This window comes from Triticum dicoccoides, chromosome 7B (genome assembly GCF_002162155.2).
Source record: "Triticum dicoccoides isolate Atlit2015 ecotype Zavitan chromosome 7B, WEW_v2.0, whole genome shotgun sequence".
Classification (NCBI taxonomy): domain Eukaryota; kingdom Viridiplantae; phylum Streptophyta; class Magnoliopsida; order Poales; family Poaceae; genus Triticum; species Triticum dicoccoides.
Window position 1 is genome coordinate 304,111,975 of NC_041393.1, and position 72,089 is coordinate 304,184,063.

Sequence of the window (72,089 nt, forward strand, 5' to 3'; positions counted from 1 at the left end):
GCTAGGTGAAGCACCCATCCCAGAGAACCAAGATGTTATGAACACTTGGCAATCACGTGCTGATGATTACTCCCTCGTTCAGTGCGGCATGCTTTACAGCTTAGAACCGGGGCTCCAAAATCGTTTTGAGAAGCACGGAGCATATGAGATGTTCGAGGAGCTGAAAATGGTTTTCCAAGCTCATGCCCGGGTCGAGAGATATGAAGTCTCCGACAAGTTCTATAGTTGTAAGATGGAGGAAAACAGTTCTGTCAGTGAGCACATACTCAAAATGTCTAGGTTCCACAACTGCCTGTCCCAGCTGGAGATCAACCTCCCGGAAGAGGCGGTCATTGACAGAATCCTTCAGTCGCTCCCACCGAGCTACAAGAGCTTTGTGTTGAACTACAATATGCAGGGGATGGTGAAGACCATTCCTGAAGTATTCTCAATGCTGAAGTCAGCAAAGGTTGAAATCAAGAAAGAACATCAAGTGTTGATGGTTAATAAGACCACTAAGTTCAAGAAGGGTAAGGGTAAGAAGAACTTCAAGAAGGACGACAAAGATGTTGCCGCGCCCGGTAAGCCAGTTGCTGGGAAGAAGTCAAAGAATGGACCCAAGCCTGAGACTGAGTGCTTTTATTGCAAGGGGAAGGGTCACTGGAAGCGGAAACTGCCCCAAATACTTAGCGGACAAGAAGGCCGGCAACACTAAAGGTATATTTGATATACATGTAATTGATGTGTACCTTACCAGTACTCGTAGTAACTCCTGGGTATTTGATACCAGTGTCGTTGCTCACATTTATAACTCACAGCAGGAGCTGCGGAATAAGCGGAGACTGGCGAAGGACGAGGTGACGATGCGCGTCGGGAATGGTTCCAAGGTCGATGTGATCGCCGTCGGCACGCTACCTCTACATTTACCTACGGGATTAGTTTTAAACCTCAATAATTGTTATTTAGTGCCAAGTTTGAGCATGAACATTGTATCTGGATCTCGTTTAATACGAGATGGCTACGCATTGAAATCCGAGAATAATGGTTGTTCTATTTATATGAGAGATATGTTTTATGGTCATGCCCCGATGGTCAATGGTTTATTCTTAATGAATCTCGAACGTAATGTTACACATATTCATAGTGTGAATACCAAAAGATGTAAAGTTGATAACGATAGTCCCACATACTTGTGGCACTGCCGCCTTGGTCACATTGGTGTCAAGCGCATGAAGAAGCTCCATGCTGATGGACTTTTAGAGTCTCTAGATTATGAATCATTTGACACATGCGAACCATGCCTCATAGGAAAAATGACCAAGACCCCGTTCTCCGGAACAATGGAGCGAGCAACCAACTTATTGGAAATCATACATACTGATGTGTGTGGTCCAATGAGCGTTGAGGCTCGCGAAGGATATCGTTATGTTCTCACTCTCACTGATGACTTGAGTAGATATGGGTATGTCTACTTGATGAAACACAAGTCTGAGACCTTTGAAAAGTTTAAGGAATTTCAGAATGAAGTAGAGAATCAACATGACAGAAAGATAAAATTCTTACGATCGGATCGTGGAGGAGAATATTTAAGTCACGAATTTGGTACACACTTAAGAAAATGTGGAATCGTTTCACAACTCACGCCGCCTGGAACACCTCAGCGTAACGGTGTGTCCGAACGTCGTAATCGCACTCTATTGGATATGGTACGATCTATGATGTCTCTTACCGATTTACCGCTATCATTTTGGGGATACGCTTTAGAGACAGCTACATTCACTTTAAATAGGGCACCGTCTAAATCCGTTGAGACGGCACCGTATGAATTATGGTTTGGGAAGAAACCTAAGCTGTCGTTTCTAAAAGTTTGGGGATGCGATGCTTATGTCAAGAAACTTCAACCTGAAAAGCTCGAACCCAAGTCGGAAAAATGCGTCTTCATAGGATACCCTAAAGAAACCATTGGGTATACCTTCTACTTAAGATCCGAGGGCAAGATCTTTGTTGCCAAGAACGGATCCTTTCTGGAAAAAGAGTTTCTCTCGAAAGGAGTAAGTGGGAGGAAAGTAGAACTCGATGAAGTACTACCTCTTGAACCGGAAAGTAGTGCAGCTCAGGAAAACGTTCATGTGGTGCCTACACCGACAGAAGAGGAAATTAATGATGATGATCAAGGTACTTCTGATCAAGTTGCTACTAAACTTCGTAGGTCCACAAGGACACGTTCCACACCAGAGTGGTATGGCAACCCTGTCCTGGAAATCATGTTGTTAGACAATGGTGAACCTTCGAACTATGAAGAAGCGATGGCGGGCCCAGATTCCAACAAATGGCTAGAAGCCATGAAATCCGAGATAGAATCCATGTATGAAAACAAAGTATGGACTTTGACTGACTTGCCTGATGATCGGCGAGCGATAGAAAACAAATGGATCTTTAAGAAGAAGACGGACGCGGATGGTAATGTCACCATCTATAAAGCTCGACTTGTCGCTAAGGGTTATCGGCAAGTTCAAGGGATTGACTACGATGAGACTTTCTCTCCCGTAGTGAAGCTTAAGTCCGTCCGAATCATGTTAGCAATTGCCGCATACTATGATTATGAGATATGGTAGATGGACGTCAAAACGGCATTCCTTAACGGTTATCTTAAGGAAGAGCTGTATATGATGCAGCCGGAGGTTTTGTCGATCCTAAGAATGCTAACAAAGTGTGCAAGCTCCAGTGATCCATTTATGGGCTGGTGCAAGCATCTCGGAGTTGGAACATTCGCTTTGATGAGATGATCAAGGCGTTTGGGTTTATGCAGACTTATGGAGAAGCCTGCGTTTACAAGAAAGTGAGTGGGAGCTCTGTAGCATTTCTCATATTATATGTAGATGACATACTTTTGATGGGAAATGATATAGAATTCTTGGACAGCATTAAGGCCTACTTGAATAAGTGTTTTTCAATGAAGGACCTTGGAGAAGCTACATATATATTAAGCATCAAGATCTATAGGGATAGATCGAGACGCCTCATAGGTCTTTCAAAAAGCACATACCTTGATAAGATTTTGAAGAAGTTCAAAATGGATCAGTCCAAGAAAGGGTTCTTGCCTGTACTGCAAGGTGTGAGATTGAGCTCGGCTCAATGCCCGACCACGGCAAAAGATAAAGAAGAGATGAGAGTCATCCCCTATTCCTCAGCCATAGGATCTATTATGTATGCCATGCTGTGTACCAGACCTGATGTAAACCTTGCCGTAAGTTTGGTAGGAAGGTACCAAAGTAATCCCGGCAAGGAACACTGGACAGCGGTCAAGAATATCCTGAAGTACCTGAAAAGGACAAAGGACATGTTTCTCGTTTATGGAGGTGACGAAGAGCTCGTCGTAAAGGGTTACATCGACGCTAGCTTTGACACAGATCTGGATGACTCTAAGTCACAAACCGGATACGTGTATATGTTGAATGGTGGAGCAGTAAGCTGGTGCAGCTGCAAGCAGAGCGTCGTGGCGGGATCTAAGTGAAGCGTAGTACATGGCAGCCTCGGAGGCAGCGCATGAAGCAATTTGGGTGAAGGAGTTCATCACCGACCTAGGAGTCATACCCAATGCGTCGGGGCCGATCAAACTCTTCTGTGACAACACTGGAGCTATTGCCCTTGCCAAGGAGCCCAGGTTTCACAAGAAGACCAGGCACATCAAGCGTCGCTTCAACTCCATCCGTGAAAATGTTCAACATGGAGACATAGATATTTGCAAAGTACATACGGATCTGAATGTCGCAGATACGTTGACTAAACCTCTCTCGCGAGCAAAACATGATCAACACCAGAACTCTATGGGTGTTCAATTCATCACAATGTAACTAGATTATTGACTCTAGTGCAAGTGGGAGACTGTTGGAAATATGCCTTAGAGGCAATAATAAAAGCATTATTATTATATTTCCTTGTTCATGATAATTGTCTTTTATTCATGCTATAATTGTATTATCCGGAAATCGTAATACACGTGTGAATACATAGACCACAATACGTCCCTAGTAAGCCTCTAGTTGACTAGCTCGTTGGTCAACAGATAGTCATGGTTTCCTGACTATGGACATTAGATGTCGTTGACAACGGGATCACATCATTAGGAGAATGATGTGATGGACAAGACCCATTCCTAAGCATAGCACAAGATCGTGTAGTTCGTTTTGCTAGAGCTTTTCCAATGTCAAGTATCTCTTCCTTAGACCATGAGATCGTGTAACTCCCGGATACCGTAGGAGTGCTTTGGGTGTACCAAACGTCACAACGTAACTGGGTGACTATAAAGGTGCACTACAGGTATCTCCGAAAGTGTCTGTTGGGTTGACACGGATCGAGACTGGGATTTATCACTCCGTATGACGGAGAGGTATCACTGGGCCCACTCGGTAGTGCATCATCATAATGAGCTCAGAGTGACCAAGTGTCTGGTCACGGGATCATGCATTACGGTATGAGTAAAGTGACTTGCCGGTAACGAGACTGAACGAGGTATTGGGATACCGACGATCGAGTCTCGGGCAAGTAACATACCGACTGACAAAGGGAATAGTATACGGGGTTGATTGAATCCTCGACATCGTGGTTCATCCGATGACATCATCGAGGAGCATGTGGGAGCCAACATGGGTATCCAGATCCCACTGTTGGTTATTGACCGGAGAGCCGTCTCGGTCATGTTTGCGTGTCTCCCGAACCCATAGGGCCTACACACTTAAGGTTCGGTGACGCTAGGGTTATTAGGAAGACTTGTATGTGATCACCGAATGTTGTTCGGAGTCCCGGATGAGATCCGGACGTCATGATGAGTTCCGGAATGGTCCGGAGGTAAAGATTTATATATGGGAAGTTGTCATGCGGACACCGGAAAGTTTCGGGGGCATATCGGTATTGTACCGGGGCCACCGGAAGGGTTCCGGGGGTCCACCGGGAGGGCCCACCCCTCTCGGAGGGCCTCATGGGCCGCATGGGGCAGGGAACCAGCCCCTCGAGGGCTGGGCGCGCCCCCCCTGGGCCCATGCGCCTAGGGTTGGGGGGGAACCCTAAAGGGGGCGCACCCCCTTTGCTTGGGGGGCAAGCCCCCTCCCTGGCCGCCGCCCCCCCTCTAGATCTCATCTAGAGGGGGCCGGCCCCCTTCCCCCTTCCCCTACAAATAGAGGGTCGAGGGGAGGGCTGAACACCTGATCCAAGGTGTAGCCCCTCCCCTCCCCAACACCTCTCCTCCTCCGTTGAGCGCTTGGCGAAGCCCTGTCGGAGTACTGCCTCTCCACCATCATCACGCCGTCGTGCTACTGCTGGAGCCTTCTTCCTCAACCTCTCCTTCCCCCTTGCTGGATCAAGAAGGAGGAGACATCGTCCGTACCGTACGTGTGTTGAACGCGGAGGTGCTGTCCGTTCAGCACTTGGTCATCGGTGATTTGAATCACGGCGAGTACGACTCCATCATCACCGTTCCCTTGAACGCTTCCGCACGCGATCTACAAGTGGTATGTAGATGCAATCTCTCTCCCATGACTCGTTGCTTAGATGAACTCATAGATGGATCTTGGTGAAACCGTAGGAAAAATTTTAATTTTCTGCAACGTTCCCCAACAGAAAGGATGATGGAGACTATGATTCCCCCACAAGTCGGGATGAGACTTCGGACTTTACAAAAAAAGGAAAAAAAAAGAGAAAGGCCAAAAAAAGAGAAAGGCCAAAGAAAAAAGGGAAGAAAAAGAAAAAAAAGGAAAAAAAGAAAAAGAAAAATAATAATAATGAAATGAGAGAAAGAGAGAGAAGGGACAATGCTACTATCTCTTTTTCCACACTTGTGCTTTAAATTAGCACCATGATCTTCATGATAGAGAGTCTCCTATGTTGTCACTCTCATATACTAGTGGGAATTTTTCATTATAGAACTTGGCTTGTATATTCCAATGATGGGCTTCCTCAAAATGCCCTAGGTCTTCGTGAGCAAGCAAGTTGGATGCACACCCACTTAGTTTCTTTTAGTGAGCTTTCATATATTTATAGCTCTAGTGCATCCGTTGCATGGCAATGCCTACTCACTCACATTGATATATATTAATGGGCATACCCATAGCCAGTTGATACGCCTAGTTGATGTGAGACTATCTTCTCCTTTTTGTCTTCTCCACAACCACCATTCTATTCCACATATAGTGCTATGCCCATGGCTCACGCTCATGTATTGCGTGAAAGTTGAAAAGGTTTGAGATTACAAAAGTGTGAAACAATTGCTTGGCTTGTCATCAGGATTGTGCATGATTAAATACTTTGTGTGATGAAGATAGAGCAACAGCCAGACTATATGATTTTGTAGGGATAACTTTCTTTGGCCATGTTATTTTGAGAAGACATGATTACTTTGATTAGTATGCTTGAAGTATCACCATTTCTTATGTCAATATAAACTTTTATTTTGAATCATTTGGATCTGAACATTCATGCCACAATGAAGAAAATTACATTGAGAATTATGCTATGTAGCATTCCACATCAAAAATTCTGTTTTTATCATTTACCTACTCGAGGACGAGCAGGAATTAAGCTTGGGGATGCTTGATACGTCTCCAACGTATCTATAATTTTTTATTGTTCCATGCTATTATATTACCCCTTTTGGATGTTTATGGGCTTTATTTTACACATTTATATCATTTTTGGGACTAACATATTAACCGGAGGCCCAACCCATATTGTTGTTTTCTTGCATGTTTCGGTATTTCGAAGAAAAGGAATATCAAACGGAGTCCAAATGGAATGAAACCTTCGGAAAAGTTATTTTTGGAACAGAATCAATCTCAGGAACTTGGAGTGCAAGCCAGGGGATCATCGAGGAGGCCACGAGACAGGGGGGCGCGCCCACCCCCCTGGGCGCGCCTACCCTCTCGTGGGCCCCTTGAGGCTCCCCCGACCGACTTCTTTCGCCTATATAAGCCTACGTACCCTAAAAACATTGAAAACAAAGATAGATCGGGAGCTCCGCCGCCGCAAGCCTCTGTAGCCACCAAAAACCTCTCGGGAGCTTGTTTCGGCACCCTGCCGGAGGGGGAACCCATCACCGGTGGCCATCTTCATCATCCCGGTGCTATCCATGATGAGGAGGGAGTAGTTCACCCTCGGGGCTGAGGGTATGTACCAGTAGCTATGTGTTTGATCTCTCTCTCTCTCTCTTGTTCTCTCTATGGCACGATCTTGATGTATCGCGAGCTTTGCTATTATAGTTGGATCTTATGATGTTTCTCCCTCCTCTACTCTCTTGTGATGAATTGAGTTTTCCTCTCGAAGTTGTCTTATCGGATTGAGTCTTCAATGATTTGAGAACACTTGATGTATGTCTTGCCGTGCTTATCTGTTGTGACAATGGGATTTCACGTGCCACTTGATGTAGGTTTTGGTGACCAACTTGCGGGTTCCGCCCATGAACTTATGCATAGGGGTTGGCACACGTTTTCGTCTTGACTCTCCGATAGAAACTTTGGGGCACTCTTTGAAGTACTTTGTGTTGGTTGAATAGATGAATCTGAGAGTGTGTGATGCATATCGTATAATCATGCCCACAGATACTTGAGGTGACAATGGAGTATCTAGGTGACATTAGGGTTTTGGTTGATTTGTGTCTTAAGGTGTTATTCTAGTATGAACTCTTTAATAGATTGATCCGAAAGAATAACTTGGAGGTGGTTTCGTACCCTACCATAATCTCTTCGTTTGTTCTCCGCTATTAGTGGCTTTGGAATGAATCTTTGTTGCATATTGAGGGATTGTTATATGATCTATCTATGTTATAATTGTTGAGAGAACTTGCACTAGTGAAAGTATGAACCCTATGCCTTGTTTCCTATCATTGCAATACCGTTTATGCTCACTTTTATCATTAGTTACCTTGCTGTTTTTATTATTTCAGATTACAAAAACCTTTATCTACTATCCATATTGCACTTGTATCACCATATCTTCACCGAACTAGTGCACCTATACAATTTACCATTGTATTGGGTGTGTTCTGGACAAAAGAGACTCTTTGTTATTTGGTTGCAGGTTTGTTTGAGAGAGACCATCTTCATCCTACGCCTCCCATGGATTGATAAACCTTAGGTCATCCACTTGAGGGAAATTTGCTACTGTCCTACAAACATGTGCACTTGCAGGCTCAACAACGTCTACAAGAAGAAGGTTGTGCAGTAGACATCAACGGCTCATTCTCATAGCTATGCTCTCCAATTTTCCCCTCCCAAATTTAAGTCGAGCGACTCAGATAGCAGGACTAGTCCAGACTAGTCTCTCGACCGCTCGACTCATCGAATTAGCCTACACGAGATTCGCAGTCGACACCACAGTTGCGACTCATAGACTAGTCCATCGACTAGTCTCGACTAGTCCTTCAACTCGTAATCAGGGGGGGCATCCCGCAGGCCGCCCCTGTTGACTCCGTCCCTGTTGCTATCCCAAGTCACAATTCATTGTGCTCTATTTATCCTGTGATGTTCAATTCGATTATAATGTCATTGGATGGTCTGCCTTTTTGTGCACTTGGCGTGTGTTAGGTCAAAGCGTTGTACGAGTTGTTCAAGAAATCAGTAATGTTGTGGTACATGCCTGGTCGATTAACAAGGTTAGTGGATAAACACCCATCTCTTTGTTAAAAAGGACAGACCCAATGCATAGAAGCTCCCGCACAAGGTAAACACACATCGCCTTATTAAAGTAAAGAATATGTATTGTGTTGTTCTCAGGTGCATGTTTGTCTATATGATGGGTAATGAATAATATGAGTTGTTATGCTTGTATTTTGACATGGTGCAGGACTTTCAGCTAGCGTTTTCCAGGACCAGTAAGACTGAGAGTTTGTTTGTTGATTGTGTAAGTCCACATTGCACATGTTTACCCACATATGCTCTTTGTATTATACAATGAAAATGTCTCTTGTTTTTTTGCTTATTTTTATATTCTAATGTAATCACTATGGAGTTAGTCTGACTCGTTTTTGGCATATTACTGGACTTTGGAGATAAAGAACACACCGTTTGACATTCTTTAGGGATCATAAGTGATCTATGGCAAAGACATCTGCCTAATTGTAGAATCGTGCAGATACCGATACTGGAAGGGCTTTGAGGCCGCGATTAAGTTGGTTTGGTTTTACTTTCTGCATTATATTTCCCATTTTCATTAGAGGATTTCACTCCTATTACACCTATTTTTTTAGCATGGCCTTTGATCTACTACGTTTCATGTAGTAAATAATGTTTCCGGCCAAAACGTCACTCCTGCAGACTTCTAATTAGAAGCTTGGAACATAGAAATAAGATTTACCCTTTAATAACTTGGTAGATGTCAACTCATTTGGAAGCTACCTTCAGGCATACCATAGAGATGAGGTACTCTGGTTGTTTCTTATCGAGTTGGTGTTAATGCACGATTAAGGTGAGGATGATGCATGTAGTTCTTAATGTAGCGGCTGAAGAATTGTACGTGGAGCTTCTTAAATGTGTAGTGTTCTAACTCAGGGAAGTTTTAGTAGGACCTATACTCAGATTGCTTTTATATTTTGTGCTTATGTTTTATTATAGCTAGGACCAAACAATTATAGTGTTTATTAAGCAATTTCCTTCTGATTTTGTTGTTTTTGAAAATTTAGTATGTTCAACCTGATGCTGGCTAGCACACAGACCATTATGATGGATCAAGTATTGGATTGAGAAATTTGTGCCATGTTGACCATGTCTCCCAAATATGTGCAACGTTCGTCAAAATAAAATGTATGGCAATATTGTTCTTTTTGAAATAAAATAGAAGGATGAAATGCTTTTATAACCTTCCTATATTTTTTGAAATTACTACCGTTCTCTTGGAAAAATGGACGGGCGCAGCAACGCGCGCCATCAAGGATCTAGTTGATCTTAAGCCCCGAGAGGTGCTCGAATGCTGATAAAATCAGTTTCAAATTTCTTGCTTTCTCGAGGTCATGATCCATGAAGAGAATCGTATCATCGGCATATTGAAGTATAGAGAGACCACCATCAGCTAGATGATTTACTACCCCATCAATTTGGCCATCAACCTTGGCACGCTCAATCATGACCGCTAGCATATCTGCCACTATATTGAATAGCATGGGCGATACCGAGTCACCTTGTCGCAAATCCTTTGTTTGGAAATAGTGTCCAACATCATCATTGACCTTAATGGCAACACTACCTCCAGAAATGAAGATATGGATCATAGCGCGCCACTTTGCAAAAAATCCTTTCATTCTGAGAGTTCATTGAAGAAAAGACCACTTGACTTTGTCATAAACCTTTTCAAAGTCAATTTTGAGTACCTACCACCCCATTTAACTTTTTTCGGTGTAATTCATGGACTATTTCATGAAGGATAACAACTCCATCTAGGATGTGTCTGCCTTGCATAAAAGTTGTCTGTGAAGGTTGAACCACACGTTCAGCAACCAAATTTAGCCTAATAGTCGCAACCTTCGTGAATATTTTAAAACTAACATTAAGGAGGCAAATAGGTCTATATTGTTGTATCCATTCAACCTCATTAACCTTAGGTAATAAATTAATCTCATCGAAGTTTAAGCGAAACAATTCTAGTTGGCCGGCATGTAGGTCGGTAAACAAAAGTAGGAGATCCGGTTTGATGACTTCCCAGAATTTCTGATAGAACTCAGCGGGAAAACCATCCGGACCCGAGGCTTTGTTATGCTCCATTAGGAAAACCGCCTTTCTAACTTCCTCCTCGAAGTATGGGGCTGTTAGAAGGTTGTTTTCCTCATTAGAGACCTGAGGGATGTACTCAGCAGGAAAACCATCCGGACCCGAGGCTTTGTTATGCTCCATTAGGAAAACCGCCTTTCTAACTTCCTCCTCGAAGTATGGGGCTGTTAAAAGGTTGTTTTCCTCATTAGAGACCTGAGGGATGCCATCTGTTCGGGCCTCATCCATTGAGAAGTTTCCTTCCTCTTGAGCTCCGAACAAATTTTTATAATAATTAGTGATATAAGATTTAAGTTGCTCATGCCCCTCAATCACTCCCTCATCCTGTTGTAGGGAATGAATATTTTTCTTCCGGTATCTGCCATTGGCGACTCCATGGAAATATCTAGTATTCGAATCGCCTTTCAGGATAAATTCAGAGTTAGAATATTGGTACCATTTGAGTTCCTCTTCACGCAACATGTTAGCTATCTGTGCATTTGAATGATTCTTGATCTCAATTTAATGCTCAGATAGAGGTCTAACCTCTGCCAAAGCTTCTAATTCATCAATGATAGACGAAAGACGAAACTTCTCCTTTTTGAGAATACCCACCATATGCCTGGCCCAACCACCAAGGAATTTACGTAATGCACACATTTTGTTATTCCATTTCTGTATTGGGGTAGGCCCGACGAATGATTTCTCCCACACCTCCTTGACCATGTCATGGAAGACATCCCAAAGTAACCACCCAAAATCGAACTTGAACTTGCGTCTATGTTGTGGTCTGGCAACCAAGTAGTTAGAAGAATGGGTGCGTGGTCTGATATAGCCTCGGTACGAGGTAGAGCACGAACAAAAACCATAGGAAATTTTGATTCCCGGTCGATATTCATTAAAACGCGATCTAGTTTCTCATATGTCGATTCCGGAAGACTGTTCGCCCATGTGAATTGTCTTCCAATCATAGAAACCTCTCGCAAATCTAGACTGTCGATGACATGATCGAAAAGGAAAGGCCAATGATTATCGAACCTATCGCGGCTTTTCTCATTTGGAATCGAAGCAAGTTGAAATCCCCACCTATAAGAATGGGATAGGGATTATCTTTTGCCAGATTAACCAATTCATGGAGAAAATCGACCTTGAACTCATCCTGGGTTGCCCCATACACGACAACGACGGTCCATGTGAAGTTGTCAGCCTTTGATAGAGGCGAGGGTGTCCCGATCTTTCGATGAGATGATAACTATCGATTTGGTGGAGTCGACTTTGACGATCCGACTACAAACATGCACGACGTTGCGCCTTAGCAATCGCTAAACCAATTTCAAGAGGTTATTGACCACGCCGGAGCACAATCAACCTGACCACGAAGGTCTATTCCTGCAAGCAATCGAAGAACAAGCAAGAATATGATAAAAGTAATCTGAATATTGCGAGTATATATGAAGTGTTGGTAAAGGTGGGGATCCGTAAGCGGTCTTGGTCTGGTCGTTAGACACAAACAAAGTACACGAAGTTGCAATGGCTAACTTTTAACTAAACAAATCCCTAAAGAAAAAGCTACTAGATTGATCTACTTATATAGGAGCAAGGGGTGGCGGCCAAGGAGGTGGGAGGACGTCCCAAGGCAGCCTAAAACTAACCCTAGGTCGTACAAGGCCAATGGGCCCAAGTGGAAGTGACGTAACACCTTTAGACTTGTAGTTTGACTCGGATTCTGCTGCAGTGTCAGATTGTTTCGTTCATAACTCAACGCTCTGGATGGATTTTAAGGTGATTCCAATTGGGTTGGAAAAAGCATGAAATCTACTTTCCAACAAAAAAAGAATCGCCCAATTTGGAGTCCAGATGAAAGAGTTCTTGCCGTTTTGAATCAGGTGTGTCTGTGCAGTCTGAATCTGAGTCCAAAACGTGAGAGACTTGGACTATATCTTCTATTGGGCCAAAAGTAACGTGAGAGAACTTATTGAACAACAAGTAAACATCTCTTTATCCCTTATCTTCATATGTGGATTGTACAAATGTCCCATACACCTCACAAATATACATGTATGCAATATATTTGGTCATATCCAAGGTAGTCATGTCCTCATCAGCCTCCCCTTCTTGAAAACAAAGCCGTCCTCGGCGTTGCTTAATCTGAAATGTGGCTAACAAAAGAGACAAGGTGTACATGTTGTATATGTATATGTCATCCATTTTTACTTTCCTTGATTTTTGCACATACGACACATGTATACATGAGTAACTTTCATAGATCATAAAATATAAAGCCAAAATATTATCATAAGTAGAAGGCATGAAAATATTGCAACTCAGTTTGCACATATAAGTGAAGCTCTTATTCATATCAAAAGATTGACAATATTCATCATTAAACCATCCCAACATTGGTAAATAAACCTTACGTGCATCAAATTTACATGCTATAACATGCTTAAATAAGAAAACATGCAATAAGTCATTTGACACAGAATGATCACCAAGATTAGAGGTCATATCAAAATGATTAAACATTTGCACAATTGTTTTAAAATTTATTTGATCCAAATCTGATTTATTTCCTGATTCACATGGTTCTTTGACATCAATAGTTAATTCAATGGACGCACTCAAAATTGTTGGTATTTCAGTTGTTTGATCACATGACCTATTCATGATAGTAATATGATTCTCTAAAATAGGTGGCATGCTCAAATCAACAGGTAACTCAACACATGATGTATTTAAGTTAATTAGGCATGCATCATTCTCATGTGAAATTATATCATCAATATCTTTACTGTTACCTTGTCGCAAAGATGTAGCTGATGTAGGTATGGACAATGGCAATATACCATACACTTGAGATGATGTTGCACTCACAATCTAAGGTGTGGCTTCTCTAGAAGGTGCAACGATGAAGGAATCAACCGATGGTAGTGAGCATGAATTGGAATAGTAATTGTTGTAGTCACCCAATGCATCCTCCTGTAACTGTCTCTCAAAGGTACAAGCACAAACATACATACCAGTAATGCAACGAGGAATATACTGAAATCTTGCCTGAATATCATGGTTCAAACCACCAAAAAATCTATCATCCTTAGATTCTTCTATGTCATAATGATGCATATAAGATTTGAACTCTTGGTAGTAAGCATGAACAGTATTGTTGCCTTGTTTAAATTGTTTAAATTTGCGAAGCAATTCACGACGATAATAAGGAGGGGAAAATTGTTGTCTCATTACATCTTTCAAATCTTTCCAAGTTGTGGGTTGGTTATCAATGTTTTTCTTACAATGCACACTCCACCAAACAGAAGCAAAACTAGTAAATGCTCTAGTGTCAGCTCGTACTCGCTCAAGTTCAGAAAAGTCATGGTGACTAAAAACTTGTTCTAGTTCAAGCACCCAAGCGAGATAAATAGTGGGATTAAATCTACCATCAAATGACGGTAAAGAGATAACCTGACCATGTGCTTGTGTGTGTTGTCCCAACTCTCGTGATGGTGAAGATGTGTCCATCGTCCAAGAACATCTATCTCCGGAACCTGTCATGATTAGTAGAAACAAGAAACAAAATTCAAGAATAATGTTCCAATGAACTACTAGGATGTGGTTGTGAAGTGCTCACAGTAAAGCAAATATCAATATCTTACAAGTTCTTACCATGCGGCAGGTGGTGACAGGCAACCAGCGGTGTCAAGTAACTCTGAAGATTGTGTAAAGCGATTGCCAGGGGAACGTACGTATACACGGTGTAGAAATATGTGGAGCTGGGTTGGCTATATATGGTAGCAATTTTTTTTAGCAATAATCAATTGAAAGATGCAATGTTGAATAAACGCTCAACGACGGTACTGTGCTGGTCCTAGGCTAGACCGAACTAGAGACGCGAGCCTAGAACACTAATGAGGTCACGGCATAGCACAACTAGCATCAATGAAGGATACTAAGTAGCTCTGGACAGCAAGATATAAGTGAAGATCACAACGGCAGTGAAGATAATGATGAAAAACAACTGCCAAGCAGGATATACAACAACTCTCTCCAACTTTGCTCTTGAAAAGTTTGAGCCATTTTTTCTGATAAACTTTCAAATAATGCTATTAACTCAAGCTTTCCAATGCAAAAATAATCACTCAATTCCGAATTGATATGAGGAGTCAAAGAATTCTAAAACTGGCCTGAAAAATTGGAACAAGCTGTGTTCACGAACTTCGGAAGGCAAAAAGACCATTTTAGAAGCCGATTTTGCTTCTATAACTATTTAGATGCGGCTTGTCGCTATTTAATTTAAGTACTCACGAAGCCCAAACGGACTTCGTATGAGGAAGATACACCTGTTTTACTAAATAGTGCGCAAAACAGATTCCAATCCGAATTCAGGTACGAGATTGATTCTAGATAGATCTGAATTTTTTTTTCTTCTCTCTTTTTTTTCTCACACTTTTTTCTTTTTCTTCTCTCCTTTTCTTTTTCTTCTTTCCTTTTTTCTTTTTTTCTCTATCTTTTTTTCTCCCTCTTTCCAAGACAAACTAGATAAGATGCAGATTGGATCAGGCGAAGATGTGAATGACCTCAACTATGATTATGACAATGAACAGTGCATAGCACGTGGTGGAAATTGATGGATGGGATGGTGGACAGCGAAAGGGATAATGATGCAGCGGCGGCGTGACTAATGTGAACAAAACTCGAAACTCTAAAGGAACTAGACACTAAGACCAGCAACTCGACACGACGATGCAACCGATAATTCAATAATGCAAACAATAAAAAGAAAATTGCAAAGACTTGGACTGGCTAGGACAAAGGATGAATAGATCTAACTTTTTTGTGGCTTTTTCTTGGACAATAGGTAAGAAAATAAATCGAATCTAGGGATAACTGGAAAATCTCACCGAGCAACCTAAAAACTGATACCACTTGATAGAGGCGAGGGTGTCCTGATCTTTCCATGAGATGATAACTATCGATTTGGTGGAGTCGACTTTGACGATCCGACTCAAACGTGCACGATGTTGTGCCTTAGCAATCGCTAAACCAACTTCAAGAGGTTATTGACCACGCCGGAGCACAATCAACCTGACCACGAAGGTTTATTCCTTCAAGCAATCGAAGAACAAGCAAGAATATGATAAAAGTAATCTGAATATTGCGAGTATATATGAAGTATTGGTAAAGGTGGGGATCCGTAAGCGGTCTTGGTCTGGTCGTTAGACACAAACAAAGTACACGAAGTTGCAATGGCTAACTTTTAACTAAACAAATCCCCAAAGAAAAAGCTATTAGATGGATCTACTTATATAGGAGCAAGGGGTGGCGGCCAAGGAGGTGGGAGGACGTCCCAAGGAAGCCTAAAACTAACCCTAGGTCGTACAAGGCCAATGGGCCCAAGTGGAGGTGACGTAACACCTTTGAACTTGTAGTTTGACTCGGATTCTGCTGCAGTGTCAGATTGTTTCGTTCATAACTCAACGCTCCAGACAGATTTTAAGGTGATTCCAATTGGGTTGGAAAGATCATGAAATCTACTTTCCAACAAAAAAAGAATCACCCAATTTGGAGTCTGGGTGAAAGAGTTCTTGGAGTTTTGAATCAGGTGTGTCTGTGCAGTCTGAATCTGAGTCCAGAACGTGAGAGACTTGGGCTCTATCTTCTATTGGTCCAAAAGTGACGTGAGAGAACTTATTGAACAACAAGTAAACATCTCTTTCTCCCTTGTCTTCATATGTGGATTGTACAAATGTCCCATGCACCTCACAAATATACATGTATGCAATATATTTGGTCATATCCAAGGTAGTCATGTCCTCATCAGCCTTGTTGCGAATATGGAGTTTAACGTGAAACTCACCATTCGAACTAGCCAAAACATCCATAGTCCTTGTATTTACGCCAAGTAAAATTCCCCCACAACGACCTCTTGGTGGTTGCGAAACCCAAGTAAAGTCTATCCCGCCAAAAAGACGGTTAAGCAGACTTATTGAGAAATCACGTCTCCCTGTTTCAGAGATAGCCAAAAAATCTAGATTGTATTCCCTATTACATTCCACAATGAATAAATGTTTAGCCAGGTCACGAAGACCTCTGCTATTAAAAAATATTCCATTCATGAGGAAACAATAGGAGATTTAGAACACTTTGCCCTCTTATGGGACTTACTATCTTTTTTCGAACGTGCGGTCTTTGATTTACGTCCAGATGATGTAAGCTCAATCAATGAACTAAGCCCGGGTTCATCTAGACCCACATCCGAAATCGCCCCTACTAAATGAGAGAGTAGCTGACCATCTGATGTGGCATGCAACTCCTTGTCATCAGTATGGGAGACATAAGACTGGCTAGAAACACGTGGAGTAACTTTTAATCGGTCATATTCCAAATGTTTCAAAGCGTTAGTCGAAATAGAAATCTCCTTCTGATTCTTTCCAATACTAACACCCACATTATTCAACTTAGAAACGATGGCGGTATCGAAAAAGGCTAAAAAGGATTTGGATGACGACGCAATACCTTGATTGTCGAGGTTGTGTGCTGCTTTACGCCGCATAGCCTTGGCTAAGGAGTCCTCATCTGTGTCCGTAGAACCATCTTCGGCAATCATATGCCGACAACTTCGGCGTGTAGGAGTCAACCCCAATTGTGGTCGTGGCGCCGGCTCTGCTGCCGAAGGAGGGGATGATGGTGAAGTAGCAACCCCCTCCCCGACAGTCTCAACCGTCGGCTCTAGCGACGAGGCCGCCGTCAGAAGCGTGTTAGGGACCGGCGTCACCTCGGATGATGGTTGTTGCGAGTGCGTGGGTGCTGACGGAGGGGATGATGGTGGTGTAGAAATCCCCTCTCCAACAGCAACCGTCGAAGACATGAATGTTGGTGTCGTAGCGGTCAGTGTAGAAGGGGTCGTCGTCGTCGACGACGATGAAGCGGCTCTGCACTGCTCCAGCAGCTCCTGAACAGGAATGGTCGGGTCGGGGACACAGCCTCCCAGGTCCGGACCTTCCAAACCATCTGCCGTGTCCGCCACCTGGACGTTTGTTGGCTGGGCGGGTGCAACCTGCGTGCTGCCCAGCTAGTCGGTTGGCTGGAGTGGCATCAACCCGAGCGGATGCATGTGGGACGGCTGGGTGTTGCCCAACTACTCGGTCGGCTGGAATGGCACCGGGCGTAGTGCATGCATGTGAGATGGATGGACATGCACGTCCTTTGTACTCCCTGTGTTCCTAAATATAAGTCTTTGTAGAGATTACACTATGGACTACATACGGAGCAGAATGAGTGAATCTATACTCTAAAATGCATCTATATACATCCGTATATGGTTCATAGTGGAATCTCTACAAAGACTTATATTTAGGAATGGAGGGAGTATTACCCATCATCTCATACTGCATGGTTGGCATCCGTCCAGTTGCATGTATGTGTGTCCGATCCTTCGTGTCCTCTCGCGGCTGAGACGCCATCGGGTAGCCCGACCACAAGGCCTTCATACGCCGACATAGATAGGCCCATGTAAAATCATGCAATATGGGCCCATCCCTTGACTCAGCATGATTTTGAGTCGGCGTTGATCGCGTCTTTGTTAATCCCGCCGATCTGGACAGGATCGCCACTGGGCATGGCAGAGACGCCGCAACAGCCACGAAGGAGCGGACTTCGCTGACAGCAGGAGTTGAAGACATCGCTGGCAGGGGGGGCATTGACGATGAGGTCGCTGTCGAGTTGGAGGAAACTGTCGGCTCACAGGAAGGAGACGACAAACGCACAGTTGATGCAGATGAATCAGGATAGCCCGACCACAAGGCCTTCATACGCCGACGTAGATAGGCCCATGTAAAATCATGCAATATGGGCCCACCCATTGACTCAGCAGCATTTTGAATAGGCGTTGATCGCGTCCCCGTCAATCCCGCGATCTGGGCGACAGAACCAGCGCTGGAGAGCCACCGCGAACCACTGCGGGCACGTGCTTGGCCGCAGCCAAGAATGGCCCAACACGAGCGGCGGCGTGATCCGGCGCGATGGTAGGGGGCCTCTCCATGCGCCCATCCGAGGAGCTCGTGACACCCTCAAGCGAGATGCCGAGGATGGAGTACTCCGGCGTGACGGTGCAGTCGTCGTTGATCCAATCGGTGGTGCATCCCTTGATTGATCCTTTGTCCCATCTTATATGACATCGATCTGAACCCTTCAAGACATCAACTCCATACCCGCGTGGCCTGAGGTAGTCTCCGACGGCGAGGATGACCGTCTCTCCCAGAACCGCGATGCCGGGGTTGGAAACCCGACATCCTCCCAAAATTCGCGCACGATCTCGGCCTCCGTCTTCCTTCTCGGGCGAACCATCGGGGTCCACTATATATGTCTCATCATCGGCTAGCACATCCATCGCCATCCTGATCCCAACGGCCGGCCCGCCCTCGTCATCGGAAGATCCATAATCCGAGCAGAGGCATGAGAACCGAGATCCACTGGAACCCCCTGGCTTGGAGGACGACGCCGGTGAGGGCAGGGTAGGCCGGATCGCCAGCGTTAGGCGGCGACTGCGAGTCGCCATTCCACCTCGAGCAGCGTGGGTTAGCGATCTGGAGGTCCACCTATTTATGGTCATGAAGACTTACACGGGGGATCACTGGATCATTGGGCAAGCGTACCATGATGTCAAGTTCGTGTTGGTGGAGAATGTGTATCTCGATGCTCGTCCCCACATCAAGCATCTATGCCTGGCGAATCCTCCCAAACCGGGGCAACAAAAAATAAGGTTTGATCTCCTTCATTCTTGATCATAACCGGGAAGTTAAATCCATTTTTCATTTCAAGGTGACCCTCAACCATCATATATTGATGGATTAGAACCTGCAACATTCAGAATTTCACGACTTGCAAAACAAGGGATGATCTAAACAAAGTTAAAGAGGAATAAAATTAGATCATAGTTTGTTGGCCATATCTATGCATGCGAAGGCTTATGAAATCATCAATTATTACAAAACATAATTTCTTTCGCCTGAAATACTCTCCACGCACAAGAAAGAATTGATTGTTCTTCATCCAAGTTTGCCCCAGTTCAACAAATGCATCTTCCCCGTGTGTGGCCACACCTCGGGCACACTAGGTTCAATGGCCGAGCTAGAAAAACCCGCTTGAAAAAACCGAAGTTTTTTTTGGAGACAATGAATTAAAAAACCCGAAGTAAACCGCCCCCTCGCGGCTCCTAGGCAAGCCCACTACAGGCCCGCGTGCCGCGTTTCCTTTTTTTGTTTGCGGGGTCGCGTGCTGCGTTTCCGATCCCCTTCCTCCTCTCCCTTCGTTTTCTGCTCCTCCCCCGCAACAAATCTTGGTCGCTTCGCCGCCGGCACAAGCGATCGGAGCAGCGGCCCGTCGGCAGCGATGGGGGACCACGAGGCTCGCGGTGACGACACGGAGAGGAAGGCGGATAAGAAGCTCTCCGGCTGGGGGCTCTTCGGCTCCAAGTACGAGGACGCCGCCGACCTATACGATAAGGCCGCCAACTTTTTCAAGCTCTCGAAGAACTGTGAGTTCACGACGCCTCCGTTCTTTCCCATTCCTACCGCGCCGTCCCCGATCGGCGGATTCTTTTGCCCCAAATTTCGCTACGCTTTCTTCCCTCTACACGGGCAAGATCTGCCGCTCGATCTGGGCAGGATCCTGGCCGGCGACCCGCTGGGGTTAAAATGAGATTTTTGGGCTGTGGATCTATTATTGTGCCGCGTATTCTGGTGTTATTTTTAGTCAGTAAACCGTGTTTAGATTATTGACGCCCAATTCTCTTGTGCCGATCTCGAGTTTGAGGGGAGGGAGCTGTTTGATAGTTTCGCTTGAGGAGGCTACTGAATTGATTGTGCGGTGCGGTTTGGTTTGATTTCCAACTCTTTTTATAAGGTTCCATGAGCGGGATCTGGTGGACTTATCCCACATGTATATACATATGTTGGCGCTCTCTTTCTAGTTCAGATCAGGTTCTTAGTTGTCTACTTTTACTAGCTAAATACCGTGCGTTGCTGCGGGATGAAACAATATCGAAGAGTGGTGGCGTGTGAAAGATTGTCCTTGGCCATGGTGGCTGTGACGATGTTGGTGCCTGCCCGCTCTTGCCCGGATAAGGGTGGCGAGGTGAGAGGTCAGGTTGGGTTTTAGATCCGATCCTGGGGTTGTCGCTCGAACCAACCACCCAGGTCTCCTTGTGCTCTGTCACATGCCAACAGCGGATGGGGACGCTAGAGTGTCATGCCGCCTGCTGATTGATGGGTAATAAGCGTTGTTGCGCGACCTAGCACGGCCACCGGTGCAGGCAGCCGGGGCGTCAGCATAGTCATCGTGGGGGAGCCACCTTTGTTTCTGTGGTCGATGAGGTACCTGTGTCCGGTTAATGAGCAATTAGTGCATAGCTGTCGGAGCCGACCATAAAGTTGTAGAGGGAGATGTGGTGGCAGCGTAGAAGCCCTAGCGTAGAAACCCTTGCTGCTGCCTGATCTATTGATTATTTAGATGGAAAGCCTAATTCCGTTATACGTAGACAAATCGGTTGACATACTTGGGTACGAGAGAAAAACAACAATGGGTGAAGTTATTCCCTCCATTTTGGATTATAGGGCCGGCGAGCCATGAAGCAGCTCCCCTTTTTATTACTCCCTCCGATCCATAATATGTTGCAACCTTAGTTTAAAACTACAACACTGATTATGGGTCGAAGGGACCTTAGTTTAAAACTGCGACATTTATTATGGATCAGAGGGAGTATTAGACTGCTGGAAAGAAATCCCTATTTAAGCAGACCCAATTAACTGTCTGGCTAATTAATGGCTAATTAATGGCTCGGTTTCCAAATACTAGATTCGTCGCAGAACATCTTAAACGGACCTAATTAACTGTACATCTAATTAACTGTCTAGCTAATAAATTGCATTAATGGCTTGTTTTCAAAATTGATTCGGCGTTCAGTTTCCAGATTGTTTTCGCATTAATGACTGCAGGGGACGAAACGAACGACTTACAAACTCCCCTTAAATAGTAGAGATTCCGACTAGGGTTGCAAGTTCTGTTGTCGTGTGTCTATATAGGTCTGGTTGGCTTAGTTGTGTCATTGCAAAGCATTGGGGCTTAGTTACCGGATTCAGGGGAATGGGCTTCAAATCCAGATCGGGGTTTGAGACCCCTCCTGTTTGCATCCGTTTGCTCTTGAAGTGACGATTCATACCATGATTTGTGAATCAGAAAAGTTGAATCCCAGACTCCAACTAAACAGTTTCCAAGTGTATCTCTGAAGCTCAGCCCTTTTGCTTGGCCCAATGTACTGCCGTGCTTCGCTGTGGTCACCCAGCCGCAGGCGCGTTCAGGGAGAAAAGAATAGGCAATTTGCTGGGAGGAGCTGAGGGGCAACCCAAGCCCGTCCCCGCGGGTAAACCTGCACCAGCACTAACAGCACACTACGCAATATCAATTTAGACTTTGGATTAGGCTAGGTTAGGTTTTTTGGGGGCCTTTGGGCTCGGTTGCTAGGGGTTCAGGTGTTTTTTGGGCATGCCTGCTCGGGCAGCTGGAAATTTCCAGTTAGATGGGCAGGAGCTAGGGTTTAAGGTTCCCACTAGTCAGATTTAGACGGGTAAGGCGGGTAACACTGTCCCATCCCCGTCCATGTCCCATCCGCTGGGTAATACATTTGGCCCATCCCTGTCTCGTAATAGAATAATTACCCGAGGGGACACAGGTAACGGGTAGTTGCAGTCAAGCATGGATGCGGTGGTAGGTTGCAGTCAAGCAGGGATGCCGTGGTAGGTTGCAGTCAAGCATGGGTGCGGTGGTAGGTTACAGTCAAGCATGGATGCGGTGGTAGGTTGCAGTCAAGCATGGATGCAGTGGTAAGTTGCAACTCTACAGATGTTGAGTAGCAGCGGCTGGAGTAAGCAGGATGTGAGGCAGCTGGATGAGGGTCACGATTAGGCCCTAGGGTTGTTGGTGGGCTAGAATATTCTCTGCTGTTTCCAGAGTATTATACTCCACTAAAGAAGAGTATTTATGTATCGATATACATACTGGTGGCGAATATCGAATCGAATATAGTGTGTTTGCGAACCATTGCTCTGATTCGCGAAACAGAGATGTATACCCCCTAGCGAACCAGATTCATACGAGGTAGTAACTTGCGAAGCATGAACCCAGCGAATCACTAATTGAGTAACTATGCTATGCATTGGAGTATGACTACTGCCCTTGATCTGCATTTCCGAGTTTGTTTAATGGCTTAGTGTCTAAGCACACATCCCCTTATTCTATCGATGTTGCTACCAACTTGGTTTGCAGGGAACAGAGCTGCATCTGTGTATATCAAGATTGCTAATTGCCATATGAAGGTTGGTTTGGTTATCTGAGTTATCAGTTTTGTCATCTTGATCAATGGTGCAATTTCAGTGAGATGCTTATGTTGCTTATTACCATGCCTGACAGGGTGATAGTAAGCATGAAGCTGCCTCAGCTTATGTGGAAGCTGCAAACTGCTACAAAAAATTCTCACCTCAGGGTATTTCTTTCTACAATTTACCGCGCATGATACATATCCTTCGCCTTTAAACATTCTTCGATTCTGTACTTTTTTTCCTTACCTCATGTCATCACAACCAGCGTGATCCAATTTTGCTGCACTTCTTCTGATTTAGTAACAACTCTCTTCCATTAAACTGGATCAGCTTTGGACCAGTTATTTATACTTTTACCAGTTACCACCATTCTCAAAACCATTGAAAGGAAGTTCTATCTAACCTCAGTCAACTTGATTAACTACAAAAATAAACAAGGGAATGAATCGTGCCAACTGCTAAGGACATAAAGTACTTAGTGATTTTATGCAAACTTAGCTGTTTATCCAGTCCCAGTCATTGTCCTAATTGTATTTGATGATATCGTGGTATCAGCTGGCTGCTGATACTGTGTATAGACCGGTATTACAAGTAATATCGACCGATATCCCGGTCACATCCTTTTTTGGGTGGCCTGACCGATATGCGTCTGATATATGATATTTTGAACTTCTCCCAATGAATTTATAATTCATCAAAGCAAATGTTTGTTAGAAGGAGTACAGTCTTTGAGAGCTTTGTAGTATTGAACATAACTTATCATCAGTGTGCTGAACTGTGTAATTTGGAGTTAGGGGAATCTTACTAGTTTTAGTAGAAAAAACTTTTACACCTCATGAAAAGGTACGACCATCCTAAGGAGCTTCCAACTAACCAAGCCACTGGTATACCAAACCGAGCCAAAGCATTGCATCTCTAAGATCGGAATCTTGAAAACATTTGGAACTAGGGAAATATAAATTTCATTTTTGTTGCATATATCATTCATTATGTGTGCTGTTTAATGTTCCCTGTAATTTCTTTTATTCTTATTCCACCTTTCTCATTTAGCTCCTACAAATGTTTCCATTTTATGCAGAAGCTGCGCAAGCGCTAGACCAGGCTGTTAATCTTTTTCTGGAAATTGGTAGATTGAGCATGGCTGCAAGATACTGCAAGGTAAATCTTTCCTTCAATTCAATCTTTATCATTGCATGAAGACTTATTTCAACAGGAGAGAGATCTCATTTTTGTGCATTTTCAGGACATTGGTGAGATTTATCAGCAAGAACAGGATTTGGAGAAGGCTTCAGATTACCTAGAAAGGGCCGCTGATCTTTTCGACAGTGAAGGACAGACATCTCAATCAAACACCATTAAGCAGAAAGTTGCAGAAATTGCTGCGCAGTTGGAACAGTAAGACTACTTTCATGTGCTGTTAGCTCGATACACGTCAGAACCTGGGACAATTGGTTTCAGAGTTCAAAGTCATGAGCTTCTGCAATAGTCTTGCAGATTTGCCCAGAAATTTATGCTTCTTGAATTAGCATCCTTCTCAAATTTATGCTTCATGAGCATGTCTTTTTTGTTCTAGCCTTCTAGGTTGTGGGTGTTATTAATCTATCTGGTATCCTCATTTGTTTACTTCTGTTATGATACTCTGGGGCGCCTATATATATTTTTTACGTCCCGCAAATTTGTTCTTACACCGGAAGTCAAAGGAGAATGTAAGAAAATGTATATCCTTATAAAAATATTTGATGCAACTTAAAAATTACAAACGAAGAAACATAGCATAAAACATGCATTACAATTTACATTTTGTGGTTTTGTGACTTATCTTAGTTTGCTTATGCCAATTTTTTCCGTAGTGAATCGATATGAACATAGCTATTTGTATACCAAACGTAAATTCTTAATGAAATGGCATAAGAAAACCTCGGGTGCAAAATGACTTATTCTGCACCCTGGGTGGTGAATACATTACTATATGCCTTTGCCACCTGGGGGCTATACCACCCCTCTAGCTTCCGTTTGATCTGGTTTTGAGATCCATGTAGCATCTTTTAGGTTTGCCATTGATTAATTTTTCATTTGTCTAATTGCACCAAGATGAGTTCATTCACTGAGTAGTAACAAAATGCAATGTTGATTATGTGTATACGCATCGATCCATTTTGGGGGGATCTTATTTGAGTTCATGGGGAATTTTTTTTAGGGAATCTAAGTCTTACTCACGAACCAACTTTTTTGTATTATTATAGAAACTTATGAAGTTATATCATTTTTGTACATCTGTGTTGAGTTAAATTAGATGGTTTAAGTATTAATGATTTTGAGATTTTGATACCCATAGTCTGACACATGCTCTGCTTGAATATATTAGTGTGATCATTAGCATGCTTCATTAATTGAATCCCGATAGAGAAAAGACGATAGCATAGTGGTCGCACAGATCACGAGGTATGCATTTAACGGAGATAAAATGGGGCGGCATAGCCATCAGGTGTTAAAAAACCCATGTTGATATATATATGTGTGTGGAAGTTAGCTATCCACGTGCCAGAACCATGAGTTGGTTTTGAGATCTTATGGGTTTCAGCTCTAGCCTACCCCAACTTGTTTGGGACTTAAGTATATCCAACAAATATTTGTAGATTGTAAATATATTACTAGTGTTTTTTTTTCAAACGACAGCTTCCATAGAGACCTGAGTGAGTATGTATTTAACTCGTACTGTGTCACTACAACATTCAATGCTATCTCTCATGCCAATTTCTATGTTTTAGGTACCCAAAGGCAACTGAGATTTTTGAAGAAATTGCTCGTCAATCAATTAACAACAATCTGCTGAAGTATAGTGTCAGAGGCATCCTCCTTAATGCAGGGATCTGCCAACTATGTAGAGCTGATGCTGTTGCTATACAAAATTCGTTGGAGAGATACCAGGTGTATATTGCTCTGTTGAAATCTCAACCAGTTATTTTCTGCCATTGCTTTATTTCTAAAGTTGTTTTACCATTTGCAGGAAATCGATCCGACTTTCTCAGGAACTCGTGAATACAAACTTTTAGCTGTATGATACAACATTTATTTTCCTTTCCGTTGCAACACTTGTCCCTTTTGATCATTGCATTTCCTGGCTTTAATAGTAAAAATTGTATCCATTGGTTATCATGAAGTATAGTGATAGTTATCTAGGATTTTGGGTTTTTATTGTAGGATCTTGCTGCATCAATGGACGATGGAGATGTTGCCAAATTTACTGATGCCATCAAGGAATTTGACGGCATGACACGCCTGGTATGTTGTAGTGTAGTCTGGTTTTTAGTCTTACCCATTGGTGTGTCATTTATATGGCAAAGGCATGCTGCAAGTTTGTTCTCTGTAACCATGTAAAAATAAACAACTCATATGCCATTCATTCGACTGAAACTACAACTTATATCATGGTAAGGTGTGTAGTTGTGTATGTTTGGAGTGACTGCATTTGTTGTTCAGGATCCTTGGAAAACGACACTGCTGCTGAGGGCAAAGAATGAGCTGAAGAAACAAGAGGATGATGAGGATGATCTAACCTAAGCCTTATTGTAAAAACTCTTTGATGCTTCAACATGGTGTGATTTATGCCTCTATTTCGTCTTGGAGGTACATATAATGGGCATAATGAAGATCCACCTTTTGGTTGTATAGAACTTCATTTTGAAGTACCATATCGGGTGTCGTGTGTCATTTGTTCTTGTCATGACTTGGTTTTCCGTCCGAATGAAAATACCATAGCACGCTGTTGCTGGTATCCTTCTGTAACATGTTCTATTTCACCCTCATTAATGACTTTGCTATTTTCCAATGATTGCTGTCTGTGTAACGCACATGCATCTCTGACACTAGGAATGTAAACGGCATCTACCGAAAACGTAAACTGTTTGGTTAGTCAAGTGTAATGTTAGGACATCTCCAACCCGCAAAACAGATTCACCGTCTGTCTGCGAACATGGAACCCTGTCCATCAAACGTTCTCTTCGTTTTTTTTTCCTGTACAGTTTGTCCATAAATAACGTGCAAGTAACAAGTTCAACGTTACTAGAGTCCAACAATCTGTCCATAAATAACATGCGACAAGTTCAATGTTTCTAGAGTCCAACAATGCATCAGTATGTGCAAATGTTGGTAATCAAGATGTGCCTCAACAATGCATAAACTTGAATGGCCCCCCCTCGTTCTGTGGAATAACAAGGCAGCGTGTGGTAGCTATACAACGTGATGATTATCAAGTTGCAACAATGAGTGAATGAATAAATTGACCAACTTGTAGAGCAAGAAGCAAAACTTAGGATCTTTATTGACACGCTCATTGGCAACCTCTCCACTTGTGCAATTGCGCTGCAATACTTCACGATAGAGTTTGAGATGATGTACCAACGATGGGTTAGCGAATTAACATCGCAATAGCGAATTAACATCACAATCATGGATCACGTGCAAGTTGTAAAGCGCGAAGTGCTTTTGCTTAGGAAACCAAAACACCCCCTTGCTTCATGCTTACAAAGTGCATACTTTTCACCAACCTCACATCACACAACACAACAACTAATGCCCCCTCACGGAGTACCCCACCATCGTTCTTGCTCAGAAGAAACAACGAAAAACAAAAAACAAAAAACAAGCCCAATGGCATTTGTGTGAACACTTGCCAAACGTGGTGTCCGGCTTGGACGGTGTCGGCAGGGGGCAGAGGATACCTGGTTGTGGGCGGATCCTGGTTGGACAACGTCGTAGTCGAAGGCGGGCAAGCACGTGAGGGCGAGGGGGTGTCCGGGTAGGCTTGGGCGGCGGCCGTAGTGTTAGAGTGACGACATCGGGCTAGGAGGATGCAGTTACAGAGCAAGGGGAAAGGGACAGAATGGGAAAAAGTGATTCGGGATAGCGGATTTGAGTGGGCCGATGGTGTCGGACTCCTACATGGAAGAGGTCCGGAGTCCTGCAAACCTCGTCCCAGTTTGTGGCTTGTTTGAAGGAATTCAGACGCATGGACATGTACGTGGATGTTTGCGACACCGCTTTGGATGGCGAAAAACACCCCCTCAATATGGACGTTTGCGGGCGATTTGAGGGACAACATTGGGGATGCCCTTAATATCAACAAAAAATAAACGATACTGTTAGGCTGATCGGCCTAAGTCTCCACTTGTCACACACGTGTTGTGAGATCAAATCTAATCATGTGTCTCACATGTCACATCCCTCCACCTGCACACGACCACACGTCTTGCGGTCCTCCAAATCATTTACCCATCAAACCAGATGCCACGCAACCCACTCCCACCCTCCCCCGACTCCATGTCGGCGAGCTAGTCGCCGCTATGTAACTGCACCCCCCCTGATTGCGTGCCAGCGAGCCGCCCCCCGCGAAGCACGATCTCCTATCCGCGCTCCAAGAAGCCAGGGCAATGCCGCGAAGCACGATACAACAGAGTTATACTGGCGAGGGTGCGGGCAATGTTGCGAGTGTCCACCACCCGCTAGCATTATCCCTTGCACTACATACCTTGGGAGCACACACCTCGTTGGGAGACCGATACTGTGAATGGGGGGTGGCTGATGACCCACAAGTGTAGGGGTTGCAACAATTTTCGAGGGAAGTATTTCAATCAAAATTTATTGATTCGATACAAGGGGAGCCAAAGAATATTAATAAGTCTTAGCAGTTGAGTTGTCAATTTAACCACACCTGGATAGCTAACTTGCTTGCAATAATTTATTAGTATGATATATGATAGCAGTAGTGACGTAGTAACGGTAGCAGTAGTAAGTACAATATTGCAAAATAGTAGCAGAGTGTAGTAGTAACTTTAAAGTTTAAAGAGAGAAACAATAATGAAAAGTGTAGGCATGGAAGTAAATAGTGGGTTTGCTCAGATGAGATTCATTATGCAAAAGTCATAACATAGAGCGATAGCAAACTAGCTCCAATTCATTAAGCATATGTAGGCATGCATCCCATAAATAGTTGCACGTGCCTGCAGTAACAGCTTGTGTAACATCTTTGTCCTACCCTCCCATGTCGGCGTGATCCTAATGCGAATTAAGGGTAATTAAGGTGCTATTTTTAATACAGAACCAGATCAAAGCACTAAAATACCCAAATGATAAGTGCCACACGTGTGGCACGAAGTAACACCACCCTCACGTTTTTACAACTAAAAAATTGCCATAAAACCCCCCCAAAACTGAACTTGCCATCAAACAGAAAGTTGCCATGCTTCACAACTAAATGTGCCATCCTCATGTAACTAAAGTTGCCATAAAAAATGCCAGGGCAGAATTGCTTTGTGCCACACGTGACACTTATCAGGGTCCTTAAAATATGGTGAATATATGTAATCCTCAAGATAAAGTGATTGGTTGTAGTACAATGGGGTTTTACACCCAAACTGCGGGTTGTCGAAGTTCTCCTTAGGGACTAGGCGGTCATCAACGACGCAAGACTAAAGCTAGATCACACAATTTTGGGTGATGAAAACAGAAAATAAACATAAACTATCAATGCTTGTTCTTGAAGATTATAGGGAAAGAAAGAAACAAACAAACATAGGAAGGTTAAGATTTCAATCACTGCCTTTTTGGTATTTTCATATTACTAGAGAAAGTAAAATACTATCACAAGCAAACAACAACGACAGGGCAAGCAAAAAGACATGAACATATATATGCTTTATCATTATAAGTACGTTCATATTATATATAATATACTTTAAATTGAGTTACATGAAAAAAATTACAAGTTAGTCCATGGTTTTTATTATATTTGTGAAATACGTACATATTTGTACGCAAAAAGAAGCATACTCAAAATATGATACATACTATCAAAAAATAGTATATATACTATCTAAATATCTTATATACTACATACTACACATACATACTCCGCGATTTGATAGATACTATATACAACATACAAAACTCAAGTGGTGGTAACTACCACTGGTGGTAGTAAACATTCGTCATATATATATATAGTGTTACTATTCATCATCCAGGATGCAGAATAAGTTATTCTTCACCCGAGGTAATCTTACAATCGTTTCATAAATAAATTACATTTGGAATACAAATAGTTACACTCATAGTGATTCACTACGTAAAATTTGGCATAAGAAAACAAAATATACGTCATAAGGCAAGAAAAATAGCATTTTATGTATATCTTACACTATGTTTTTAAATTTGTAATTTTATGTAACATAAAATATTTTTTACGGCGATTATATATTGTCTTACAATCTCTTTTTACATCTGAAATAAGACAAAAATTACGAACATAAAATTACGGTGCATTGACGTTAAAATAGAGGGGGGGGGGTTCAAGAATAACTATTCCTCACCCAGGGTGATGAATAGTCAATCCCTATATATATATATAGCTAATGTATAGCAGAGGAAAGACTATGGTATTGGAACAGAAAGCTTCACTTCACAAACACATATATATCACAAGTACCTAGGGACATAGGAACTAGAAATTAAATGTTCATACAGCCATCACAGTACACAAGTAAAGAATTCTGAAACTGAATAATTCACATAGTTATACAATACTAGATCTTACGAATCACACACACACACACATAAACACACACACACACACATATATATAGAGAGAGAGGGATGGAGGGAGGGAGGGAGGGAGAAAGAGAGAGAGAGAGAGAGAGAGAGAGAAGGGTTCAGGTTCAAAGGAGGATGAGCAAGATTGAGAAGAAAGGAGAAGCACAAGGTTTGGAGATCATGTCATGCGCAAGGGGAACAAGAACGAAGTTTCAAGTGATGATTTTAGGACTTTGAAGCCTCCGCAATGAGTGCTTGAAGGCTTGGACGAAATATACAAGATGCTACTTCATAAATTTCATCCAGAGGCTATTATAGGTGCCGCATCACCTTATTATTAGGCCAGGCCCTTGTAATTTTGAAATACTTCAGTATAGATTGTTTTTAGAGTCCGTATGTGCGGGGAAACAGAGTTAGGGTTGGTTTTGAACCCATCCTCTAAGGGGTCACGAAATTCCCTCCCTCTTCCTCCATATATAAAGCCCTTAGGGTGTCGTTTTGACTTTGGTTTTGTTTAGATTAAAGTTCGCCATAGCTGCAACTTCTTGTACTTCGTTTGTGTTCAACGACCAGACCAAGACGTCACAGAACCCCACCTTGATGAATAGAGCTTTCCTCTTATATTCACATTATCCAGATTGCAATCTCATTTTCTTGTTCTTTGTTTGCTTGCAGGAATTCAACCCTCGTGGTCAGGTTGATCGTGCTCCGGCATGGTCAATAACCTCTCGGAGTTGGTTTAGTGATTGCTAAGGCGCAACGTCCTCGCATGTTCGTAGTCGGATTGTCAAAGTCTACTTCTCCGAAAATGATAATCACCATCTCATCGAAAGACGGGACACCTTTGCCTCTATCAAGTGGTATTAGATTTCCAGGTTGCTCGGTGAGATTTTACCAGTTTTCGTAGTCTAGATTGCATCTGTTCTTCATACCTACAGTCCACAAAAAAACAAAAAATAGGGTTAGTTCATCATATTCAAACTAATATGAGCCTTTGCATAGTCTTTTCAGTATTTTGCTTTTTTGAATTTGCGATTGCATCGTCGTGTGTAGTTGCTGGCCTTCGGGTCTAGTCCATTAGAGTGTCGAGTTTTGTTCGTGAGTTGTCACACCGCCGCCGCACTATCGTCATAACCGCTGCCATATACGACCATCGCATATTCGTTGCGCATACGAGTCACCTCCCATACTTATCCACCGCCATCACGCCAATCCGAGTCCACCTCCATTGCTGATTTGTCACCAGTCCGTGTTCCACCACCCCGACATATCTGCCAGAAGTCTGAGTGCACCAAACTCATCTACACCACCGGCCCTAGTCTGAGTCTAGTATTTGTTCCTTTGTTTTCGAGTTCCAGATCACGCCATACTACGAGTCGTGACCAAGTCGGACTCCCCAATTTCTGTGCCGCCCGCAGAATAAAAATAGTTCCAGTTTTTTTTAAAACCAAGTCTGGAAAATTCTGGCTAGGCAGTTTTTAGACCATTTGTAGACTTTTTTGAAAAAACTTGTTGCGGAGTAAAAGCAAAGAGGCAAAAAAGATAAAAAATTCAGAGTGTGCTCCTCCTTTGTTTACGTGCAGCACCGTGATTTTGTTAGTGTTCTAGGCTCGCGTCTCTAGCACGGTCTAGCCTAGGACCAGCACAATACCGTCGTTGAGAGTTTATTCAACTTTGCATCTCTAAATTGATTATGGCTGACATTTTTGCTACCATATCATAAGCCTTCCCAGCTCCACATACTACTACTCCGTACATTTGACACCACCTGGCAATCACTTATCCAAGCTTTGAGAGTTTTTACTACAACGGTTTCTGATCACCGCCTGCTGCTGGGTAAGAACTGATAAGAATTTCAAATTTGTGTAACGACCCGAACCTTATAAGATTAGATGTCTCCGCACTTACCATGCTAGTCTCTGGATCGATTCGCTAGCACACACAGTACATATGAATATCTGAATAACAAGTGCATCATTTACTACAACGTATGATCCAGAATTTATAAAGTGTTACAAACTGTGTAGCACAGAGCTAGCCTTAGTCAATAATAACAACCGAAATGTAGCATAAGTGATGAGGACATCAATACAATTGTTACACCCACAGCCCCTGCTGCTATACATACTGGACCAATTACTAGAGCTCGTGCACGCCAACTAAATTACCAGGTACTTTCGTTTCTTGGTAATGATTCTAATGTTCATGAGAATATGATGCTGCCTAAATTGGATACATTTGTTTTGCTTACAAATGAAGGGCCTAGCTTGGAGAAGGATGAACATTGGAGCAAGAACAAGCATGGAGATGATGGCATGCGCAAGGGGAACAAGAATGGAGTTACAAGTGATGATTTCAGGACTTTGAAGCCACCATAATGGGTGCATGAAGCCTTGGACGAAATATACAAGATGCCACTTCATAAATTTCGTCCCGAGGCTATTTTAGGTGCTGCGTCACCTTATTATTGGGCCAGGCCCATGTAATTTCGAAATACATAAGTATAGGCTATTTTTAGAGTCTGTATGTGTGGGGAAACAAGAGATAGGGTTGATTTCGGACCCCTCCACCAAGGGCCACGAAATTTCCCCCTCTTCCTCCATATATACAGCCCTTAGGGCATCGTTTAGACTTTGGGTTTTGTTTAGATTAAAAGTTCGCCATAGCTGCAACTTCGCGTACTTCGTTTGTGTTCAACGACCAGACAAAGGCGTCACAGAACCCCACCTTGATCAATAAAGCTTTCATCTTATATTCGCAATATCCAGATTGCAATCTCAGTTTCTTGCTTGTTCTTCGTTTGCTCGCAGGAAACAGACCCTCGTGGTCAGGTTGATCGTGCTCCGGCGTGGTCAATAACCTCTCGGAGTTGGTTTAGCGATTGCTAAGGCGCGACGTCCTCGCACGTTCGTAGTCGGATCGTCAAAGTCGACTTCCACCAAAGCGAAATCCACCATCTCATCGAAAGACGGGACACCTTTGCCTCTATCATTTCGTTTCTTGGTAATGATTCTAATGTTCATGAGAATATGATGCTGCCTAAATTGGATACATTTGTTTTGCTTACAAATGAAGGGCCTAGCTTGGAGAAGGATGAACATTGGAGCAAGAACAAGCATGGAGATGATGGCATGCGCAAGGGGAACAAGAACGGAGTTACAAGTGATGATTTCAGGACTTTGAAGCCACCATAATGGGTGCATGAAGCCTTGGACGAAATATACAAGATGCCACTTCATAAATTTCGTCCTGAGGCTATTTTAGGTGCTGCGTCACCTTATTATTGGGCCAGGCCCATGTAATTTCGAAATACATAAGTATAGGCTATTTTTAGAGTCCGTATGTGTGGGGAAACAAGAGATAGGGTTGATTTCGGACTCCTCCACCAAGGGCCACGAAATTCCCCCCTCTTCCTCCATATATACAGCCCTTAGGGCATCGTTTAGACTTTGGGGTTTTGTTTAGATTAAAAGTTCGCCATAGCTGCAACTTCGCGTACTTCGTTTGTGTTCAACGACCAGACAAAGGCGTCACAGAACCCCACCTTGATCAATAAAGCTTTCATCTTATATTCGCAATATCCAGATTGCAATCTTAGTTTCTTGCTTGTTCTTCGTTTGCTCGCAGGAAACAGACCCTTGTGGTCAGGTTGATCGTGCTCCGGCGTGGTCAATAACCTCTCGGAGTTGGTTTAGCGATTGCTAAGGCGCGACGTCCTCGCACGTTCGTAGTCGGATCGTCGAAGTCGACTTCCACCAAAGCGATATCCATCATCTCATCGAAAGATCGGGACCCTCGCCCCTATCAAGTGGTATCAGATTTCCAGGTTGCTCGGTGAGATTTTACAGTTTTTCGTAGTTTAGATCGAGTCTGTTCTTCATACCTATAGTCCACAAAAAAGCCACAAAAAAAATTAGGGTTAGTTCATCATATCCGAACCAATCTGAGCCTTTGCATAATCTTTTTAGGGTTTTGCTTTGTTGAATTTGCGGTTGCATCGTCGTGTCTAGTTGCTGGTCTTAGAGTCTAGTCTTTTAGAGTTTCGAGTTCTGGTCATAAGTTGTCACGCCGCCGCCGCACCATCATCATCACCCCTGCCATCTACCACCACCGCTTATCCGCCACCGCTTCGAATCCGTATCCATATACCACCACAGCTGTCATATACCACCACCGCTGCCATCTACCACCATATATCCACCACCAATCCGAGTTCTTGTCATATTAGGTTTGTTTTCGAGATCCATCTAGATTCCGATTCGTGTTTCCTTGCCGGAGTAGGTTTCGAAAAAAAAAAAGAGTCGGGTAGCCACGCTCCGTTTAGGCCCAAAATTTTTCGAAAACGCGTTTTTCGAAAAAATTTCTGGCTATCCTATTTTTAGGTGTTTCTGAGTGTTTTGAGACAGGTGCCATTATAGGAAGTTTTTTTTGACCCGTTTCCAGTTTTTGGGTCCGGGCAGTCAAAAAAAAAATTGGTCAAAAAAAAATTTCGTGCCCATCCTGTCAGTTTGAGCTAAGAAGAGTTTTGAGACACTCGCCATTATAGTGATTTTTCGAAAAAAAAAGCAGCGCAAAAAAAAAGAGCGCAAAAAAAAAGAGCGAAAAAAAATTCCAGAGTGTGCTTTTCCCTTGTTTACGTGCCGCGCCGTGATTTTGTTAGTGTTCTAGGCTCGCGTCTCTAGCATAGTCTAGCCTAGGACCAGCACAGTACCGTCGTTGAGCGTTTATTCAACTTTGCATCTCTGAATTGATTATTGCTGACCCTTTTTGCTACCATATTATAAGCCTTCCCAGCTCCACATACATCTACGTCGTGTGTTTGACTCTCCCTGGTAATCGCTCTATCCAAGCTTTGAGAGTTTTTGACTACAACGGTTGCCGATCACCGCCTGCTGCTGGGTAAGAACTGGTAAGAATTTGAGATTTTCTTGACGGATTTGTGACACCCACCACCACCACTTGTTCGTAGTCTGTAGGATCATATTCTTGTGTGTTTCTATTGCTGCTAACCATGCCAGGATCACAAGCCGACGAGATTGACTGGGAGAATTTATCGAACAAGGAGCTTCATGATAAGTTTCAGCAAATGATGACTGAACAGGTGCAAGATGTGCTGAACAATTTTGAAGAGGCCATGGAGAAGATCACTGGCTTTGAGAAGACGTTCGAAACAAAGCTCGATAACAAGTTTAATGAATTGCTCGCGCGTCTTCCACCACCACCACCCGCTGCAGCTAACGCACCTCTCCAACAACAACAACAACAACGACTACCTCCACGTCGCGAAGCAGACCTCCGCCGAGCAAGCCGTGTTCCTCTTGCGTTTGGCCAAATTGTTGGTGCTGCTGTTGATACTTCTGTGGCTCCTGCTGCTGATGCGGAGGAGGATGATTATGTGGGAGACTATGAGGATGAGGTTGATCAAAATCAACACTACGTGCAGCCACCTGTACCACCACCAGCAGGTCGACCTCAGGTATATATTCGTAATGGTAGGCCTGCACCACCACCTCAGGTACGAGATGATGTCCATATTCCTAAACTGAAATTGAATATTCCACCATTTGAGGGTAGATATATTCCTGATATATATCTTACTTGGGAGTTAGAAACTGAACAACGATTTACATGTTTACAATATCCTGAGGAGAGACGAGTTGCTGCTGCTGTTTGTGCTTTCACTAGTTTTGCATGTGTATGGTGGTCTGAACATTGTAGATTATATCCTATTCCAACTACTTGGGCTGCTTTGAAAACTGCTATGCGTACGCGTTGGGTTCCACCATATTATCAACGTGAATTGCTTCCAAAATTGCAGCGTTTAAGACAAGGGAAAAATTCTGTAGAAGAATATTATCAGGAATTACAAACTGGCATGATTAGATGTGGTATTGTTGAGGAGAATGAAGCTATGCTTGCACGTTTTCTGGGTGGATTAAATAGAGAGATTCAGACCATTCTAGACTATAAGGAGTATACTAATATCACTCGTTTATTCCATCTTGCTTGTAAAGCTGAACGTGAAGTGCAGGATCGACAAGCATTGGGGCGAACTAACTTTTCTGCAGGCCGATCTTCATCATGGACACCACGTGCATCTTCTACTTCAACTGCACCAGCACCTCCATCCGGTGCCACCTCCAGCCGTGATACAAGAAAACAGGCACAACCACCATTATCTGCCAAGAGCGCACCTGCGGGGCCTGCACAGCGTTCTTCTTCTTCCATGGCATCAACAGGGAACACAAGTGATATTATTTGTCGTCATTGTAAGGGAGGAGGTCATTATGCGAGGGAATGCAAATCTCCGCGTGTGATGATTGCTACTGCGGATGGTGGATATGAGTCCGCTAGTGACTATGATGAGGAGACATTGGTTTGGAGACCATCAAAGATCAATATGTGCATGATGCTGATTTTAAAGATGTAATGCAGAATTGTAAAGAAGGAAGAATGTGGAACAAGTTTGTCGTTAATGATGGATTTGTGTTTCGTGCTAACAAGCTATGCATTCCAGCTAGCTCCGTTCGTCTTTTGTTGTTGCAGGAAGCGCATGGAGGAGGATTAATGGGACATTTTGGCGTGAAGAAGACGGAGGACGTACTTGCTACACATTTCTTTTGGCCAAAGATGAGACGGGATGTTGAGCGTTTTATTGCTCGATGCACTACATGTCAAAAAGCTAAGTCACGACTCAATCCTCATGGTTTATATATGCCTTTGCCTGTACCTAGTGTTCCTTGGGAGGATATATCTATGGACTTTGTTTTAGGTTTACCTCGAACAAAGAAGGGGAGGGATAGCATATTTGTTGTCGTGGATAGATTCTCGAAAATGGCACACTTTATACCATGTCATAAAAGCGATGATGCTGTTAATGTTGCTGATTTGTTCTTTCGTGACATTATTCACTTGCATGGTGTGCCAAATACTATTGTTTCAGATCGTGATACTAAATTTCTTAGCCACTTTTGGAGATGTTTATGGGCTAAGTTGGGGACTAAACTGCTTTTTAGTACTACTTGTCACCCCCAAACTGATGGACAAACTGAAGTAGTCAATAGAACGTTGTCTACTATGCTTAGGGCTGTTTTGAAGAATAATAAGAAAATGTGGGAGGAATGCTTGCCTCATATTGAATTTGCTTATAATCGTTCATTGCATTCTACTACTAAGATGTGCCCTTTTGAAGTTGTGTATGGTTTCCTACCTCGTGCACCTATTGATTTGTTGCCTCTTCCATCGTCGGAGAAGGTTAATTTTGATGCTAAACAACGTGCTGAATTGATTTTAAAAATGCATGAGTTAACTAAGGAAAACATTGAGCGTATGAATGCTAAATATAAACTTGCTGGAGACAAGGGTAGAAAACATGTTGTGTTTGCACCTGGAGATCTTGTTTGGTTACATTTGCGTAAGGATAGATTTCCTGATTTGCGCAAATCAAAGCTAATGCCACGTGCTGATGGTCCCTTTAAGGTGTTAGAGAAAATAAATGATAATGCATATAAACTTGAGCTGCCTGCAGATTTTGGGGTTAGTCCCACTTTTAACATTGCAGATTTGAAGCCTTATTTGGGTGAGGAAGATGAACTTCCGTCGAGGACGACTTCATTTCAAGAAGGGGAGGATGATGAGGACATCAATACAATTGTTACACCCACAGCCCCTGCTGCTATACATACTGGACCAATTACTAGAGCTCGTGCACGCCAACTAAATTACCAGGTACTTTCGTTTCTTGGTAATGATTCTAATGTTCATGAGAATATGATGCTGCCTAAATTGGATACATTTGTTTTGCTTACAAATGAAGGGCCTAGCTTGGAGAAGGATGAACATTGGAGCAAGAACAAGCATGGAGATGATGGCATGCGCAAGGGAAACAAGAACAGAGTTACAAGTGATGATTTCAGGACTTTAAAGCCACCATAATGGGTGCATGAAGCCTTGGACGAAATATACAAGATGCCACTTCATAAATTTCGTCCCGAGGCTATTTTAGGTGCTGCGTCACCTTATTATTGGGTCAGGCCCATGTAATTTCGAAATACATAAGTATAGGCTATTTTTTGAGTCCGTATGTGTGGGGAAACACGAGATAGGGTTGATTTCGGACTCCTCCACCAAGGGCCACGAAATTCCCCCCTCTTCCTCCATATATACAGCCCTTAGGGCATCGTTTAGACTTTGGGTTTTGTTTAGATTAAAAGTTCGCCATAGCTGCAACTTCGCGTACTTCGTTTGTGTTCAACGACCAGACAAAGGCGTCACAGAACCCCACCTTGATCAATAAAGCTTTCATCTTATATTCGCAATATCCAGATTGCAATCTCAGTTTCTTGCTTGTTCTTCGTTTGCTCGCAGGAAACAGACCCTCGTGGTCAGGTTGATCGTGCTCCGGCGTGGTCAATAACCTCTCGGAGTTGGTTTAGCGATTGCTAAGGCGCGACGTCCTCGCACGTTCGTAGTCGGATCGTCAAAGTCGACTTCCACCAAAGCGATATCCATCATCTCATCGAAAGACGGGACACCTTTGCCTCTATCAGGATATGAGTCCGCTAGTGACTATGATGAGGAGACATTGGCTCTTATTACACGTGAAGAACATGGTGGAGATGATTCTGATCATGAGACGCAATACATGGCTCCTGAAGACGCTGACAGGTATGAATGTTTAGTTGCTCAACGTGTTTTGAGTGTGCAGGTCACACAAGCTGAGCAAAATCAGAGGCACAATTTGTTCCATACCAAGGGAGTTGTGAAGGAACGTTCTGTGCGCGTCATCATAGACGGAGGGAGCTGCAACAACTTGGCTAGCATGGAGATGGTGGAGAAGCTTTCTCTCACCACAAGACCACATCCACATCCTTACTACATCCAATGGTTCAACAACAGCGGCAAGGTTAAGGTAACACGTACTGTTCGTGTGCATTTTAGTATCTCTACATATGCTGATTATGTTGATTGTGATGTGGTACCTATGCAAGCATGTTCCTTATTACTTGGTAGACCATGGCAATTTGATAAAAATTCTGTACACCATGGTAGAAACAATCACTCTACTCTTGTTCATAAGGATAAAAATATTACTTTGCTTCCTATGACTCCTGATTCCATTTTGAAAGATGATATTAATAGAGCTAATAAAGCAAAACAGGAGACGAATAAGAGTGAAAATCAGATTGTGGCAAAAGAATTTGAGCAACAAATGAAGCCTAATAATAAACCATCTAGTGTTGCTTCTGAAATTAAATTGAAAAGTGCATGTTTATTTGCCACCAAATCTGATATTGATGAGCTAGATTTCAGCAAATCTGTTTGCTATGCTTTTGTGTGCAAAGAGGCATTATTTTCATTCGAGGACGTGCCTTCCTCTTTGTCTCCTGCTGTCACTAACATTTTGCAGGAGTTCGCTGACGTCTTTCCACAAGACGTGCCACCGGGATTACCGCCTATTCGAGGGATTGAGCATCAAATTGACTTAATTCCCGGTGCTTCACTACCATACCGTACCAATCCAGAGGAGACGAAGGAGATTATGCGTCAAGTACAAGAGCTGCTCGACAAAGGTTATATACGCGAATCCCTTAGTCCTTGTGCTGTTCCTATTATTCTAGTGCCGAAAAAGGATGGTACATCACGTATGTGTGTTGATTGTAGAGGCATTAATAATATTACTATTCGTTATCGTCATCCTATTCCTAGGCTAGATGATATGCTTGATGAATTGAGTGGCTCTACAATATTCTCCAAAGTTGATTTGCGTAGTGGATACCATCAAATTCGTATGAAATTGGGAGATGAATGGAAAACAGCATTTAAAACTAAGTTTGGATTATATGAGTGGTTAGTCATGCCTTTTGGGTTAACTAATGTGCCTAGTACTTTCATGAGACTAATGAACGAAGTTTTACGTGCTTTCATTGGACGATTTGTGGTAGTCTATTTTGATGATATACTGATTTATAGCAGATCTTTGGAAGAACATTTGGAACATTTACGTGCTGTTTTTATTGCTCTACGTGATGCACGTTTGTTTGGTAACCTTGGGAAGTGCACCTTTTGCACCGACCGAGTATCTTTTCTTGGCTATGTTGTTACTCCACAGGGAATTGAAGTTGATAAAGCCAAGATTGAAGCTATTGAGAGTTGGCCGCAGCCCAAAACGGTTACACAAGTGAGGAGTTTTCTTGGCCTCGCTGGATTCTATAGGCGTTTGTGAGAGATTTCAGCACCATTGCTGCACCTCTCAACGAGCTTACAAAGAAGGATGTGCCTTTTGTTTGGGGTACCGCACAGGAAGAAGCCTTCACGGTATTGAAAGATAAGTTGACACATGCTCCTTTACTCCAACTTCCTGATTTTAATAAGACTTTTGAGCTTGAATGTGATGCTAGTGGAATTGGATTAGGAGGTGTGTTATTACAAGATGGCAAACCTGTTGCATACTTTTCTGAAAAATTGAGTGGGCCTAGTCTGAATTATTCTACTTATGATAAAGAATTATATGCTCTTGTTCGGACTTTAGAAACATGGCAACATTATTTATGGCCCAAAGAATTTGTTATACATTCTGATCATGAATCTTTGAAACATATTAAAAGTCAAGCTAAACTGAATCGTAGACATGCTAAATGGGTTGAATTCATTGAGACTTTCCCTTATGTCATTAAACACAAGAAGGGAAAAGAAAATGTTATTGCTGATGCATTGTCTCGTCGCTATACTATGCTTTCACAACTTGACTTCAAAACATTTGGTTTGGAGACCATCAAAGATCAATATGTGCATGATGCTGATTTTAAAGATGTAATGCAGAATTGTAAAGAAGGAAGAATGTGGAACAAGTTTGTCGTTAACGATGGATTTGTGTTTCGTGCTAACAAGCTATGCATTCCAGCTAGTTCCGTTCGTCTTTTGTTGTTGCAGGAAGCGCATGGAGGAGGATTAATGGGACATTTTGGCGTGAAGAAGACGGAGGACGTACTTGCTACACATTTCTTTTGGCCAAAGATGAGACGGGATGTTGAGCGTTTTATTGCTCGATGCACTACATGTCAAAAAGCTAAGTCACGACTCAATCCTCATGGTTTATATATGCCTTTGCCTGTACCTAGTGTTCCTTGGGAGGATATATCTATGGACTTTGTTTTAGGTTTACCTCGAACAAAGAAGGGGAGGGATAGCATATTTGTTGTCGTGGATAGATTCTCGAAAATGGCACACTTTATACCATGTCATAAAAGCGATGATGCTGTTAATGTTGCTGATTTGGTCTTTCGTGAAATCATTCGCTTGCATGGTGTGCCAAATACTATTGTTTCAGATCGTGATACTAAATTTCTTAGCCACTTTTGGAGATGTTTATGGGCTAAGTTGGGGACTAAACTGCTTTTTAGTACTACTTGTCACCCCCAAACTGATGGACAAACTGAAGTAGTCAATAGAACGTTGTCTACTATGCTTAGGGCTGTTTTGAAGAATAATAAGAAAATGTGGGAGGAATGCTTGCCTCATATTGAATTTGCTTATAATCGTTCATTGCATTCTACTACTAAGATGTGCCCTTTTGAAGTTGTGTATGGTTTCCTACCTCGTGCACCTATTGATTTGTTGCCTCTTCCATCGTCGGAGAAGGTTAATTTTGATGCTAAACAACGTGCTGAATTGATTTTAAAAATGCATGAGTTAACTAAGGAAAACATTGAGCGTATGAATGCTAAATATAAACTTGCTGGAGATAAGGGTAGAAAACATGTTGTGTTTGCACCTGGAGATCTTGTTTGGTTACATTTGCGTAAGGATAGATTTCCTGATTTGCGCAAATGAAAGCTAATGCCACGTGCTGATGGTCCCTTTAAGGTGTTAGAGAAAATAAATGATAATGCATATAAACTTGAGCTGCCTGCAGATTTTGGGGTTAGTCCCACTTTTAACATTGCAGATTTGAAGCCTTATTTGGGTGAGGAAGATGAACTTTCGTCGAGGACGACTTCATTTCAAGAAGGGGAGGATGATGAGGACATCAATACAATTGTTACACCCACAGCCCCTGCTGCTATACATACTGGACCAATTACTAGAGCTCGTGCACGCCAACTAAATTACCAGGTACTTTCGTTTCTTGGTAATGATTCTAATGTTCATGAGAATATGATGCTGCCTAAATTGGATACATTTGTTTTGCTTACAAATGAAGGGCCTAGCTTGGAGAAGGATGAACATTGGAGCAAGAACAAGCATGGAGATGATGCCATGCGCAAGGGGAACAAGAACGGAGTTACAAGTGATGATTTCAGGACTTTGAAGCCACCATAATGGGTGCATGAAGCCTTGGACGAAATATACAAGATGCCACTTCATAAATTTCGTCCCGAGGCTGATGAGGACATGACTACCTTGGATATGACCAAAAATATTGCATATATGCATATTTGTCAGGTGATTTCTAGTCCAAACTATTCAATAATCTATTTATGTTATCCAGAACAAAAATACTTCACACACTTTTGTGTTTTGTCTAATTGCAGGTGTATGGGACATTTGTACAATCCACATATGAAGATAAGGAAGAAAGAGATGTTTATTTGCTGTCCAAAAAGTTCTCTCACGTCACTTTTGGCCCAAGAGAAGATAGAGTCCAAGTCTCTCACGTTCTGGATTCAGATTCGGACTGCACAGACATACCTGACTCAAAACGCACACAAGTTTTTCATACGGACTTCGAATTGGGTGATTCTTTTTTTGTTGGAAACTAGATTTCGTGCACTTTCCAACCCAATTGGAATCACCTTCAAATTCGTCCGAAGCGTTGAGTTGTGGACGAAACAATCTGATGCTGCAGCAGAATCCGAGTCAAACTACAAGTCCAAAGGTGTTACATCACCTCCACTTGGGCCCATTGGCCTTGTACGACCTAGATTTAGTTTTAGGCTGCCTTGGGACGTCCTCCCACCTCCTTGGCCGCCACCCCTTGCTCCTATATAAGTAGATCCATCTAGTAGCTTTTCCTTGGGATTTGTTTAATTAAAAGTTAGCCATTGCAACTTCGTGTACTTCGTTTGTGTCCAACGACCAGACCAAGACCGCTTACGGATCCCCACCATTATCAATACTTCATATATATTTGCAATATTCAGATTGCTTTATCATATTCTTGCTCGTTCTTCGATTGCTTGCAGGAATAGACCTTCGTGGTCAGGCTGACCGTGCTTCCAGCATCGTCAGTAACCTCAGGAGATTGGTTTAGCGATTGCTAAGGCGCAATGTCGTGCATGTTTGTAGTCGGATTGTCAAAGTCGTCTCCACCAAAATGATAGTTATCATCTCATCGAAAGATCGGGACCCTCGCCTCTATCAGGAGGGATAGCATATTTGTTGTCGTGGATAGATTCTCGAAAATGGCACACTTTATACCATGTCATAAAAGTGATGATGCTGTTAATGTTGCTGATTTGTTCTTTCGTGAAATTATTCGCTTGCATGGTGTGCCAAATACTATTGTTTCAGATCGTGATACTAAATTTCTTAGCCACTTTTGGAGATGTTTATGGGCTAAGTTGGGGACTAAACTGCTTTTTAGTACTACTTGTCACCCCCAAACTGATGGCCAAACTGAAGTAGTCAATAGAACATTGTCTACTATGCTTAGGGCTGTTTTGAAGAGTAATAAGAAAATGTGGGAGGAATGCTTGCCTCATATTGAATTTGCTTATAATCGTTCATTGCATTCTACTACTAAGATGTGCCCTTTTGAAGTTGTGTATGGTTTCCTACCTCATGCACCTATTGATTTGTTGCCTCTTCCATCTTCGGAGAAGGTTAATTTTGATGCTAAACAACGTGCTGAATTGATTTTAAAAATGCATGAGTTAACTAAGGAAAACATTGAGCGTATGAATGCCAAATATAAACTTGCTGGAGATAAGGGTAGAAAACATGTTGTGTTTGCACCTGGAGATCTTGTTTGGTTACATTTGCGTAAGGATAGATTTCCTGATTTGCGCAAATCAAAGCTAATGCCACGTGCTGATGGTCCCTTTAAGGTGTTAGAGAAAATAAATGATAATGCATATAAACTTGAGCTGCCTGCAGATTTTGGGGTTAGTCCCACTTTTAACATTGCAGATTTGAAGCCTTATTTGGGTGAGGAAGATGAACTTCCGTCGAGGACGACTTCATTTCAAGAAGGGGAGGATGATGAGGACATCAATACAATTGTTACACCCACAGCCCCTGCTGCTATACATACTGGACCAATTACTAGAGCTCGTGCACGCCAACTAAATTACCAGGTACTTTTGTTTCTTGGTAATGATTCTAATGTTCATGAGAATATGATGCTGCCTAAATTGGATACATTTGTTTTGCTTACAAATGAAGGGCCTAGCTTGAAGAAGGATGAACATTGGAGCAAGAACAAGCATGGAGATGATGGCATGCGCAAGGGGAACAAGAATGGAGTTACAAGTGATGATTTCAGGATTTTGAAGCCACCATAATGGGTGCATGAAGCCTTGGACGAAATATACAAGATGCCACTTCATAAATTTCGTCCCGAGGCTATTTTAGGTGCTGCGTCACCTTATTATTGGGCCAGGCCCATGTAATTTCGAAATACATAAGTATAGGCTATTTTTAGAGTCCGTATGTGTGGGGAAACAAGAGATAGGGTTGATTTCGGACTCCTCCACCAAGGGCCACGAAATTCCCCCCTCTTCCTCCATATATACAGCCCTTAGGGCATCGTTTAGACTTTGGGGTTTTGTTTAGATTAAAAGTTCGCCATAGCTGCAACTTCGCGTACTTCGTTTATGTTCAACGACCAGACAAAGGCGTCACAGAACCCCACCTTGATCAATAAAGCTTTCATCTTATATTCGCAATATCCAGATTGCAATCTTAGTTTCTTGCTTGTTCTTCGTTTGCTCGCAGGAAACAGACCCTTGTGGTCAGGTTGATCGTGCTCCGGCGTGGTCAATAACCTCTCGGAGTTGGTTTAGCGATTGCTAAGGCGCGACGTCCTCGCACGTTCGTAGTCGGATCGTCGAAGTCGACTTCCACCAAAGCGATATCCATCATCTCATCGAAAGATCGGGACCCTCGCCCCTATCAATAAGTAAACATGAGTCCCATGAATGCCCACTGGCAAAAAGCTGAGTGAAGACTCACGACCCTACTGTATGTCATTGATCATCTGAAAACCCCGCACATGTTAAGTTGTAGCCACAAGGGTCAATACATTGAATGTAATGGCAAATCACACACAATGATATAGCAAACCTACATTTACAAGCAAGGTATGACAACAGAACACTCGAGTTGGTTTGTAGAAGAATGTCTTCACCCACCTCCACTAACTGGAATTACAACCCCTCTAATGTATCCGCCCATGATAATCCCAAAGATCCTAAGTTAACATGACAAGAACTTCAGAAGTCTCTCAAGTGCGCTCTGTCAGTGGCGCATTCTTTAGGAACCATAGAGCACTCTGCCATGGACGCATTCATCTGATTTAAGTTCCAAAAACTACACCTCGCCTCAAGTGCGCTCCGTCAGTGGCGCATTCTCTAGGGACAATAGAGCGCTCTGCCAGGGACGCATTCACCTGGTAAAAAGCCCAGAGCCTACAACTATAAATACTCACCACTTTCATGAATCACTCGACACCATACCCGCGTCTACCATAGCAAGCTAATCACAACATCACATACTACAAACAATCCACGAATATGACAACACAGAATATAACGATCAACCAAACATATCATCACACAACAACTGCACATGTATAACCGAAATATAGAATTCACTATAATCAATAGTGCAACTTGCCTTGAAAGTTGCTGAAGTACTCTAACACTTAAATCTGGTTCCCTTCGCCGTCCGAACAATCTATACGTTCAACGAAGGCATCGATAAATAAACCATACTCACATTCAACAGCAAAGAATTCAAATAAAACTCCAATGACAGAAACATATTAGTAGGTAAATATAACCTACAAGCTAAGAAGATCACAATGCAAAAGGAATCAATTAAATTGGATCAATGGTTTAAAAGATATGGCCTCCGGAATGTAAATTTTAAATTTGAATGAATCCAAATTTAAATAGCGCAAAAGTGTGGAATTTTGTTTCTACCATGTTCTCCTGATCAATATGGGTTCGTAGGAAAAATAATTGATGAATTTGGATTTACGGATCTCAAGTTATAGCCAAACAAAAATTATGCTAAAATCTGCAAAACTGTGTTGCACCTGCTGCCATGTGGGTGCCATGTGGCGTGATAAGATTGGCTGGAATTAGTTCGCTGCTATGTCTAAACAGCGGATGTCCACAACGGCGGGTGGCCACAACTTAAAGCAATATGTTTTGGTAATAAAAAAATGGGCAATCTAATCTCGGCAGTCGGAAAGAGATCGAACGTATGGAGATGCTCACCGGAACAACAGGCTGGGTAGTGCCAGACTTGAGGACGATGGCCACGGGCGGTTTGGTGGTGATGCAGCCGACGACTACAGAGGGTATCTGGCAACAGAGAAATTACTGAAGGGTGCAGAGCACGATGGAGATGAATTAGGTGTTCTCCGAGACGATTGAAGCTTGCTTGTGTGACGACAGTGACCGGCTCGAGTGGCAATGACTATAAGGACTTCCGGTCGAGGTCCCTGCGCTCGTATGCATGGGCGGAGCTACGCCCCAGGCAGCCCAGGCCACTGCATGGGGCGTAGGATTTTTTTCTTGGCCTATACAACCCATTAACAGTCGCGTAAGGAGCGCCCTCTCGCGATGGCCACGTAGACACTGGACCCCGCGAGGACCGACCCATCTCTCTCGTCCTCACCCCGCACCCCGTTCCCTAAATTCTTCTCCTCTCCCTCGTTTGCCGCCGCCACCCCCACAGCCGTCACCGCCGCCGCCACCAGCGACTTCAATCACAGCCTGCGCCCCACCCCTTCTCTCCTCTCGACCACCAGGCGACCTCCTTGCCTCCCCTTCCGCCCAGATCGAGAAGCAGATCGGGATCCACGGCCACGGCGGCATGAGCGCCCCGATTTAGGTTTAAGCCGCGTGACGAGGGTGCTCTCTGCAGCGCTAACCCAAGTGCCGACGTCACGGACAAGGTGCCCTCTCCATCACTTCCCTCTCTGTATTTTTGATTTGGAGTTGGTGCTCGGTTCGTGAAGCGCCCTCTCTTCTCTGCTGCAAGGTTCGTGAAGCATCTTTGCCCGTGGAAACCGAGACCGTCTGGTTTTCTTCATCTCCCTATGTGATGGGTGCCATCAGCTTTTGTGCATGTTTCATGGAGAGGAGAAGCCGCTCCAATTCCATCTCCTGAAGGAGGATGCCCACCATCCAAGGTGCTCAACATCACATCCATCTATTGCCTGCCAAGGTAACCTCTATAATCTGTTCTGCTGGCGGAAAGTTCGGGACTAAATTTGTATTGTATAGCTTCTCCCTATTTTCTTGCACTGAAAAAGGAAGATAATGCTTTGAACAAAACAGCCATCTGTAGTTTAGTCAACTTCAATGCAATGCATGGGTGGTGTCGCAACCAAAGCAAGTTCCAGAAAATATAAAGTCCTGAAAGATCAAAGTAATTACCCTGGTAAGAAATACCAGGTAAGATCAGTTTACTTGTGCAAGATAAAAATGAAATGAATCATAGCAAGGAGGGGTATCTTAATTAGCAAATCGTTGAAGAAAATAGTAGCTGTTCATGCTCACTGAATTCTTGAGTTCAGATCTCATAAGAAAGAAGCACACTGATAAAACTACATGTGCCCTTGTGAGTTCACTTATCACATAAGAAATATACTGAATAAAATGTTTGTGTGAGTATAGATAACAGGAGTAATAATTTACCGAATACTTCGGGAGAGGATGCCCAGTTGGCTTGTCAAGCGAAACTATTTGTGCATCTGTAGATGATTTCCCATTTTCTGAGAGTGAACTGAACTGAACTACTTTGCAGAGCGAAGATGTCTATCTGATAGGCAAAGCAGACATATCAAAGCTTCTTGTACGTATTCGGGAGGATGCCTGTTGTGACGATGATCAGACTGGTAGCGCACGTTTACGGACACCAGTGGGCAGAACAGCAGAAGTCACAACATTGGACGCAAACGCAATCGGCAACGGCGACCAGACATGCAGTGACCCGACGATTGGCGACGTCTGCAGTACTGGGCGAGTGACGAATGACTGACAGTGACGATTCAATTGATCTGGTGGATTCAGGGATAGTTGGCTATCGGCGTCCATGACACCCGCGGCACGTCCCCCGCCATCGACCAAATCGACAACTACGACGGCTTCATGATCTTGCTCACATGATGTGTGGATGCGCCCCTAGAACTTGGTGGCATCGTGACGTCCTCCATAGTCCACTCCACACCACAGGCACCCGTCTGCCCGTTGGCCTGAAATCCCACTTCTGATCTTCTCTGAAACCAAAGGACGGACTGTTGAAGAAGCCCAAAGGCAGCACTGCCGGACCTAGGGGAAGGCGTTGCGGCTGGGTCGTCTAACATGGAGTGGGGCAACGTTCTTGTAGCTGCCACCTCATCTTCTATGGAGCCTGCATGATTTTAATTGGAGGGAAGATGGGTGTTTTCATCTGTGGCGTAGTATATACCTGGCGTTCATCTTCAGGGCATAGCGTGGCTGGTTCTGGTGCCAGCGAGTTGACGCTCAAACGCCGTCCAGTTATTAGATAACGAGGAGTTACGGCCGGGGATCGCGGCACGTCCTCGCCTGTCTCGCTCAAGGACTGCAGAGATGGAGAGTCTATGTCAGGCTCCTCCTCCTTGTATGGTAGGTGGTGCGGTGGTGGTCGCACAGCTAAGATATCCATGGAGGGCAAGATCTCCGTTGGGTGAACGCTTGAGCATGTATTGGAGGGAGATGGGACTCCACCGTTCATCCATTTTACAGCGGATGGATATTTATTTATGAGTATGACCCATGTACAGCTCAGTTACAGAAGATGAAGATGAAGGGATGCGTATGGAGGAGAAATTAAATCACAGTATCACATTCACGGCAGGAAAACAGAATGCAGGACCGTGATAGCTTATATGGCAATGATGCTGATGCAGGACCATGAAAGCTGATGCGGCATGATGGTGATGTGGATAATGTGCATGTTAAGAAAATTGTTAGTAGTGGGGATCAACTTCTTAAGATTGTAGGATGATGGAATCGGGAAGTACTTGTGCATTAAATGAAGTGCTAATCATTTTTAGTTAGATGGCTATTGTGTTCTTTGTTTACCCATTGTTGATTATACTTACAGGGCCTAGATCAATGTAAAGCTGTGGGATGCGCAGCAGAAGGATTTGAATGCTGGAAATAAGAGGGTGAGATGGATAGATAGAGAACCTTATGCTTACTGGAAAGGGAATCCAGAGATCGCAACTATAAGGCAAGAGCTTATCAAGTGTGATGTTTCCAGTAAACAAGAATGAAATACACGGATCTACAAACAGGTACTTGTTTGTGTTTACGTTGCACTGCACTCTGTTATACTTGAAGGGAGTGTTAACATTCCATTTATTTTCACAAGTAGAAAATTCTATTATATCTTGTCAAATCTTGTTGCTTTTAGAATTCTTCTAATCCTTCCAATCTGTAACATAGCCTTTTCCCAAAGAAAATAATTTTGATGATGCCTATGGCTGATTATAGTGTTTACTTTTGCCTTCTCATTTAGGATTGGATCAAAGAGAGCAAGGCAGGATACAAGAAATCATATTTGGCCAGTCTATGCACCCATAGGTTTGTTTTCTTCCATTAAAAGTTAGGTAGGGACTTGTTTGTTCTGTCGTTGGTACTGAATTTGTTGTGTTGGGTGATAGGTACAAGATCTACATTGAAGGATCAACATGGCCAGTTAGTGAGAAGTATATCATAGCTTGTGATTAAACCAAAATACTGCGATTTCTTTTCAAGGGTGTTGATGCCCACTCAGCATTATTGGCCAGTTCGAGATGATAGTAAGTGTAGCTCGTCCCATCCACCCAACAGATTGCAATCTATTCAATACTTTTGATCTACATGCTAATATGGTGATAGCCTTTTAAGTCACTTCTATGTCGTGTTTGCTGCCTTCTCCACTCATGCAATAGCCGAGAGGATCACTGACTGTGTGTCACTGCAATGTGTAATATATATTCTTTTTGCCTTTTTCATATATGTACATTTCAAGAAAATGCACACATGTTCTTGCTGCATTTGACAATAACTTTTAGGTGAAAAAATGGCTTTCTTTTGTTCCATTGTGTTCTCTGTATTTCCTTCTACCTTTTCCTATCTGTACATTTGCTGCATACATGTTGTGACTATATGTATGGGACTGACATAGTAAGTTTTCCCCTTTATAGGAAGCTTAAGAATTAGGTTATCTGATGGTGAGTTATTTGTGGTTTCAGGGTTATAGCATGTTCAGTTCATCATTGAGATATCTCCTCTGGTTACCTTTTTTCATTGTGCTATGTGCATCTAGCTGGTGGCCACCAGCTAAAAAGGTGAGAGCAGCCATGAAGGACTTGCCAGTCGAACTAAAGTGAGAGCGACCATTAAGAAAGCTCGATTTGTGGTCGAAGGCTGCAAAAAATTATTACAATGAGCAGTCTAGCCAATTAATTACAGTTAGTCCTTTAAGTTAGATTTAGTATTAGCTGAATTACTTGCTTCTATTGACAGTGAAAAAGTACCATAATTTTAGTAAACATTGAAGGTCAAAAGAAAGTAAATTATTGTATCACTATTTATTGTTGCCTTTATTACTACTCTTCTATGTACCCAGAGAGTTTGAATCCCAGACATTGCAATAGAACTATTGGGTGATTATACAAAAGAAGACATGACTTCATGTCTGACAGCACTGTTGTCATGGTGTAGTGTTAGTAACTCATGCAAGGAAGACCTTTTATAGTGTATATTTGCCCTTGTTTTAGCAGGCACTCTTGGTTCTGTATATAATATCACCGTTCACTGATACTACTAATACTGGAGGCACATGTACGTTCTCAATCAAAGAGTTTGGCTTTTAGATTTTACATGTTCACTAGAGTAGGGAACTTGCACGAGTCTGTGTAACAATTTTGAACTCAAATTGAATGGTTCATCTACTAAAGCACTCTGTTTTTCTATTTTATAGGAGTTTGGAACACTCCTGTAGAATGCCATCACGGCCGCTTGCCTATCGGGAGTTTCGTGCGTCGTAGGCAATCTTCCTGTCCTTGTTCCCCACTGTCTCTAACGGAATTCTCCCTCTAGATCTCAATTCTTTGAGCACATGGAGATGTCTTGATTATCAATGCTTTAGTCTATGCCACTGTTGTTTTTAACATACTGACTGGCCGTATCCTACTATGACTTCAGTTGACACATTGTGACCATCCTCCATAAGTATTTTGTAGACCCAGGCTTAAATATAAAATGTCCTACTCTATAACAATGTTGCTCGTCTACTCTAGGATCACGCTAATTGCTAAGTAGTTGATGAATAGATAAATTATATATCTAATATGTCATCTGCTGCTTGATATTTGTTGTTGAACTAATTAGTACTGATGTGCCTTCAAGTTCTGATGCAATTTAGAACATCTCTCATTAAGCAAAAGTCTTGTTGACGCTAATTTTTTTTGTAGCTCTGAATTTAGTAATCATTTGCCCTCAGCAGCGTGTTGATGATTTGGCAAGATGTCTAGCTATCTAACATATAGTATTACTTTTCCTCTTTACAAACTCAAAGTTGTTGGTCTTGTTGTCTTACTGACTAGAAGCAATAATACACATTTGCCTGGTGATGTGACTTGGTATTCTGATAGACGGGGTCGCGTGTAATAGAATTGATGCATATAGTTTGAATGCACTGACCTATTCTGCTGCTTTCCCATTTTTTGTGCGTATGATATTGTAGCACTAGCATGTTTCATTTGGATCAGTGAGATACACATTCTCTCTTTCCATCTTTAATATGTAATTCGGTGTGTTACTTTGCCTTTTCTATTGCCAATACAAAAGTATTAGAACTTAATTTATTTGCCTTACATAAGATGGCATTGTCTTTTTGAGTGCTGGGATTCAAATATGGTTACTCCCTCCTTCCATCTATATAGGGCCTAATGTGTTTTTGAGGGTAACTTTGACCAAATGTTAGAGCAATAATATATGACATGCAAGTTACATAAAGCATATCGTCAAATTCGTACGGGAAAGGAGCTTTCAATGATATAATTTTCATGTTATACATCTCATGAATTATTAGTTCTATCAATAGTCAAAGGCGGTCTTGAAAAACGCATTAGGCCCTATATAGATGGACAGAGGGAGTAGTACTGTGTTTTCATGGTCATTCAAGTTGGGTGCTGAGTGGACACTATGGTAAGCTTAATTAAATAACTATGAGTACTATGTAAATTGTAGTTCAACAATTACTTAGTCACTACTATGTAAATTGTGGTTCAACGGATACTCCATTTGTAAATGCGTCAAAACTTCCCTTCGAAATTCGTATCCTCAAGTTTCAAAGCATTTGATTTGTGAAGCATAGGTCGATTGCCATATGACTGAGAAAAACATGATCCATTTTTGTACAAAGCTATATGCATAGTAGTCATATGAGACGATAATAAATACGGCAGTACGATTAGTGCGCACAGTCTCGCCTCAAGAGACGCGCCTGGGGCGCGTCCCAACCACTAGTATTTTTCAAAAATTGTTTGGCCTGGGGCACATCCCACTTCCAAGCCTAGGAAGCCCAGGCCAGCTATCCCAGCTGCCCGACGCCTTGTTGCGTGCTTCCTGCCTGCACAAACAGAAGCACGGGCGAACCAACCAGCCGCCTCTGCTTTCCCCGATTTGGACGAACCCTAGGCCACCAGAAACAGCCGTCCCTGGCTCCAGCGCCGCCTGCCGCCGCCACCTGCCGGCCACCTTGTTCCAGTATGTTGCCCGCCCCTTCCCTTCGAGTTGCACCACTGCGGGCTGCTGCTCTATCCCGTCGTCAGGTTGCGTAGCTGCGGGTTGCTGCTCTGTCTGGTGAGGCACGGAGGTGGCGACTCAGGCGAGGCTTGGCGTCCCGCGAGGTGCTCGATCCTTTCTGTTTGGCGTCCGGTGAGGTGGTTATTTGCCAGGAGCCGAACCGCAGCACAGAGGTATTGCTTAATGCCTTGAGGCTTGATGCCCCTGTTTTGTATTCTAGATGCCACTGTTAAACTGTCTGATGATGATTTTTATTGCTAGATGCCACTGTTGTTGCTTGATGCCATTGTTTGTTAGATGTAGAAACCTATTTAGGTAGTTAGTAATTATGATCCTTATAAATGTTACAGAAAGGCAAGATGAGTAAAAGAAACAAGACATTGAACTCTTTTTTCCAAGTTTGAACCATGAAAACTGTAGAAACTGGTCCTTCAACTCAAACAACTGATAATGCCCCTAGTAAAACAAGACATTGAACTCTTTTTTCCAAGTTCCAACCACGGAAACTGCAGAAACAGGTCCTTCAACTCGAATAACTGGTAATATCCCTATTTATACGACTCAACTTAAACCCGATGATATTGAATCATACCCTGATAAGAGAATACCAATTGAGGATTTGGACGCAGACATTAGAGATCTTCCTAGAAGGGAGTACATTAGTATGGGTCCATGTCAACCAACTGATCATACGAACGGATAAATGGCGGAAGCTTTCATGATTATTGGTTTAATGATCACCACGGCTGGTTGGAATATAACATTAAAGAAAGCAGCGTTTTGCTTTTATTGTTTTCTGTTTAAGCAACCAAGAGCTGAAAACTATGGTATTGAGGCATTCACGAAAAATGGATTTAAATCTTGGAAGGATGGACCTAAAGTTTTTAATCAGCATGTTGGAAAGCATGATAGTGCTCATAATAAATCAAAGACAAAATCAAAGACAAAATCTGCCACATGTGTTTGATAGGTGTTCCAACTTCTAAGAAGAAAGAATAAGAATACAAAGCTCGTCTCTTGATTATATTGGGTATTGTCAATTTTTTTATACTACAACCTCTTGCTTTTCGTGGTCATGATGAGTCTGCTAGCTCAATGAATAAGGTTAACTTTAAAGAGTTGATGGACTTGTTCATAAAGAATGACCCAAAGGTGGAAAATTGTTTGGGGATGCAGGAGTGAACCATCAACTAACTTCACATGAGATACAATTGGATTTTTGGAAGGCTTGTGCACAAGAGACCACCGAAGTCATTATTGAGGAGACTAGAAATAGGGAATTTGCTTTACTTGTTGATGAGTCCAGAGATGCATCTATGAAGGAGCAAATGGCTATGTGCTTGAGGTTAGTACCTTTCCTCGTATTGTATGTGTGTGTTGTTGTAGACTTTTAGGTGTATTGTCTTGAAGTTTTTATAAATTAATCATGCCTCTTTGTCTTATGTAGGTAACTCGACAAATGAGGGGAGGTGATTGAAAGATTCATGTCAGTTGAGCATGTTCCCGACATAAGATCAAATTCACTGAAGGTAGGTTTGGATGGTATGTTTGCTATTCTTGGTTTATCTATGTCTAATTTGAGAGGACAAAGTTATGATGGGGCTTCAAACATGAGAGGGGAATTCTGTCGGTCGCAAAGATTGATCTTGGAAGAAAATCCTTATGCTCATTATATACGTTGTTTTGCCCATGAGTTACAATTAGTGGTTGTTGCTGTTGCCAAGTGTTGTTCATCAGTAAGGGATTTTTTTGAATACACAAGCATGGTGGTTAACATTGTTAATGCTTCTTGTAAACGACATGATCAATTGGCCCAAGAGCAACATGATGAAATAGTGTGTCAAATAGAGGCTGGGGAACTTCTTGTGGGAAAAGGGAAAAACCAATTAACTAACCTTGCAAGACCCGATGATACACAGTGGGGATCACATCATAAAACCTTGTGCCATCTTGTTGAGATGTGGAAACCAGTTTTAAAGGTATTAGAAAATCTACATAATGATGCAGATAATGTTGCACAAAGAACCACAACCACGGGATTGATAAAGCACATGGAGTCCTTTGAATTTGTTCTCATATTGCATCTTATGATCACATTATTGGGAAGGCTAACAATCTGTCACAATGCTTGCAACTGAAAAATCAGAATATTGCACGTGATGCGGGATTGATTAAAACCACATTGGATGATATTCAAAAGATAAGGCATAATGGTTGGGGTGAGATCTTTAAAGAGGTAACTGACTTTTTGTGTCAAATACAACATTGTAGTGCCAAATATGGAAGATACAAGAACTGCTAATGGGCGTTCAAGGAGTTGGGGTGGGCAATTGGTAACTTACAACCATCATTTCAGAAATGAAATATTCAATGTGTTGCATGATCAACTTATTGTAGAGTTAAACAACCACTTTGCCGAAAGGTCTACTCAATTGTTGAGATGCATTGCTTGTCTTGATCCCAAGAATTCATTTGCCAACTATAATGAAGACAAGCTAGTAGATCTTGCTAATATGTATGCTGCTGACTTCTCTACATATGAAGTTGCTTTTGTCCTTAGAAACCAACTAGACTCATTCATTTAGGAAGCAAGAGCTGATCCACATTTGATGAATTGCAATGACCTTGGTCATCTTGCCATAAATATGGTTACAACTGATATGCACACAACTTTTCCCTTGGTTTACCGTCTTGTTGAGTTAGCATTGATTTTACCTGTTGCAACCGCAACAGTGGAAAGGGCATTCTCAGCAATGGGCATTATCAAGACTGGATTGAGGAACAAAATGGGTGATGATTGGATGAGTCATAGAATTTTACATTGAGCGAGATGTACTTGTGAATATTGAAGAATCAAAGATCGTTGAGCGATTTCAAGGTTGTCGCAATCGTAAATGCCTTTTGCATCGTCCTAGATGTAAGTTTTCAAATTTTGTAGCTATTATTAACTATTTTTGCTTGCTATATTATGCACTAATTTGCATTTCAAAAATTATCATTCAAGGTTTAGCTTCTTTAGCTATTGAAGATGTAGTCATGGGAGTCTCAGATCAACAAAACCTTTGATTTGGTATTAATCTTTTGTATCATCTATATATGCTACATTTTGTCTTTTGATTTATCTTGCTTTAGTTGACCCATCATGGAACAAATGATGTCACTGAATATTATGTTTGGTGTACTATTAGTTATGCAACATAGGTTGACTTTTCTATGCCCTGAAATTGGAGATTTTTAGGGTAGTTTTTAGCCCTTAGTTTCTCGACTGGGGCGTCAGTCAATCCTAGCTTCGCCACTCCTCATATGGATGCATCTCTACGTGATATAGATGGTTAGGGAGACACAGGAGGTTAAGGCAAAGATGATAGAGGGTAGTCCTGGCCATCTTAGGCCCGGCCCTGTCGGCCCATCCAGGCCCGACCCTAAAATCCAGGGCCTAGGCCTGATGGGCTTGCTCATGGGCCGGGCTTGGGCCTAAGTTTTGAGCCCACCAGCAGGGCCTGGACGGGCTTGGGCTTGACATATTGACATTTTAAGAAAGAGGCTCGTCCCACGGCCCTAAGCCCTAAAGGCTTTTGAGGGCTTTTTACCAGATGGGCCGGGCTTGGGCTTGAAACGTAGGCGCGATGGTAGGGTCTGGGAGGGCCCGGGCCTCAGTTTTCTGCCGTGGGCTTTTTCAGGCCCGACCCAAGCCCGGTCTGGCCCGGCCCATGGCCAGATATAATAGAGGGTAAGGAAGGCGCTGGGAACCTTCTACGGCGACGAAATCGACCGACGAGAGCTCCCGCGGTGGCTGAACTTCGGCGAGATCGAAACGAGGCAAAACAAGCAAGGAGATCTCAACTTGGCGAAAAATCGGACAAATAGGAGCAAGTGGGTATTTATATGGGGTCATGTGTGTACTAGGGGCAACAGATTGGTCGATTGGATGAGGATTTGGATCGGGAAAGTGAAGAACTCATGCGCATGCAGGAGTTCGTCTCCTGGAGGAAGATGACCCGACAAGACCTGGCGTCAGTGCAAGCGAGGAGGAAAAAGGCAGAAGAAGGAGATGCCAGCGGGGTGTGGGCTGCTCGCTGAGCAGAAATGGGCCTCTGGCCTGCTAGCTGCTGCTATTGAGTAATGCACGTGGGCGAGGAAAAAGGAGTTGGGTTCCATAGTGCCAGATTTATTTTAAACAACTTTTGCTATAGGAAGTAAAATATAACTAAATAAAATAGAAAATTAAAGCCTAAAAAAAGTACTAGAATACACATGAAAACATTATTACTACTATATAAAATAGTGAACATTTTTACAACACAAACGAAATTTTGGAACATTATCTTATGCAATAGGTGCCTATAAAGAGTATTATAATAGCAACTACAAAATAATTTTGAGTTTCTAAAATTCCCAAAGTACTGTGAAATACAAACAATATTATTAGCACTATGAGCATTTATAACAAGGGCGAAGTCATGCTATCTCCATCCCAATAATTTGCCTCAAGTTGCAACAACGATTTAAATATTCAGAAAATTCAAATATGCATATAAATTATGATGAAAAATAATGATCCTATTAACATACCAAATCTGAAAATTTGGGATGTTACAAATCTACCACCCTTAAGATGAATCTCACCCTCGAGATTCAAAGAGGTTAGAAAGAAAAGGTTAGGTTTGGGATTCTACTTGAATTTTGCATTGATCATTCGAGAGGCTCGCGTGCTACCACCATTAGAATCAGAGTCATGGGTCTTCGGAAATCTTACTCTGAGATCCTTCAAGTATGAGTACCGCACTCGTTTTAGATTTTGAATCCTTTATCAAAAGTGTGGTCTTCCAATTACTGAACCTCTATGATTGACAGGTCATGCACCATTCCTAAACAAAATCGGTTCTCTGATGGTGGCCAACAAGAATACTTGTACGTGGTTCCTGTAGAAAACGGTTCTTGGTTCATCCTCACCGTATGACCTACTATGGGCAACGGGTGCCCTTTTACAAGGGTAAACTTAATTCCATTCTAAGGTTCAGGATTAACAATCTCGTCCCTCTACTACAGGTAAGTCACTCTAGATTAACCATCCCACATAGAAAGAGTGAATAATAACAGTAAGTCGGCATGGTGATCAATCCATTTCGCACCCAAATCATTACCTTGTATATGGTTTAGAAAATCTCACATTTTAACACTCGGGCATCCTCACAAGCATTGCAAAAATTTCTCTTGTTCACGAACTGGGTTCTGATAATTCCATTGGTTCTGCATGCCAGACAAAACATCTATTGTTCCTATCAACTCTCAGGTTTGCGTCAACTACTATAAAACATCTACTAATGAATTATAGCTTCCTCCAGGGTTCTTTCTTCAGCAAGATTGTGATTGCTTCTTGTCGGATCCTGGGCATGTGGTTAAACTTGAACTCATCACTGGGTTGCAACATGTAAGAACTAAGGGAAAAACACTACCCATATGCTAGCAACAAACCCCAAATCAAACAAATCACACAAGTTGCACCACACAAGCAAAACCTATGGGTAAGGTCATATCCACAAGAGATATGATCTCGTTAGACTACCGCCAATCGTTTACCTGACTCAACTTAGTAGTGGTGGTCTGCCAACTAAAACTTTTCAAATGAGACTACTATAACTACAGGGGTCATCTATACTTGAAAAGAAAAGATATGAGTACAAGGTATGAACTATCAAGTACAACAAGGCTGTAAAGTAAGTTTTCAGTCCTATGGCTTTTCCTATTCCATTTTCTAGGGTAATGACCTACAGTCACCACACTGCTCTGATACCATCTGTAACAACCTGAACCAGATAAGATTTGATGTCTCTGTGCTTACTGTGCTAGTCCCTGGATCAATTCGCTAGCACACACAGTACATATGAATATCAAAATAACAAGTGCATCAGTTACTTCAACGTATGATCCAGAATTTGTAGTGTTAAAAATTGTGTAGCACATAACTAGCCTTATTTAGTAATAATAGCAGAAATGTAGCATAAGTAAAAGATGAGTCCCATTAATGCCCACTGGCAAAAAGCTGAGTGAAGACTCGCGATCCTACTGTATCTCATTGATCATCTGAAAATCCTGTAACATGATAAGTTGCAGCCACAAGGGTCAATACATTGAATGTACTGGCAAATCACACACAATGATATAGCAAACCTACATCCACAAGCAAGGTATGACAAACAGAACACTCAAGTTGGTTTGTAGAAGAATGTCTTCACCTACCTCCACTAACTGGAATTACAACCCCTCTAATTTATTCGCCCATGATAATACCAAAGATCCTAAGTTAACATGACAAGAACTTCAGTAGTCTCTCAAGTGCGCTCTGTCAATGACTCATTCTCTAGGAACCATAGAGCACTCATCCAAGGATGCATTCACCCGATTTAAGTTCCGAAAACTACACCTCGCCTCAAGTGTGCTCTGTTAGTGGCGCGTTCTCTAGGGACAATAGAGTGCTCTGCCAGTGACGCATTCACCTCGTAAAAATTCTCGAGCCTAAAACTATAAACGCTCACCACTTTCATGAATCACTCGACTCATACCCGCTCTACCATAGCAAGCTAATCACACCATCACATACTACAAACAGTCCATGAATATGACAACACAGAATATAACGATCAACCAAACATATATCATCACACAACAACTACACATGCATAGCAGAAATATAGAATTCACTATAATCAATAGTGCAACTTGCCTTGAAAGGTGCTGAAGTACTCTAACACTTAATTTTGGTTCCCTTCGCGGTCCAAACAATCTATACATTCAACGAAGGCATCGATAAATAAACCGTACTCACATTCAACAACAAATAATTCAAATAGAACTCCAATAACATAAACATAACAGTAGGTAAATATAAGCTACAAGCTAATAAGATCACAATCCAAAAGGAATCAATTAAATTGGATCAATAGTTTAAAAGATATGGCCTCCAAAATGTAAATTTTAAATTTGAACGAATCCAAATTTAAATAGTGCAAAGTGTGGAATTTTAGTTCTACCAGATTCTCAATATGAGTTCGTAGGAAAAAGAATTGATGATTTTGGATTTACGGACCTCAAGTTATAGCCAAACAAAAACTATTCTAAAATCTGCCAAAATTGTGTTGCAGCTGCTGCCATGCGGGTGCCACATGGACACAACTTAAAGCAAAACATTTCGGTAATAAAAAAATGGGCAACCTAATCTCAGTTGTCGAAAAGAGATCGAACGTATGGAGATGCTCACCGGAACAACAGGATGGATAGTGCCGGACTTGAGGACGATGGCCACGGGCGACTCGGCGGTGATGCGGCCGACGGGTACAGAGGGTATCCGGTGATGGAGAGATTACAGAAGGGTGTAGAGCGCGACGGAGATGAATTAGGTGTTCTCCGAGACGATTGGAGCTTGCTCCTGTGACGATAGTGACCCGCTGGAGCAGCAATGGCGGCGAGGGCTTCTGGTCGAGGTCCTTGCACTCTTATGGATGCGCCTCTATGCGATATAGATGGTTAGGGGGACATAGGAGGTTAAGGCAAAGACGACAGAGGGTAAGGGAGGTGCTGGGAACCTTCTGTGGCGACGAAATCGACCGACGAGACCTTCTGCAACGGCTGAACTTCGGCGAGATCGAAATGAGGCAAAACGGGCATGGGAGATCTCAAGTTGGTGAAAAATCGGACGAATAGGAGCAAGCGAGTATTTATATGGGGTCATGGATGTACTAGGGGTAAGAGATTGGTCGATTGGATGAGGATTTGGATCGAGAAAGTGAAGAACTCGTGCGCGTGCAGGAGTTCGTCTCCAGGATGAAGACGACCCGGCACGTCCCGACGTCAGTGCAATCGAGGAGGAAAAAACAGAAGAAGGAGAGTCTTGCAGGGTGTGGCGTGCTCGCTGAGCGGAAATGGGCCTCCGGCCTGCTAGCTTGCTGATGCTGCGTAGCGCGCACCAACGTGAAAAAAGGAGTTGGGCTCCATAGTGCCAGATTTCTTTTGAACAACTTTTGCTACAGGAAGTAAAATATAGTTAAATAAAATATGAAATTAAAGCCTAAAAAAGTGCATGAATACACATGAAAACTTTATTACTACTATATAAAACAGTAAACATTTTTACAACACAATTGAAATTTTGGAAAATTATTTTATGCAATAGGAGGCTATAAAGAGCATTATAATAGCAACTATAGAATAATTTTGAGTTTCTAAAATTCCCAAAATAAATACTGTGAAATCCAAACAATATTATTAGCACTATGAACATTTATAACAGGGGAGAAGTCATGTTATCTGCACTCCAATAATTTGCCTTAAGTTGCAATAACGATTTAAATATTCAGAAAATTCAAATATGCGTAGAAATCAAGATGAAAAATAATGATCCTATTAACATACCAAATCTGAAAATTTGGGATGTTACAATTTGCTTGACGGATTTGTGACACACCACCACCACCATGGAAAAATAGTAATATGTAGGATCATATTCTTGAGTGTTATTATTGCTGCTAACCATGAAAAGATCACAAGCCGATGAGACTGACTGGGAGAACATGAAGAACAAAGTGTTACATGATAAATTTCAGCAAATGATGAGTGGACAGGTGCAAGATGTGCTGAACTGATTTGAAGGGGCCATGGAGAAGATAGATGGCATTGAGAAGACGTTTGAAACAAAGCTAGATGACAAGTTTAATGAACTACTGGCTCGTCTTCCACAAGCTCAATCGGCTGCACCTGTTGCACCTCGGCAACAACAACAACACCAACAACACCAACAACACCAACAACAACAACATCGTTGCCTTCCAAATCAAGTGCGATGAGCAATGCGCGTTCCCCTTGAGCCCGGCCAAACTTCTGGTGCCGGTGCACCTACTATTGATGCTTCTATGGATGCTGCTGCTACCGAGGAGGATAACGATTACACGAGTGATTATGAGGAAGAGGTTGATGGAAATCAGAACTATGTGCAACCACGAGCACAAGCACCAGGTCGTCCACATGCAAATAATCACAATGGTAGGGTTGCATCACCCCCTCAGGTACGAGATCAAGACCATCTTCCTAAACTAAAATTGAATATTTCACCATTTGAGGGCAGATACATTCCTGATGTTTATCTTACTTGGGAGCTAGAAACTGAATAATCTTTTACATGCTTACGATATCTTGAGGATAGACGTGTTGCTACTGCTGTTTGTGCATTCACTAGTTTTGCATGGGTTTGGTGGTCTGAACATTGTAGATTATATCAGGATAATATCCCAACTAATTGGGATGCCTTGAAAAGTGCTACGCGTACTCATTGAGTTCCACCATATTATCAACGGGAATTACTTTAGAAATTGCAACATTTAAGACAAGGAAAAATTCTGTAGAAGAATATTATGAGGAATTACAAACTGGCATGACTAGATGTGGTATTGTTGAGGATAATGAAGCTATGCTTGCATGTTTCATGGGTGGGTTAAATAGTGAGATTTAGACCATCTTAGAGTATAAGGAATATAACAATACCACTCATTTATTCCATCTTGCTTGCAAAGCTAAACGTGAAGTGTAGGATAGACATGCATTGGCGTGAACTAATTTTTCTGCAGGTCGACCTTCATCATGGACACCGCGTACAACATCTATTTCCACTCGCCCATCTGCACCACCACTTACTTCATCTGTCACCTCTAACCGTGATAAAGGCAAACAGGCACCACCACCATCAACCAAGAGTACACCTTTCAGTCCCGCGCAGAGCTCTTCTTCATCTATGGCATCAACAGGGCCAACACATGATGTTATATGTCGCCGTTGCACTAGTCGTGGTCACTATGCGAGCAAATTCCCATCTCAGCGTGTGATAGTTGTTCGTGAGGATGGTGGATATGAGTCTGCTAGTGATTACGATGAGGAGAATCTGGCTCTTATTGCGAGTGAAGAGCAGGTGGAAATGATTCTGAACAAGAGATGCAATACATGGCTGCTGAAGACGCTGACAGGTATGAACGTTTAGTTTCTCAATGTGTCTTGAGTGTGCAGGTCACACAAGCTTACCATCACTACAAGAAATATGTCAACTTGTGACCTTCTGTCAGTGACCCTAGAAGAATTAGTCTTAAATCTACGACCATTTGAGACCAATTGGTCAAAAGTTGTTCGAAGGGCTCCAAACCCTAAACCATAACGACCATTTTGGTTAGAAAAAGGTCGTAATTTTCTTACACGAAATGGTTGTAAAGCAAACAACACTGGTCCGCTACCCTATTTCTAGCTGATCACGACCAATATAGATGGTCATAGCCTTGTAAATTGTGGTGCATTGCTACGACTAGGCGCCACCTCATCAGTTTTGCCTATGTGTCATGTCTATGTGTCAATTTTTGCCCTAGGTTGTGAAGTAGCCTATATTTCCATCATTCCCAAAATTCCCCAAAACATTGGGTATTCTATCCGAATCATTGCCACATGAAAATATTCAGCTCCATTTTCCTGTTAAATCTTCCTCGGCAAATTTCAAAAGTTTCTGTTCAACTAGAACCATTGTGAAGGAAGTACTAGCTAGGCATATCCTAATGAGCTGAATTTTTGCAACATCTTCTATATTCCCAAATCATATCTCTCCATAAAATTTGAGCCCCATCTAACAATCCATGTGAGCTCACCATCCAATCTTTGTTTCTGGTAATATTTTCAGTTTGTGAAGCAACTATATTTTATGTTAATTTATAATTGCTGGAAATTTACGAGGACATGACCCTGCCCATAGAACCTCTATCCACCAAATTTTAGCTCATCTATTCTAGCCAATTTCCCTCAACATTTTTCCCAATTTTCTGTTCAGTGGATAGCACTTTGACGGAAGTACCATTTTTATTTATCCAAATGGTATGAAATTTTTAAAGTGCCTTCATATGCCCAAATTATCCTCCTCCTCCAAATTTCAGGTCAATCGATTCATTCATTTGAGTCCAGCTTCAACATTCATATTTCTGTCCAGTGTGGTACTCCCTCCGTCCCAAAATTCTTGTCTTAGATTTGTCTAAATACGGATGTATCAAGTCACGTTTTAGTATTAGATACATCCGTATCTAGTCTAATCTAAGACAAGAATTTTGGGACAGAGGGAGTACTTTGCAAAGCAAGTGACACCTAGGCTCCTTCATTTTAGCTGCAAATTTTCCAAGACACTATCCTTAGTAGATGATCATCATCGGCCAAAACTCAGGCCCACTGATCATGTGCATTTTCCCTACCACTAATCAAACACTTGGCTGCTAATTCATGTTTGAGCTTAGTTCAGTCTCCTCGCGAGATTCATCTATTGCCTTCTTCTTCCTGATACCTACCGGGGGAGTGCCCAACCCACTAGACATGCCTAGTGAGGGAGTCCTGGATTAGGGGGTATCCGGACAGCCGGACTACATACTTTGGCCGGACTGATGGACCGTGAAAATACAAGACTCAAGACTTCATCCCGTGTCCGTATGGGACTCTCCTTTGCGTGGAAGACAAGCTTGACGATCCGGATATTAGATTTCCTTCTTTGTAACCGACTCTGCATAAACCCTAGCTCCCTCCGGTGTCTATATAAACCGGAGGGTTTGGTCCGTATAGGGACGATCACAACAATCATAATCATCATAGGCTAGCTCTTAGGGTTTAGCCTCTACGATCTTGTGGTAGATCAACTCTTGTAATACTCATATCATCAAGATCAATCAAGCAGGAAGTAGGGTTTTACCTCCATCGAGAGGGCCCGAACCTGGGTAAAACATTGTGTCCCTTGCCTCCTGTTACCATTAGCCTTAGACGCACAGATCGGGACCCCCTACCCGAGATCCACCAGTTTTGACACCGACATTGGTGCTTTCATTGAGAGTTCCTCTGTGTTGTCGCTGTAAGGCTCGATGGCCCGTCTCGTTGTCAAGGACAACATCACCTCTGGGGGAGCGCTGGCTGTAGGCCAAACTCTTTGACTAGGTGGCTTCGTCATGGCCGCCCGATCGGCTGCCGCGCCGACGATGACCTCTCGGGTCATCACGAATATCATCCACGTTAATTCGGAACTCGCCGAACAGATGGATCCAATAGAGCTCTCTTCCCTTAGTGAGCTCTTGGATCGCATCGTCGCTTTGGGAGTCGCTACAAACTATGACCGGATTGGGCTTAAATCCGACCAAAGGGATATTAAATTCCCACTGGTCACCCACGAGATAGCGGTAGTGGAAGAGCCACATATGGACCGTCCCTCTATTTTGAGGACGAACTATGTCCGGATCACCGAGCTCTTTGAGCCGGATACCCGTCGCGGGAGGAAATGACCCATACCCCGAACTTAGAATCGGGCGACGGGCCGGAGAAATCGGGCAACACCCTGGAGCCCAGGCTGTCAAGCCCGGAAGCTCCTCTGCCCCTGGGCGCTAGATCGGATCAGAATCCAGATTCAACTACACCCACCCACCCAGACTTAAGCCGTCTCTCCCATATCAGACAAGAGCCACAAGAGACAGTACATCGCTACTGGACCAGATTCCTCCTTGTGATAAACAAGGTCAAGAACTGTCGCGAGGAGGACGCAATCTCACTTTTTTTGCAAAAATTGCACAAGCAAAGGGATCCTTAATGCTATAAGTCGCTGTGACATAGCACACTTTGCCGACTTAGCAGCCATACTACAGAAGTACTGCACGATGGAAAGTACCTGGAAAACCCAAACAGACTTTTGGGATAATCCGGCTCTCGCCAAACCTTCCCTCCGAGCTAAAAGGGCAAACTCTCCTAGGTTACCCGATCCAACTCCCAAAAAGTCGAAGCCCACTCCAGGACGTGGAACCGTATTGGAAGAATGGCTCAATGGGCCATGCAAAATTCATAGCACGTCGGATACTAAGCCAACACATAGCCTTAGAGCATGTTGGATACTCCGGCAGGTAGCAAAAAGCGGCGAGGATCTTTTGGTAAATAAAGCAGAGCAACGTCCCGCTGAAGACAGCAATGTGGTATTAACAGTCTTCGAGACTTTCGCCTCAAATAATAGGCGCAAGCGAGCTCATCGAAATCTCGCCGAAATCTGCCACGTAGCAAAAACAAATCCGTGGAACGACACTGCTATAACTTTCAGTGCCAGTGATGAACCCCAATTCCCGACAGTGTGGGCACCTGCCGCGTTGGTCCTTAGCCCAATCGTGGATGGCTTTAGGCTCACTAAAGTACTCATGGACGGCAGAAGTGGATTAAACTTGATCTATGAAGAAACACTCAGCAAGATGGAAATTGATAAAAGCCGCATTGAGCAGAGCGACACAACCTTCAGGGGAATTATACCTAGTCGGGAAGCAAGGTGTGCGGGAAAAATCACACTCGATGTGGTATTCGGCACCCCGGAGAATTACAGGTCCGAAGAAATCACATTCCAAGTGGCTCCTTTCAGCAGCGGATACCATGCCCTTTTAGGGCAGGACGCACTATACCCCATTACGGGTACATGAAGCTTAAAATGCCCAGACCCAATGGAATCATCACTCTAGCCAGTGATCCGGACGTCGCACTCTGCGCCGAAAATAAAACTACAGCACTAGCCTTGGAAGCATTATCCGAAGCCCTAGCGGCCGAAGAACTAACAACGCTGCGCGCCACAGTAGACAGGGACGACGTGATACTCGATAAATGACCCAAGTACACATCATTTAAACCCGTAGATGAGATAGTCAAATTCCAGGTCCATCCAATGGACCCCACGAAGACAGCTTCCATCGGGACACAGTTAAGCCCCACAACGGACGCTGCACTACGAGAATTCCTATGCGAGAATCGAGACATTTTCGCCTGGCATCCTTCAGATATGCCGGGCATCCCACGCAGGCTGGCCGAACACGGCCTCAATATACTGAAAGGATACAAGCCAGTCAAACAGACTCTTAGGCGCTTCTCAGAGCCTAAACGGCAAGCCATGGGAGAAGAACTAGCCAAGCTACTTGAAGCTGGATTCATCAGAGATATCAAACATCCGGATTGGCTGGCAAACCTGGTAATGGTACCAAAGAAGGACAAATCCTGGCGCCTATGCGTGGATTTCAAAGACCTCAACAAGGCTTGCCCCAAGGATCCCTTCCCACTCCCTCGCATCGACCAAATCATCGACGCCACCACAGGACACGACTCACTATGTTTCCTCGACGCATACTCTGGATACCATCAAATAAAGATGGCAGAGTCCGACCAAGCAGCAACGGCCTTCATAATGCCGTATGGCCCTTTCTGCTTCAACACTATGCCTTTCGGGCTTAAAAATGCCGGCGCAACCTATCAACGCATGATTCAAACATGCCTGGAGAAGCAAATCGGCAAAACAGTAGAGGCATATGTGGACGACGTGGTCATAAAAACAAGACACGTCAAAACCCTAATAGATGACTTGAGGCTTACATTCGATAACCTCCGAACATACGACATCAAGCTAAACCCGGAAAAATGTGTTTTCGACGTACCCTCTAGGAAGTTGCTCGGCTTCATCGTTTCCAATAGAGGAATTGAAGCAAATCCGGCAAAAATCCGAGCTCTATCGCAGTTGGCTATCCCAACAGACCTCAAGCATATCCAGAAACTAGCTGGATGCGTGGCTGCCTTAAGCCGCTTTATCTCCTGACTAGGAGAAAAGGCACTATCCCTTTATTGCCTTCTTCGACGCACCGAACACTTCGTGTGGACGGACGCGGCCGCAACCGGACTGGATGAAATAAAGACCTTATTGGCCAGTAATCCAGTCCCGAAAGCGCCAAATATTGGCAAACCCATGTTACTATACGTAGCTACGACACATCAGGTTGTCAGTGCAGTGCTCGTCGTCGAACGAGAAGCAGACGGATACAAGTTCCCGCTCCAAAAGCCAGTATATTATGTGTCCACTATCCTCACTCCATGCAAATCCCGATACCCGCACTATCAAAAGATAGCGTACGCGGTCTTCATGGAATCCCGGAAGCGACGACACTACTTTCAAGAGTGTTCAATTACGGTGGCCTTCGAAGTACCACTCAATGACACAATAAACATCCGCGACGCCACGAAAAGGATTGCTAAATGGGCCATCGAACTCCTTCCGTTCGACATAACATACAAACCACGACGGGCCATTAAGTCGCAAGTATTGGCTGACTTTGTCGCCGAATGGACAGAAGTCAAACTCCCTAAAGAGTACGGCGCGTACTCCAACCGGATCATGCACTTCGACGGCTCTAAAATGCTGGCCGGACTGGGAGCGGGTGTAGTCCTGACTTCCCCCACCGGAGACACGGTCCAATACGTACTCCAAATATTATACACAGACTCCAACAACACAGCCGAATACGAGGCTTTGTTGCATGGCCTTCGGATGGCAGTCTCTATGGGCATTCAACGCCTGGAGGTGCGCGGGGATTCAAACCTCGCAATATCACAAATACACGGAGATTTTGATGCCAAGGATCCGAAAATGGCGGCCTACCGTAACGCCATCCTCAAAATGTTAGCTCGGTTCGAGGGGCTCGAATTCCACCATGTGGCTCGAGAAAACAATCAAGCGGCGGATATCCTCGCCCGCATCGGCGCTAAACGCGACCCTGTACCACCTAACATATTCCTGGAAAAGCTGTTCAAACCATCCGTGGTATGGGAAGGGGAGTCCGACAACACTAGCCCGGATCCGAATACAATCCTAGATTCCGAACCATCTGACGTAATCGGAGGCTCTGCCACCAAAATAACACCTTCGGCCCACGAAATCATGGCTGTAATCGCCTCGTGTACCGAGACTTTCTTGGCCTACCTAAATAGGCAGGAGCTCCCCGAGGACCAAAATGATGCACGTTGTATTGTGCGGCGCTCCAAGGCCTATAAAGTCCAAGAGGGAGAACTCTACAAGAAAAGTGCGACCAAAGTGCTCCAAAGATGCATCTCTGAAGAGGAAGGGCGGCAGCTCTTGGCTGAAATCCATGCCGGACTCGCCGGACACCACGCCGCGACTCGGGCACTTGTCAGCAAGGCCTTCCGCACCGGTTTTTATTGGCCGACAGCCCGAGCAGACGCACAGGACCTTGTCCAGCACTGCGTCGGTTGCCAGCTTTTTGCCAATCAGAGCCATATGCCCCCTACCGCTCTCCAAACAATCCCCATCACTTGGCCCTTCGTGGTCTGGGGGCTGGATATGGTCGGACCCCTTAAAGGGGAAGCCATAAGAAAAAAAATACTTATTGGTCATGGTGGACAAGTTCACCAAATGGATAGAAGCCAAACCAGTTAAAACGGCCGAATCCGGACCAGTGATAGACTTCATATCAGGGGTTGTGCACCGTTACGGCGTCCCTCACAGCATCATCACCGATAATGGCTCAAACTTCACAGCCGATGAAGTGAAAACTTGGTGCAGAAACATGGGCATTAAGCTCGATTACGCCTCCATCTACCATCCCCAAACCAACGGTCAGGTCAAACATGCAAATGGTCTCATTCTGAGCGGCATCAAACCCAGACTAGTGCGGTCCTTGGCAGAATCGGACACGCACTGGGTCGAGGAGCTCGACTCCGTACTCTTGGGGCTGCGGACCACGCCGAATCGCACCACTGGATACACACCATTTTTTATGGTGTATGGCGCAGAAGTAGTACTACCCTGCGACATAATACACGACTCACCTCGCGTGCGCCTATACGAAGAGAAGGAAGCCGAGTTAGATCGTCAGGACAACTTGGACGCCCTGTAGGAGGAGCGCGATGTCGCCAAAGCCCGTTCCGCATTCTACCAGCAGCAGGCTCGACGATAGCAAAGCAGAGAAGTGCGGGCCAAAACTTATAATATTGGCGAACTCGTTCTACGCCTACCGGAGAAGAAGGACAAACTCAAACCTAAGTGGGAGGGTCCCTCCATCATCGATAAAGTCCTCACCGGAGGAGCGTACCGCCTGCGTAATGCATCCGATAACAGACTCAAGCTGAACCCATGGAACGCGGCCAGACTCCGGAGATTCTATGCATAGTGCCGAACTCAGTGTTCATCTCCTTACCCCCGCTCTTTTAATTATGCTCCCCCCTCTTTTTTTTCCTTTCTCACCCTTTTTCCATTCTTCACACAAAGTACTCAATACAATACGGATGCTCGGATCACTCCCGCCGCACTATGTGTGTAAACCATACCTGGGGGCTTCCTATATGGAAGCTAAATATAATTACTTTCATGGCTTCTTGCCTATCACATATGCGTCCTCTTTCATATGTGCCTTTTCTTCACCATTATATGCATCGATATGACTTAAGATGTGGCCATGCTGGGTTGCCTGGCTCTTGTGTTTATGCCCTACGTTCCCGTTAATTCGGCTAGGGCATAAGGGGAGCACCTCTGCGATTGTTACTGCCGGTTCAGCCGGATATGTACCTCAGACTGGGTGAAGCCGAAAGCTAGCGTTCTTAAGGGAATATTCGGTCGGTGAACAAGAGATGTTTCTTTCATTTATTACAAACGTGAATCCCCAGATGTTTTGTATCTTGCGTTTCTGTTCACAATCCGGACATGTACATTGGTGCATGCTTGCCCAGGGAAAGGAACCCCTAACGGAACTATTCTCCCTGGAAGATGTTTCTTACTATCCATGTAATATAACATAACTAGTTGGGTACTTGTCTGTTCAAGCACTTATGACCCCGGCGTCTGGTTTCCACGCATACCCCGGTTCTGCATAACTGAGCGGGTATTCGGATACACCCCGGACTGTCGGATCCGGGGGCTGAAGCAAAACGGTCTGCCATGACAAATGATCTTTAATCTGGCTAGGGACTACATATGTCCATTGAATTACACAGTCACTTGGACCGACTATATTCTTCCTTTATACCTTCCAACAGGCTATCTAGCTTGCAATCCTGTTGGGAATACTTTGCGGCTAACGCTACCTGGTCATACACCAGACTCACGGGAATTTCTTGCCCATTTGGCCCCGCCGGTCCGACTTCGGCCATATGGTTCGGGTCAAGCTTGGTGTAGCGCGTCTTCACCATGGCCCAGGCTTCCCTCGCACCTTGTCGGCAAGCTGACATCTTCCACAAATGGAAGCGCCGTCGTGCTCCTTGGAGCATATCCACGAGCTCCCCCATGCCTTTTGGTAGGGAAGTGGATGGCCACAAGGCCTGGGCAATACCCTGCATCACCTGCCGAGCTCGCTCGTGCAGCTGTGAGAGGTCTTGTAGTAAATCACCTGCGGACGCGGGCATCTCCTCTTCAGGACGGCCCATCAACATACCTACAGATATAAACTCTTTCAATATGCTTCCTCGCTGAACTGTATTACAGTTCGTCTAGGCACTTACCATAAATGCCGCGACGAAGCCTTCTGTTCTCCTTCACGGAGTCTGCCAGCTGAGCACAAACATCTTCTAGTTCGATGCCCAGC

General features: G+C 43.3%; 1 protein-coding gene and 2 long non-coding RNA genes across 4 annotated transcripts; 2 read left to right on the top strand and 1 right to left on the bottom strand.

Annotated features, from left to right (window-relative positions):
- Positions 1–19,952: 19,952 nt before the first annotated feature.
- Positions 19,953–26,903, top strand: LOC119341340 (alpha-soluble NSF attachment protein-like). The gene is made up of 9 exons (XM_037613220.1): positions 19,953–20,235; positions 23,022–23,071; positions 23,166–23,238; positions 24,153–24,232; positions 24,318–24,469; positions 25,843–26,002; positions 26,082–26,129; positions 26,276–26,356; positions 26,555–26,903. Exons 1-9 carry the CDS (start codon positions 20,091–20,093, stop codon positions 26,633–26,635), a joined length of 870 nt encoding a protein of 289 aa, XP_037469117.1. The 5' UTR covers positions 19,953–20,090; the 3' UTR covers positions 26,636–26,903.
- Positions 26,904–47,378: 20,475 nt separating this feature from the next.
- Positions 47,379–56,859, top strand: LOC119342046. Of its 2 annotated transcripts, XR_005165364.1 has the most exons (12): positions 47,379–47,789; positions 47,876–48,061; positions 48,644–50,159; positions 50,384–50,448; positions 50,529–50,666; positions 51,102–51,197; positions 51,633–51,693; positions 51,833–53,834; positions 54,838–55,006; positions 55,109–55,190; positions 56,395–56,578; positions 56,666–56,859. It is a non-coding gene; the product is annotated as an uncharacterized LOC119342046 (long non-coding RNA). The 2 variants fall into 2 exon arrangements; XR_005165363.1 differs by lacking the exons at positions 51,633–51,693; positions 51,833–53,834; positions 54,838–55,006; ... (1 more) ...; positions 56,395–56,578; positions 56,666–56,859 and having other exon boundaries at positions 47,444–47,789; positions 51,102–51,553.
- Positions 56,860–60,384: 3,525 nt separating this feature from the next.
- LOC119341277 lies at positions 60,385–61,507 on the bottom strand. The gene is made up of 3 exons (XR_005165008.1): positions 61,245–61,507; positions 60,920–61,168; positions 60,385–60,445 (listed from the first exon to the last, which is right to left on the bottom strand). It is a non-coding gene; the product is annotated as an uncharacterized LOC119341277 (long non-coding RNA).
- Positions 61,508–72,089: the final 10,582 nt, after the last annotated feature.

What these genes read in the sequence shown, in the direction of transcription:
- LOC119341340 (XM_037613220.1), top strand. Translation starts at nt 20,091, where the DNA reads ATGGGGGACCACGAGGCTCGCGGTGACGACACGGAGAGGAAGGCGGAT. An exon ending in GTGAATACAAACTTTTAGCT is followed by an intron (nt 26,130 to 26,275) that starts GTATGATACAAC and finishes TTTTTATTGTAG; the next exon opens with GATCTTGCTGCATCAATGGA. An exon ending in TTGACGGCATGACACGCCTG is followed by an intron (nt 26,357 to 26,554) that starts GTATGTTGTAGT and finishes TTTGTTGTTCAG; the next exon opens with GATCCTTGGAAAACGACACT.